A 72,089-nucleotide genomic window follows, 5' to 3' on the forward strand; every position below is an offset into this window, starting at 1 on the left:
CTGCAACACATTTATCTGTCTGAAGAGTATAACTAGAGTTCATAAAAGACATAAATTGATGAAAAAGGTCTACAATAAAAAGAAAGTGGTTGATGAAGAAGTCTACAAAAAAGAGAAAGATTATTGATGACAAAGCAGTAGAATATGTTAAAAGTTTGAAATATCCACAGAGATTATAAAACAGATCTTTACTGTATTCAGTTTATAGATAAATGTTCTGAAGGTTCTTTGTGGATGATGATGCTACGAGGTTACAGCATGTGAAATTCAGGGAGAATAAAACTAAAGTGATAAAAAGTTAAGTTTAAAAACTCATATATTTGGAATTGCAATCAAATAATTCAAGTATCGTAAAATTCTTTTTGCAACAAATAGCACTAAACTCAAACTAATCGACACCATTACAAGAAGGATGTTAGATTTAAGGTATGAACATCTGAGAAAATGCGAATTTGACAATCATAGTAAAAACAGTTGTTTGATTTACCAAATTTTATCACAAGTACTTGTCATAGTAATATATGTGTATTGGACTGGTCAGATAAGGAGGACAGCGGTAGAGTGGTAGAGTTAGCACCAAGTGGAGATCCGCAACCGGAAGTGTTATTTAGCTTGCCCCCCCCCCCCAAACAACAATATGCACTAGTTCAGTGATAATGGACGTTATACTAAACTCCGAAATATATAAAAGAAACAAAAATCTTACAAAACTAACAAGGTTCAAGGGTCCTGAATTGGTTCAGGCGCAAAAATGCTGCGGGGTCAAATATTTTTTTATTAGATCTCAACCCTCTCCCTATACCTCTAGCCAATGTAGAAAAAAACAAAGTGATACACACGGTAACAAAGGACTACTAGCATTTACTGACATGCCAGATCCGGACATCAATTTAACTGATTGAAAAATGGTGTCTTCAACATATGAGTATCAAGCACAATCCCTTCCGTTAGGGGTTTAGTACCAAACATCATAAAATATTTGAGAAGAAAATAACCCGTAGCATGCCAAAAACTGGTTTTAGATTTCCGAAACAAAGACCGTAGAAGTGAATCAATATTTAGTTTAAACATATTTATTGATAGTGGATTGAGAAACGAGTTATTACAACTTATTTCAGTCCCTATTCACCTTGCAGGTTCGAGTGCTGCCTTGTAGCGACATTGGCCTGCTCTTTTACGAAATTTACAACAAGTCCATCAGCTGGTAGGGCAAAAATTCAGTTCTGTGTTACACCCCAGGGTACCGCAAGTTTTTTGTATAAATTTAAAGAGTAATATCTGAAGAATATTTTAAGAGGTGTTAGACTTTTAAAAAAGTGTCCAAAAAGGAGTTAAAAGGGGACGTATTTCAGGGTATATCAAAACTTTTGTTTTGCACTTTAGTACAGAAAAATTAAAAAATAACGAAGTATTCAGTACTATACTTTTTATTAAATGGAACACATCATATTTTATTATAACGCAGGCTAATTTTAAATTAATTCTTAAATCGTAGAGGACCAAGAAAGAAAGGGGGAGGGTCAATTTCCAAAAGTCATGATTTTGAATAAAAAGAAGCATACGTACTTATTTTCTTGATAAAATGGTTTATTTTTTCACATTGAAACAACCAGCATAAAGTATATAAAGGCTGTTGAAAAAAATTAAAGGTAAGAAACAATAACATAGAATCAACGACAAACACAAACATAAGCAACCAGAAGTGCACGATTCTGTCACAAATTTATACATCGCATTCATGAAATAACTCACATATTAAAACACCCAAAACTGACAGGGTTTCTAGATTTCTATTTTTAAAAATTTTAAATTTAACAACCCAATCACCACATTTTAAGGTCTCACAGAAGGTCGATCCATAGAATCATCATCAGTTAATAGGTCACCTGCATCTACCGAATTATCATTATCATCTTTTCCATCATCTTTGTCGTCATCGTTAGCAATATCAACGATTTGATAATGCTTATATCTACAAGCTTTCGAGCATTAACATACAGCTATCTGTTTAGGATAAACCTTGTTAAACACATGAACATCTTTTTTGGCACAACCAGCTTAACATGAACAGCACATCAGAATTACCAAAGCATCTAACGCTGGTGTTTGGTCTAGGAAATTGATACTGATCAAAGCGCTCTAAACAATCCAATCATAGTTGTTTGGCAACAGACCATGCAGTGTTGTGTTTAAGAGCAAATTTCCAAATCTTCGTCTGAAAGTTGGCTTGTTTAATGTGCTTTAACATTGCATCTTTTGCATTTCAAAAAAACGTTCTGATCTTTATTTATCGATATTTTTAATTTCTTAGCCATATAGAGAACACGAAAACCTCTCGATTGTTTTGACAACTCTTCGCCGACCTCTTCCAAGGTTTCACCAATATGGAATAGACCTTCTGAAAACTCCACATAACGTGTCAAAAAGCCGAATGCTTTTTTTTTTCTTTACCAGACAAAACACTTACTGAATCACAACCTGTATTGGTGTGAAATCCTGGCAGTTTTCTACAAACATTCTCACCAAATTTGCACAAATTGATTACACATTTAATAATCTGCATTTGGGGGATGCATCTGTCAGACTTACAATGTTAGAGTTGATATGCAACTGTGAAAATAGTAAGCCAATACTTCCACAACAGTGTCAGAAGGATTTTAAACAATGGAGTCGTAACGGTAAACCTTTGTCAGCTGCATTTTTGCATTTTATTGAGACCCATTTTTTATCGGCTTCTTCCTGTTTGATTATAAGCTAAATCCATTCTACGCTATTTCATTTTCAACATATATTTTGTGGCACATACTTCCTTGTGATACAAATAAATCAATACATTTAAGTGTAAATCTATAGGATTGTTTACTCTTTTCAAAACAAAAGAATTCAACAAAAGCAACTTGTTTTCCCCAACTAACATACATTTCTTTCATTCCCAAGAACACGATTGTGATGGTTTAGAACTTATTGTAATAATTTGCCCTCCCGAGGACCTGCTATTCTAATTTCGTTATGAATATTGTGCGATACTATTCAGTGACAAAATCAATGCGGGACCACTTTTCAAAACTAAAAGGATGGTTTTTAAAATAACAATTGTCAAATCGAAAAAAAGTGCTAGCCATGTCATCAAATATTCACATGCTTTCCTAAGGAATGAGCCTTTTTTAAAAGACCCCTCAGGACAGGTTTTAATTTTAATAAAAGTTTGCAAGAGACATTGGAAGAGGACCTAATTCAAACTGGAGAACCTATCGCATAACCAACTATCTTTTCTGGACTATGACAAGCAGGCGACATTTTTTTTTCATCTGCTCTCAATATTTGTTGTTCTCATCAGGCATTAACTGCTTGCCTTTTATTTCCTTTTTTAAAAATGTACGCAATGATTTTCTTTTGAGTGTTTTGAAGATATCGGTTGACTTTTGAATAAGCCGTTCCGTAATGAAAATTTCTGAAGCAAATTTTCCCTTTTCATACGGCACGCGTTTAAATAAGAAGGTCGCACATTGATTCTGAAGAAGCAACAGAACCCGAGAACAAGGCATATAACTGCTCAGATGTTATAATGGAATTGGCCAGCTTTTCAGTGTCTGAAACAATTTCAAAACATCAGTTTCGTGTCGCTTCATTTTTTTTTAGTTCTTTTTGGGCGGATGTTTCAGGGTTAACCATTCCTACCAAGTCTCGACAATTTAATGATATCGAAGCTCTTTCATGAGCATTTCGCAACCAACGTGTATCATAATCTTTATTTAAACTGAAACCAACAAAGCCATTTTTTGTATCTCTAAGAAAACTAAGAAAGTAAAAAGTATTACCAAACCCCACAACTGACTATTTGACGTTCGTTCAAAGCGATGTTTGTCGATTGAATGACTTAACAATCTTAAGTCAATCACTTCATAGCTAAAACACAAAATGTTATCAAGCACACCTTTCTTGAGTTCGATAGAGTGCACCTTTTCTGAACGCTATAAAAATCACCTTAATTTGTAATTTTTCATAAATATTTCGTTACCTATTCACTTTATAAAATAATTTGTAACACAAAAAGATCATAAATCGACAATTAAATGTTTGTTTTCAGTTGCAAATTGATAATGCTTATGTGTGAATACATTGTACATGTTGTATACTGAATCAAAGACGGTAATTTGATGATTTCCGGTATTTCACGAGTATTTGCACGTACATATATGTTATTAAAAATTTCATATTTTAGACGTCATATAAATACTCCAAATTATTTAAACATTGCATAATGATTAATTCTCAAGTTTAATTAACTTAAACGGGTAATTGTATAATGAATTCTTTATGAAAGGAGAAAATATGCCTTAATTTGAACCCAAAAAATCGGATTGTTTGTAATGTAAAAAAAAATTTTTTTAAACAAAAAATCTTCCGAGTTACATTTAATATGATAAGTTTTGTATCTGTTTTAGTTGTTTAAACCTATACTTTATTTTTTTTAATCGCTTTGTATTAAAAAAAATAATTAAAATTACTTAGTCGTGATTGCTGAATGAGGGGACCATTGGAAGGGACGTTTTTAATCCTCTTTTGGACACTTTTTTTTTAGTCTAACACCTGGTATTTTATCAATAAGATAATGAAGGTGAATTCATCAAAAAAAATCGCGGTACCCTGGGGTGTAACACAAACTCCTTAACTAGCGCGCTTTTGAGAACTAGCTGATGGACTAAACCGGGTGTCTTTAACGTGCAAGAGATATTGCTCACCATTAACCCGCGTGCATAAATATTAAAGCCAAATATGCCATCTTTATTGACCTGACAACAGTATCATAACTATATGCATTCTTAAATCTGTTTTTAAGCTTTTGAGGTTAAGGCCGACATGTGTGTGCTTTGTGCAGAATAATACCACAAAAGATTGGATGTGAAATACCTGAACGCATAAGATGTCTGCATGTTGATTTATATTTACAAATGGTGTCCTTCTTTCGATGATAGTTTGTGATATAGAAAACCCTGTTGTAGGAATTTTTAAGTAATACACATAAATTTCTTTCGCTAAAATCTAATACCTTGTCACATACACGAGCGAATCGTACAAGTTGAGATAAATAAACACCATAAGACGGCGACATTGGAACGCCACCATCTAAAAATGGATAATTAACATTCTAATGCAAGAACGTTTGAAACGTTCATTTTGATTGGATAACGTCACTTTCTTACATGGCATCAATTGACAATTGATCCTATGGGACGTACGCGCAAGCGCAGACGGCATATGACATATTTTAAATACATGTTTAAACGTTGTTTTCTGTCAGTTTCATTAGAATGGAGATAACAATATTGTATTTTAAGCTCCGACGGCATCAATTTGGGATTTGATGGTCGCAAATACCCGTTTACTGTCTCCGCTAACGCGTCGCCAGTAAACTTAATTTGCGACCATCAAATCCCCAATTGATGCCGTCGGAGCTTAAAATACAATACAGTTATCTCCTAAATAGGAAATGAAAACTCATCCCTTTTATCACAATGTTTTGTTTTAAGCTTCCCGTTAATGGTAAAGATATCAAGATCGACGAAAGAGCAGTGTTCATTGTTAGCATTAGCTTTATTTAAAGTGAGTTCAACAAGATTTGTTTTCATGTTCATATCAATTATCAGTGATATTGTTTGCCTTAAACTGTTCAACTACTTTTGCAAGGCGAAAAAGAAAGTCGAATCGTGAAGCCAGTAAACAATCTTTTTTTAATCTGAGCATGCAAATTGAGGATTACGTTATATATTTTACATTAAATATATTTGCAGAATAAAAACATTGGTAATGAGAGTCCCAGACAATATATTAGTTGACTGTTTTCCCACTAATTCCACGTGTTTTAAGTAGTAGTTTACTCGTAGTAGCCCACAATGCATTGTAGTTTATTGAGTCAATTGGTCAGTTTTTCAAGGCCATATTGGCCTTATGTTTTGGAAATTACTATGCAAATATATTCTGACGTCAGAAAATCTAGAGTTCTCGACCTGTTAAATTAGTGGAGAATAAAGGCTTTTCCACTGGAGAAGAATCCCAATTTGAAAAATAAATGGCTTAAAATTATTCACAGTGCAGTCTCAGTAGTAAATGTGCATGAATACAAACTGAAAAACACTCATTTAAACAATTTTTTCTTGCCTAAAATAACTATATGTGCACATTTGAGGGTCTATTTATGTATCATCACTGATAAAATGGGGTCTTATCTTAAAGCAGGGTTTGACTCTTGAAAATGGGTCTGTAAATTGAAGTTTCAGTCAATTTCATTGTTTATTTTAAATTTCCCAATTTGATGAAAATGACGCATATTTTCCCAATAAAAAAGGGTAGAGGTAGTTTTGAAAAAAGCCAACAATATCACTGATTATACCTAGTTTCCGTCATTTCCTTATTGTATAAGAACAATAATCAACAATGACTTTTGACCATTGCATGTATTCAAATGTAAAGGACTGGTAGATATTCACTCCATGCTAGCTCTTTGTTTATGAAGAAATAAAGTATTAAAAATGAAACAGCTGGCCAATTTGTGTGTGACATCATGTAAAAATATCCTTCTGCCATTTTAAGTCTAAAGAATTAAAAGGTTTGAAATAAACTGGGTATAATTTTTCTCTTAGCAATAATTTATAAGAATGACATGAATTAAGAAAGTTTAAGGTGGGGAAACAACAGTTCATGTTACTCATAAACTATTGTATAGGAAAACGGTTTCTACTTATAGAATACAAGGTTATTGGTTGTAAGATGAAATTATAGGGAAATAAACAATTTCTTGGGATATACGGACACTAGTCGGTTGATTATTGTCAATTCGGATCTTTCAGTATAAAAATTGAAATATTTCTGAAACTTCACACATTGATTTCATGATTATATAGTTTCTTGGTGTCCAGTGTTTTGTTCTTACTATTTATTACAAGAGTGCACACGGTGAAATGTCTATTCAGCTTTACTATTGACAGTAATGCTGATCGAGTCAGTTTGGCCACAGACCATGTATATAGACATTGCTTTATCCAACTAAGCATAAATATATATAGTGTTGAATGTGGTATAAAGAAACACACTGTCAGAGCAAGACGCTCAATAAACGCAGTTTAAACGAAGTCCATATCTCGTGTAAAAATAGCTAGCAAAAGAAACTAAGCAAAATAGCAATGATACATAAATAAACAAATGACTACTAGCAGTTATCGACATGCTAGCACCAGACCTCAGTTATACTGATTGAAAGATTGTGTCTTCATCTTATAAAAATCAAGCATTATCCCCCCCGTTAGGGGTTAAATATCATACCCATTATAAAATATACGAGAACATAACCCGTATCATGCCAAATACTGGTTTTAGAATAGATATGTTTATTTCCAATGCGAAGACCATATGAGTGAATTAATATCAATACCAAATATGAAATCCTTAATGACTTTATAATAGTATCTTAACTATTTCTCTTCTAAATAAGGCTGTTAAAAGTTTGTGTTAGCTTTTGATGTGAATGCGACATTGTTAACGTGCTTTAAAGGATATTACAATAAAAGATTGGATGTGAATTACCCGAACGTATAAGATTTCTGCAGGTTTATATATATTTACGAATGGTGTCCTTGTACTGATGATAAAATTTAGTAAACGCTTTGACTAGTTTTATATATCAAAAACACTGGTGTAAAATTTTTTCAGTAATACAGAGATTTCTTGAATAAAAATCAAATACGTTGTTACATGTACACTAGCGAATCTAACAAGTTGAGATATATAAACACCCCCATATGATGTTGACAAGGGAACGTCACCGTCTGAAATGGATAATTAACAATAACAAATGAAAAATCATACCTTTTATGATAAATTTTGGTATTAAGCCCCAGTAGTCAACACTTCGGTGTATACATGAATATCAATATGGTGGTAATTTTTATAAATTTCCTGTTTATAAAACTTTTGATTTATAAAAAAAACTAAGGATTTTCTTATGCCAGGCATAGATTACTTTAGCGGTATTTGGCACAAATTTTAGGAATTTTAGATCCTCGATGTTCTTCAATTTTGTACTTGTTTTGGGTTTATGAATATTTTGATATGAGCGTCACTGATGAGTTTTATGTAAACGAAACGCACGTCTGGCGTACTAAATTATTATCCTGGTACCTTTGATAACTATTTACACCACTGGGTCGATGCCACTGCTTGTGGACGTTTCGTCCCCGGGGGTACCACCAGCCCAGTGGTCAACACTTCGGTGTTGACATGAATATCAATAGTGTGGTCATATTTATAAATTTCCTGTTTATAAAACTTAGATTTTTTTTAAAAACTAAGGATTTTCTTATTCCAGGCTATTTACTAAATTTTGAATCAGATATTGTTTGATGTGTCTTAGCTGATTTTTGTCATAAAGTGTAACTCATAACAATTATACAGAAACAGGTCCGCAATAAGTGGTGCACAGTTAGTCCCCATCGGAAATCCGATAACTTGACGGAATCTCCATAGCGAACAAAAATGTTCAAGGACAGTTATAGTTATAGTAGGTCCAATTCACATAGTTCTTTCGGTTTTTTTTTTAACTAAAAAAAGAGTAAGAACAAATATATTCACATTCTGACTTGTAAATGAGTACTGATTAGTGCCAATAAGAAAGCTCTCCGTCAAAGTCGCAAGGAATAAATAAAGCAGGCCGATTTATTTTCTATACATTAACTTGTACTTTCTTTTAAAATTTAAAATTGGTTTATCTTTGACTCTGCCCTATGACTTTCCTGATATAGCTCGCTCACTGAGCAATCAATTTTATTCAAAAAGCAACGCTATGGTTGAGACAAATTCAACAAAGATCACTCAACTTGCTATAACGAAACTGCCGCATGTGGAGCAGGATCTGCTTACCCTTCCGGAGCACCTGAGATCACCCCTAGTTTTTGGTGGGGTTCGTGTTGTTTATTCTTTAGTTTTCTGTGTTGTGTCATGTGTACTATTGTTTTTCTGTTTGTCTTTTTCATTTTTAGCCATGGCGTTGTCAGTTTGTTTTAGATTTACTATCCCTTTGGTATCTTTCGTCCCTCTTCTTTTACAATTGATATGTAACTTCTTTTTTGTCATCCAAATAGATTAGTACATAATTTTTTTTAAATATTGTTGAAGTTTACAAGCATTTTTTGTTTCGGTTTCCATAATTCAACACTTCAGCCAAATTCTTTCATCAAATTTTAATTTTAAACGTGATCTGTAACTTCCTAACCGTTCTAATGAATTTCGAGATGAGTATAAAAAGAGCGGGAACTAGTACTTTTCCAATTTCCATTGTCGGAGGACCACAACCTCATCTTATTTAAAAAGCAGACATTTATACAAAGATACACGTACAATATGAATTTACACCATAAAAGTTAAACTGAACTTGAAAAGTTGAATTAGTGTACGTTTGTTAAATTTTCGCTTCTGCATATGTTAAAACTTTCCTGATGTTGTCTTTTTATGTCGCAATCGTCATTTCAAATTATTACAAACCATATTTGATAAATCAATAAATTGTAATGAATCTATAAAATGCACTAAAAATTTATGAAACATTATATTTCTTCATATACTTTTATATTGAGCGCACAAACAAATCATTGTGTGCAAACAAAACAATATATTATGCATAGGTCCATAACAGAGATCCATATAGTCATGACATTTGGGTTTTATTTTAATAAAAATTGCTGGTCCACTCGTGTCTTCTCCGGTACGCGTTCTGTATCTGTATCTGTATCTGTCTAACTTCTGCCAATAAAGGCACACCTCCACTTATTGGGAGTAATAATATGGTTATCCTCCACCAAGTTCAGGTTTTTAGAGTGTTCCAATTTTAATTGGTTAGCTCCCTTTGCAGACGATATTTTTGTTCCCAGGAAAACACAGTTCGATGTATAAAACTTTATCTATATTACTTTTTTAAAATTATCGATAGATATTTTCTCAAATTTACCAGTCGACTTACATATATTCCGTTAAACAGCAACTATGATACGAGACACTGTGCAGTGTGGTAACTTGAAAAAATGTCAAAACTCAAACATTTTGCACCTATCTGATAAATTATCTGCTATCAACATTATTTATGGCAATGTCAATGTATCCCAAATCTGAAATGTTATTTTTCCAAATACTGATGAAATCTTGAAACTTATTTTTTCGTTTTGGCATTAAGTTTTACCATTGTCTGATAAGTTTAAACATATTTATATATAGCCTGATATAGTGGATTGGGAAACAAGTTTTACAACTTAATTATATTAATCCCTTTCCACTTTGAGGGTGCAAGTGCTGCCTTTGTAGCGGCATTGTCTGTATTGTGACATCACAAAATGGGTTTCTGTTCTACAGAATTTGTCACTTTAATTTTATTTTAAGTATACATGTATATATATAAACTGAAAAAAATATAGTGGTATTTTATACCCCATGATAGTAGAGCGGCATTATGTTTTCTGGTTTGTGGTTCATTCGTTTGTTCGTTCGTTCGTCCATCTGTCCTGCTTCAGGTTAAAGAGTTTGGTCAAGGTAGTTTTTTATGAAGTTTCCAATCAACTTGAAACTTAGTACACATGTTCCCTGTGTAATGGTCTTTCTAATTTTAAATTCCAAATTAGAAATTTAGCACAATTTCATGATCCACTGAACATAGAAAATTATAGTGCGAGTGGGGCATCCTTGTTCTTGGGACACATTCTTGTTATCACTGTAATTAAAGTGACTGTTCTTATACCAAATTGTTATGAAACTTGTACACAAAAAGACACAATGCTAGTTTCTACTAAACTAGTTGGTATTTTGGTGTTGTAATTTTACTGTGTTCTAAAGTAATGCACCTTTTCAAATGGAAAAAAATCGCTTAAATTTTTGTTTCTATTCTCTAACCATGCTAACTTAAGTATGTCCCCACCAAATGTGATGAAACATATAGACAATGCTTGTTACAACAAAACTCAAATCAAGTATACAAATTAAGGGAGCATCACTTTTACTGTTCTTGAGTTATGTCCCTTTATAATGTTGTATACAAGCGCAAAGCGCAGACATCATTCGTGTCCAATGGTGACATTCTGCATTTTTTTGCTCTTTTTATAAAAATAATCAATGTGCCACCAAAGCATTAAAAAAAGTATGAAAATATCACCATGGTCACTGATAAAGTAAAATAATTGAATAAGTATGTGAAGTTATAGAAAGTACAGTATGTATGATGAGCCGAGTCATCCAGTAACTAAGTTAAAATATTGACATAAGCTCATGAGATGGTCTTTATCCATGAAATTATACATAAATTGATGCTTACTAATTTTATAACTCAACTGGAATGCTTTTCTCACTTTTGCTGTACTAGCTTAAGCCATAAAATCAATAACAATAATCTATAAATCCACAAAAAATGTTGCCCATGAAAAAATTAAATTCACAGATATTAAGAATAAAACAAAACTTTATTTTAATTTTCTTTTTTGATTTATTTCAGATTTTAATGCTAAATGGAATTAATGCAGGGATAAGAAACTTAATTTTGGTTGTCTACAAACGTTCCACAAAACCAAGAAGTTCTGATGTTTTGACCTGTCACCTAAGACAAAGAAATACCCCTTACTGGACATCCTTTGTTATTTACAAAAGGTAGTATAAATAAGTTCAGACTTTATTGAAATGTTTTCAATAATGTGACTTGGTGACTATTCCAATAACAAGAACTCACATTCTGATCAGCAATATCAGCTAGTATGCAGCTTTTCCAAAAATCCCCAAAAAAATCACATTTTTGTACATTCTTCAAAATTTGCAATACAATGTAATAAAAAATAATTTTTGAAATTTGAAATTTATAAGTATATATATGTTGTATGATGTATGGATCATGTACAATGTATGTATAGATGCGGAAATATGTATCCAATTACTGTACATTACAGTTTTTAATAGGCTTTTAACCCAAAATGTATTTTCTTATATTAAAAAAGAACACCTAAAGTTGAGTCTATATCAAAAAGAAAAATCACAAAAATACTGAACTCAAAGGAAAATTTAAAAAAGGAAAGTCTGTAATAAAGTTGCAAAAGCAAAATTTAAAACACATCAAACGAATGGACAACAACTGTCATATATAATATTCCTGACTCGGTACAGGCATTTTTTGATGTAGAAAATGTTGGACTAAACCAGGTTTTATAGCTAAACCTCTTACTTGTATAACAGTAGTGTAAAATTATGGTACAAATGTACTTGTTTGAAGTTCAAATAAATTCATGATGGTGAAATATCCTGTTTCTACCATAGCTAGTATAGGTCAGTCTGTTTGAATCTGCAAGTATACATGTATGTTTATCTTATAAAAACAACTCCCATGATTATATATAAGAATTTGTTTGATTTTAGAGATGTTATAAATGACAAGTTTGGAAAGTCTCACTTTAACTGGTGTGTAGATGGAGCTAACTACCATGTTTTGAGAACTGGCTGTTACCCATTTATCAAGTTCCATTGTACCAAAAGACCTTATCAAGATCTGTACTCAGAAGATCAGTTTTTCACAGTCTTGAAAATCATAAATCTAGGTAAGTGTTCTCTCCCTTTATTGACTGGGAAATGTTTCTGAAATTCGAAGGGAACAATTCACCACTTAGATACTTATATTTTAAAATTATTGAACAAGTAATTGATAGCTGCATGTAATTTTTCTGAGACAAATCTATCAAAAAAAATGAAAACAACATGTCATAAATTATATGCGTCAGAAGTGCTTTACCAATTAACATTCATCAGGAACACTCAAGACAAATATTTGAAAGCCAAATTTTATAAGAACTAAAACAGTTAAAGATTTTAATGACCAAAAAGAACCCTAAGAAATAACCACCAAAAAGAACCCTATAACCACCAAAAAGAACCCTAAGAAATAACAACATCTATCTTTGGACTTTGATTGAGGGAGTTGAAACTTTTGTTTCTTAATAATCTAAAATTTATAAACAGACAATTTTAGAAAGAATTGTTATAAATCATGTCAGTACCAATTCAAAGTACTGCCTACTGATCTAATCATACCTTCAGTAACTGAAAGTCCACCATAAAGAATGAAAACAACTTGTTATAAATTTTACTCAGCCTAAGGACTGTTCTTGATTTACTTTCATCTGTAACGCTTAATGCCAAATATTTGAAATCCATGCCAAGGATGTGTAACAACCCAGAAGAACCTAAAAATAAATAGCCAATTCCATCTAAGCTCAACTTGTTTTCTGCTCGTTGTTCGGGTTGTTGTCTCTTTAACACATTCCCCATAAATTTCCATTCTCAGTTTTATTAGCCTAGGGAGTTGAAGCCTTATAATTCAGTGTCTTTATATTTTAATTTTTTTTTAATTTAATAACTTCCAACCATCTTAATAAGTTATTGTCCAGATATTTCAATTTGTATAAAAACAAAGTCTTGACTGTTTCAGAGCACAGAAATCATTAATTTCAATGTAGGACTTTAGATAAAATTACTACACAAAAAAGATTTAAGGTAGTATGATTGGAAATATGTCAAGTTTTGAGAGCAATAAATAAAATTAAAATATGTTTTCATATTGATAAGGTGAAAAATTACTAGGGAAAAAATATTTTTATATAAACTATCATATTAGCTGAGCATCATGATATTATTCAATGGCAGAAAGCAATTTGATATTTGAGAATTTTTCACAATTTACCCAAATAAAATTTAATCTTAACAGGCTGTCTATTAAGTGGAGTGTCTATTGAAACATTGATTGCAACAGTCAAGAAAATAAATTAAACAAGTTATCAGAGAAAAAAGCAGAGATTATGTCATTATACAAATCATGCATAAGTTATTTCCCCTTGCTGAATATTAAGTTTTATAACATAATGGAAAAATCTACATCACTAAATGTATTCATGCACTTGACCAAACCAAATGCAAAAGAATAGTACATTTATCAATGTTCTTCATCTCAAAGTCACTTTGAGATTTTGATAAAATTAAAATGAAAATGTTTGTTTTTGAAGTTTCCTGTTTAGAAATTGTTTTGTATGAAAGATTGTCTCCCTTTTTATCTTTCCTGTGATCATTACTATAAATAAGCTAAGTCTTATCAACCCACATCACATCCCTTGCATTATCTTTCATGATAACTGCTTTAAGTTTTTTGGCCTTTTATAGTGAAAATATCACCATAGATTTAATTGAAAATACTGATTGATAGTACCTATACATAAAGAGGATAAAAGTAATTAAGAAATATATTTGACACAACAAAAGACCACCTCAATCATCACCATCCATCACAACCCAAAGATGCACACAAATAAAAAAAACATTGAATGTTGCAGTAGTATTGTTCTTTCTCAACGTAATCATTTTGTACAAATTACCAAAAAACATTCTGACTTGAACAGTGCTGAATGAAAAATGACAAAAAAAATCTTTAGGGTAAGCTATTATTAAAACTAAAAATTAGGGTAGGAAGGGTAACTGGAACCACACATATATTTATATTTGGCCTAACTGTTATATCACTCAAGTTATTTACATTTGCAATGTTTTTATTGAAGGTGTACCAACACTGACATATGGCTTTGCATCATGGATGTTTAGAAGATTTGAAGAAGATGTTAAAACTCCAAAAGGAGTTGTCAAAGTTTACTTTATGAACAAAGAAGATCCATATTCCGTTAGCTAGATTGTCAGAAACAGAACTTATTTGGTGCAGAGAATTGGCCCCAGTCTAGCTATTCTATTAAAGTGCATAGTATAATTTTTAATCCAGTTTTAAAAGGGGAACAATGGTAGCTTATACATATCAGTTGAGTCTGTTTTCTATAGTTGTGTTATTGGTTATTGCCTTTCTGGTTGTGTTGACTTTAATAAACTGGATAAAGAGGCTTTTACTGTGGTTAGCAGGAAATGCAGAAAAGAAAGTGAGACCAAAGGTGAAAGAAGAAGAAACAAAACCTATTATTGCTCAAAATGATGATAAAGTGGAGGATGTTGTAAATAATGAAATTCCAGATTTAGATCAAAAGAAGGGACTATAAGGTTGTGAATATATATATACAAACCAGCGGGATGTTACCATAGATAATGGGAAGTTGTGTATTTTCAGGGTTATCAATTATTTAATGTGTGATAAAATATTGTATTTTTGTATTGAATATTTTTCAAATACTAATGTCTTTTTGAAAAATAAACACCCCACAAACTTTAACTAATCAACAGTATTTATTTTTCTTGACAGATATTCTGCAGATTGATATCATGAGAAGCCAAGCAACTATATTAATGTTAAGGGAGCTCGCTTCTCAGTTTCAATGTAATTAAAACTTTTCAAAACACTAGTTTTTATTGATAAGAAATTAATAAAGGAATCCAAAAAGCAAAAAAAATATATAGGTCACCGTGCTTGTTTTCAAGTTATGAGCAATTGAGATTTTGGCGGGAAAATATTCTCTCTTGTCTTTTCATAGCTTTATCAATTACAAGTTAAAGTTCTCAAAAACTGTTAAAAAGTAATTAGAATTTTATAAGACTTTTACAGGTGGCTTATCTTTATACATTTTAATGAATTTTAAAAAGAAAAATGGGGGTCACAGGGCAAATTTTTTCAAGGCATTTAAATGGATAAAACCAGAGGATTCTGAAAATCTGACAAAAAATCCAAAACATGATAAGCCAGCTTCCTTAAAACACATTATGACATACAATTAAAATATATGCATAAAACTTATATGGAGACACTTTTAGAAAATCCTTCAACCTAACAGAATAAAATTATATTTAAATAGTTATTTAAGATTGTGCCTACCAGTACAGTTCATGCATTATAATTATTATATGCAATCTTATAAAAAATGCACTAAATATTTGTTTGTTTAAGGAAACATATTTGAGGGATATAATACATGTTTAACATAACATAGGTGACTTTTTAACATTAATATTGGTGCTGTATTATCATTATGTGAATTACATGTAGATTAGCCTTACACATCTTGTTTCTGTGAAAATAAAATTTTTAAGAGGGTTAAAAATGTAGTTTTTGTTTTCCCTTGAGAAAGTAGCTAAGGTGAAACTTGGCATGGTGTTTCTGGCAGTGGAGGCACATGGTATCTTATCAATAATGTGTCAAAATTCTGGACTAGGTGAGTTAGAGGGGAATCTGTAATGAAAAGATAATAATATTTTATTCACAGACAGTTTTATATAGATTAGACTGTTGATTTTTCTGATTGAATGGTTTTACACTCCTAATTTTGGGACCCTTTATATAGCTTGTTGTTCGGTGTGAGCCATTTTGAAGGCTCTGTGTTGAAGGCCCTACATTGACCTACAATGTATAATGGTTTACTTTTAAAAATTGTTATTTGGATGGAGAGTTGTCTCATTGGCACTCATACCACATCTTCATATATCTAGTTGATTTGTCTACCTGCACACAAAATTTAGACATAGAATTAATTTTTTTTTTCACCTACATGTAGTGTCACTGTGTACTTTTGGTCTCACAGTTTTAAAGTTGACAAGAAACCTAGATTTGGGCATACTGTTCCAAGGATTGGTAATGTCAACAATATACTTAGTTGATGTCATTTTCTAGGAACCACATGTAGTTCAATGATATTTGATATGCAGTTGCACATTTGTAGATATGTATGAGCATTGGTGCATCTAATTTCAATGAAGATTATTTGGTCTGGTCCTCTCAGCTATAGTCTATTGACCTTGAAGCTTTTGCTTTGTTTCAATGTTAAAATTTGTGATAAGGCAAGTTTTACGGAAACCTATGTTGTTAATTCAAAGATATTTAGTTTTATTTGCATGGATTCATCTTATATCCAAGTAGATTATTTTGCCACACCCCGTCCTTTATGGTTCCATTGGAATTGAAACTTTTGCATAGTTTACATGATAAAATTGGAGAGTCAGTCAGTTAAATAGAAACAATTTTAAGTTATTGATATTTGGTATGCAACTGTATAATGGCATATCTCATTTTCATGTATGATATTTGGACCTGCATCTTCAGTCATGGGTCTTTGAATTTATAAAAATAAGTAGATGTTGTATTATTTTAAATGAGAACTATCCACTAAAGTTCTATTGATTGCATTTATTGGTGGTCAACCGAATGGCCTTCAATAAAACCCATACCCTATAGTTTGCTATAAAAAGCTCTGAAATGAAAAATATGAATGTTTTCCATAGTTTACATGTAAAAGTATTGTCAATTTATAATTTCTACATTTGCATTGTACATGTATGTATTATTCAACTTACATACAGACAAGACATACCCTGAACTCTGCATCACCAGTTTATTAATTCAAATTCAACATGCTTTAAATTCAAGTGCAAATATGAAGTTTTCCAATCACATTTTAACATCCAAAAATTTATCGTAAGGACAAAAACCTGAGGGAAAGTGCAGACATATATATGTAGTTAACTAGGTATTAAAAACTGGTTGAACAGCATAAAAATATGAAAAATGAGTTATCACAGATATGTAGCATTTAAATTTCTTGAGATACACACAATGAAAAAAAAAAACAGTCTGTCGACTTATAGAATGCATATGGCTATTCCAGGAAAAAATATATGCTAGGTTTTGACGCCACACCATGTGACATGATCATTTTCTTTGGGTTGATTGATTGTTGGATGCTTAATATACAGTGGCAAATATTTCATGCATGTTCATGAAGAGATTTTTTCTTCAGGCAAAACGGTTGTGGACAAACATAGTTCTGTTACAAATGAAAATAAAAACTTGTGAGTTGTGTGGTATTCAGTGTAAGTACATATATACTGCAGATAATTATTGTCATGATTATGATTTTCTTTCGTTTTTTTCATGAATGAAGTATTCTTGAAGTTTGTTTTTAATTTATTGTTATAAATATATAAGGCATGCAGGGTAGATGGTTTTACACATTATACAAGGTGATAGTACATATTGTGAGGATGTTCATTATCAGACATTGATAAAGATTTTCTTAAATTAAAATTTTCCACATAAAAATTTGCTAAATGTTGATCACCAGCCCAGTAGTCAGCACTTCGGTGTTGACATGAATATCAATTATATGGTCATTTTTATAAATTTTCTGTTTATAAAACTTTGAATTTTTCGAAAAACTAAGGATTTTCTTACCCCAGGAGTAGATTACCTTAGCCGTATTTGGCACAACTTTTTGGAATTTTGGGTCCTCAATGCTCTTCAACTTTGCATTTATTTGGCTTTTTAACTATTTTGATCTGAGCGTCACTGATGAGTCTTATGTAGACGAAACGCGCGTCTGGCGTATAAAATTATAATCCTGGTACTTTTGATAACTATTGAACTCTATAAATTTTATTAACCCTCTGACATTTAGATTTGTCCATATAAATAGTTATGAAGTTTGAAAGATGCAACAAATCATTAATTGTCCTATGCCTCATGCAATAAGTCATAACTATGACAGGGACATCTAATGTGTCTTAAAAGGAACAAACACTTCAAGATGTACTAAGACAAGTAGCTGAGACATCTCTGTTCGTTATTTCCGTTTTAACTATGCTGATGTAGTATGGACATCATCTTTTTTTTAGTTTCACTTTAAATTGTGATTTGTCAAAAGTTGGGCTCTTAGATTTTTCTTTAGGCAGAGTCCATAGGCTGAATTGTCTAGCCAGCATTACTGACCATTGATTGTATAATGAAAGTCTTGAATTTAAGGTATATAAAGAGGTTTTACTACAAGTATCAGTTCAAGTTTTAAATATCCATGACAATGAGGTTTAGGTCAGATAAAGGCTTTTTAACGACTACTTACACCTTACAATTATTTCATACACCAAATATAGTCGACCTCAATTGATAATGGTAATTGAAAAAAACACCAAAACACAAAAACTTGAAATTGACATATGACTCATGAAATTGAGGTCAAGGTCAGATTATACCTGCCAAACAGACATGAACACCTTACAATTATGCACACACTAAATATACATTTGACTTACTGCATATTGTATTTGAAAAATCGCTAGAACAAATCACAAGAATTTAACACTGACTGATGAACCATGAATATAGTATGGTATTAAAGATGATACCTATCAGACAGATATGTATATCTCACAATCATTCCATACTACAAATATAATTGAATTACAGTAACTTCTTATATAAAGAGTATTTAAAAAAAGGAACAAAACACAAAAACTCAACATTGACCAATGAACCACGAAAACAAGTTCAAGGTCAGATGAAAACTGCCAGACTTATAATAAATATGTACCCCTGTCTATCATTCCATACGACAAATAGCGTTTAACTACTTCTTATATATGTATAATATTTGAAAAAACGAAAAAAAAACAACAACTTAACATTGACCAATGAACAATGTAAGCGAGGTCAAGTTCAGATGAAACCTGCCAGACTGAAATGTACCCCTCACTATCATTCCATACGCCAAATATTATTGAAGTATGTAAGTAGTATTTGAAAAAAAACGGAACAAAACACTTTAAAATAACTTTAACATTGACCAATGAACCATGAAAACGAGGTCAAGGTCAGCTGATACCTGCCAGACTGATATATATGTTTTCCTCACTATCATTCCAAACATTGTTTTACTACTTCTTGCATGAATAGTATTTGTGCAAACCGGAACAAAACACAAAAACTTATTATTACATTGACCAATGAACAATGAAAACTGTGACGAGGTCAAGGTAAGATGAAACCTGCCAGACTGATATGTAACCTCACTGTCATACCTAATAAAGTAAATATATTTGTGAAAAACGGAACAAGACGCAAAAACTTATTCATAACATTGACCAATGCACAATCGTCGGAAACTGACGAGGTCAAGGTCAGATGAAACTTGACAGACTGATAAGTTTTCCTCAGTATCATTACAAATATTGTTTGACTACTTCTTATATAAATAGTATTAGTGAAAAACGGAACAAAACACAAAAAAATATCCATAAAATTGACCAATGAACAATGAAAACGAGGTCATGGTCAGATGAAACGGCCTGCAAGACTGATATATTTCCCTCACTTTCGTTCAAAATATTGTTTAACCACTCCTTATATAAATAGTATTTGTGAAAAAAAACCTGAACAAAACACAAAAGCTTATTAATAACATTGACCAATGAACAATGAAAAGGAGGTCAAGGTCAGATGCCAGACTGATATGTTTCCCTCACTATCATTCAAAACATTGTTCAACTACTCTTATATAAATAGTATTTGTGAAAAATGGAACAAAACACAAAAACTTATTAATAACATTGACCAATGAACAATGAAAACGAGCCCAAGATCAGATGGAACCTGACAGACCTATATTTACCCCTCACTATCATTTCATACTCCAAATATTGTTTAACTACTTCTTATATAAATAGTATTTGAAAAACGTGCAAAACACAAAAACTTAAACACATGTTAAAATTGACCAATGAACCATGAAAACGAGGTCAAGGTCAGATGAAACATGCCAGACTGATATGCACTCCTTACCAACCATTTCATACGCCAAATATTGTTTAACTACTTCTTATATATACTAGTAAATAGTATTTGACTGAAACGGAACAAAAGCACACTTGAAAACATATAACTGTTACATTGAACAATGAACCGAATAAGGAAATATAAACCGAACAAGGAAAAGGAAATGGAATAAGGAAATAAAATCCGAATTAGGAAATAGAAACGGAATATTAAAGGAAAAGGAAACGGAATAAGGAAATAAAAATAGAATAAGGAAATAGAAACCGAATAAGGAAATAGAAACCGAATAAGGAAATGAAAATCAAATAAATTAACAGAAACCGAACAAGGAAATGAAAATCGAATAAGGAAATAGAAAGCGAATTAGGAAACGAAATAAAAAAATGGGGGGGGGGGGGGGGGGGGGATTTTGACTGAGGTAAAAAAAAAAATTTTTGATGAAATAAACCTTTTGTGAAAAAAATATTATGCAGTTTGAACTCCAAATGTATGTATCTGTTCATATATTGTGTAAGCCATAGAAAATGATAAACAAAATAGACAATGACAGCCGGCGGCTTAAAGCCTTTGACTGACAAGACAGTTCCCTTTCAATTAGTGCTCACTATTCTGCCGACTTTGGTAGCATAAAACGTGCACAGTATAAAATTATTTAAACAGACGAAGTAGTCACTGGAACTTTTAAAGTTTAAGAAATATACCATGTGTATATTTTTTTATTGTGTGTGTAAAGGGGGGGAGGTTCTCATACTATTGAAGACTTTGAATTGGATTTACTTTTATAAAATGACTTTATTACAGATAGGTCGATTTATTTGTTTTCACTGAGACTATAGTAGTTTCAGGTTTTTAATTTATTATATTAAGGGGGGCAAGGGGGGCCCAATAACAGCAAAATAGCAAATTGATTTGGCTTATAACAGATAACAAGGAATTAAAATGGAAAACAGATAACAGTATAAATGAAATATTAAAATAAGTCGGATCCTTGACAAATCCAGTATTTATTACGAGTATAAATAATCCTTTGTAATGAATTCCATTTTCTATGAACATGGTTTTTAGAATTATGTATCTAGATATGTATTCTATACTATTAAACGAGAAGACCTCATTTTGGGTGTCGCTTCTCTTCTTTCCACAATAAATTAATCTTCATGCCTCTGTGTCCTATATGTACAGTGCATAATCGCATTTGTCATCCATTCATATGATTATCAAAATTGAGTTATTTTTGGAGAAAAACGAGAAAAAAGGCGTCCGGATATGTTTCCGTCATTGGACGAAATTTTAAGTCAGATTAGACTTCCGGTTTGCGTTTTCTGTATACTTTTAACATACATATACTACGAATAAAGTGTATTTTTTTGTCTGATATCCGTCTTTGGACGAAATTTTAATTCAGATTAGACCTCCGGCTTGCGTTTATTGTATACTTTGAAACAAATACATATACTAGGAATAAAGCGTATTTTCTGTCTGATACCATTTTCAAGTTTACTATCATCGGCGGTCACAGAGTTTATTAAATAGAGAGTGTCTGTATAATATATCAATGACCGCCGTGGATCGATTATTAAACCGAAAATTGAATTTAAAAGAAAATACACTTTATTTATAGTAATAAATGAAGCAGGACCTTTTCGGGACGTCAGGAACGGGTGTTTTTAAGATCGAAATTTCAGGATTGGCCATTTCGGGATCCGGGATTTCTTTTTCCGAATTTCAGGATGTCGAGATATTTAATTTATATTATATTCGGAACCTCGGGATTTCCTGTTCTTAAGACTGGGATATCGGGATCAGGACCCCTCCCGGTGCGATCCCCCCTTTAATGAATGTTCATAATATACAGATAAGCGCTAAAATAATGACCGCCGTGGATCGATTATTTAACTGAGAATTGAATTTAAAAGAAAATACACTCTATTTATAGTAATAAATGAAGCAGGACCTTTTCGGGACGTCGGGAACGGGTGTTTTTAAGATCGAAATTTCAGGATTTACCATTTCGGGATATGGGATTTCTTTTTTTCGAATTTCAGGATGTCGAGATATTTAATTTATATTAAATTCGGAACCTCGGGATTTCCTGTTCTTAAGACCGGGATATCGGGTTCAGGACCCCTCCCGGTGCGATCCCCCCTTTTATGAATGTTCATAATATTGAGATAAGCGCTTAAATTATCCATGTGTCATTAAAATTAATAGAGAACTAACCAAAAAAAAAAAAGGATTTCTTTTGTGGAAAAAGGAGGAGCCGGGCTAGAAAAACAATTATCCTGTCCCAAATTACCTATGACTTTTGATACCTTTTCTGAAATTCTCCAGCATTAAGTTTTTTTTACAAAAAAAGAAGATGAGGTATGAATGCCAATGAGACAGCACTCCATAAGAGACCAAAATGACACCGAAATTAACATTTACGGGGGCTCCTGGGTATAAATTTTTTTTTTCTTATATAGGATTTCTCTATATTTTTCTATACATGCACTTTATCATATACTTAAAAGAAAAATGAAATAAAAAGATGGGGTCACCGTTCATTTAAGCTCACAATCTGCCTCTGGAAGAAGCATACATTTTTGTTAATGTCCTTTTTTTTCTGTTGACCTAATAGGAGAAATAGATGTAATATCGAAATAAAAAAATAACCTAATTACAGAAATCGCTTAAATTTTACAATAACTTAGTTTATGTACAGCTCATTTGAAAACATTAATAAAAAATATAGGTCACCGATGAGTTAAAAAAGATATTTCAAATTTAATGCCAAAAAATGGCATTTTTGCACCAAAGGGAGATAATTTGGAGCTTTTTCAATGATATAAACATTTAAAAAGTCATCTGGGGCCAAACCGAATCAATTTTATGGGTTGATTTTTCTACCATATCATAAAGTAATAACTAATAGTGTAACAAATAAAACTTGTAATGAAAAAATAAAGGTTTAATTTTTTGCTGTAATTTTTGTACCCAGGAGCCACCTTAAAGGTCGCCTTACGGCCTTCACCAATGTGCAAAGCCGATACTGCATAGTCTGATATAAAAGGACCCGAAATGACAATGTAAAAAAACCCAAATGAGAATACTAACAGCCTTATTTATTTACAAAAAATGAACGAAAAACAAATATGAAACACATAAACAAACGACAACCACTGAATTTACAGGCTCCTGACTTGAATGATCATAATATACTACATGTATGTTCATAATGAAATTAATAGAAAACAAAAAAAAGGGGAATTTTGGAAATAAAGAAGGAGGGTTAAAAAAAACATTTTCCTGTCCCCAAGTACCTATTACTTCTGATACTTTTCCTGAAATTCACAAGTCAATAAATCTTTTACAAAATTCTTCCTACAACACTTTCCATACTTTCAACCACGCTCTAAATGCCCGCGAGTTCGCGGGTGTGTTCTAGTTTGGTTTATTCTTGTTCGTTCGTCGTCAACATGTCCGACATAAAATCAAATACTCTTTAACCAATTTACATAAAACTTAAGGACATTGATGTATCTCTTGACGTGAGCTCCCTATCGTTTTTTTTTTAATAAATTTTAGATTTTACGTTTCCGAGTTGAGGGGTTTTATTAATTAAAAAGCGGGGATTGGACATAAACATAAAAGTTTTAGCAGTTCTCATGAAACTTTACTGACTTATTTATATCTATTGTTATAAGCGCCCTTTCCGATTTTATGTTATTCAGTTAGGGGGTTTATTCATTAAAAAAGATGGTATTTTCCAGTGTTCGGACAATTATAACTAAAAAAAAATTTCAGCAGTTTTCATGATACTTTGATGTATTGTTTATATATATATAATATGACATTGAGAAGTTATAGAATATTTAAAAATTTCAAAAAGGCAACGGGCGTATCATGCGCTCATGGCGTAGCTGTTTATTTGTTATATAATACTTTTTTTCAGCATTTATTTTTGTACAGTTATAGAAACTCACACAGGCTGGTCATTTAAATAGTGTGTAATAAAATGGAAATGAGGAATATGTCAAAGAGACAAAAATGATATCTAGTAAAAAATCAAGGGCAGCTATGGTATCAAAGAGTTTCTACTGAAAAATGACCTTAAAGAGTTTTAATATATATATATATATACAACTCGTCTAAACATCAACCCAACAATGTTAGATCTGTAAATTTGCTTTCGCAAATTTTTGGTTCTTCCCTCGCCGGGATTCGAACCCATGCTACTGTGATATCGTGACACCAAATCGCCTGCACTGCAGCCGTCCCGCTAGACCACACGACCACCTGGGCTCTCAAAAAAAGAGCTTTCGGTGGCCATATGTTACCTTTCCACGTCAGTTTTAATCTAGCGGCGTACTACAGTACATGATATATAAGGCATGAAGATGTTATTGTTACAGATCAGCTAAATTATCTATAGTAAAGGATCCTACAAATTCATGTAAGATACAGTCACAGAAAATAATTATATGCATAAGTACGTCTGAGTCAGTGACAACCGTACAACAGATGTATCCATCGGATCGCCATCAATGATGGTGATACATGGCTGTGTACATAATGTATATACAACTCGTCTAAACATCAACCCAACAATGTTAGATCTGTAAATTTGCTTTCGCAAATTTTTGGTTCTTCCCTCGCCGGGATTCGAACCCATGCTACTGTGATATCGTGACACCAAATCGCCTGCACTGCAGCCGTCCCGCTAGACCACACGACCACCTGGGCTCTCAAAAAAAGAGCTTTCGGTGGCCATATGTTACCTTTCCACGTCAGTTTTAATCTAGCGGCGTACTACAGTACATGACATATAAGGCATGAAGATGTTATTGTTACAGATCAGCTAAATTATCTATAGTAAAGGATCCTACAAATTCATGTAAGATACAGTCACAGAAAATAATTATATGCATAAGTACGTCTGAGTCAGTGACAACCGTACAACAGATGTATCCATCGGATCGCCATCAATGATGGTGATACATGGCTGTGTACATAATGTATATACAACTCGTCTAAACATCAACCCAACAATGTTAGATCTGTAAATTTGCTTTCGCAAATTTTTGGTTCTTCCCTCGCCGGGATTCGAACCCATGCTACTGTGATATCGTGACACCAAATCGCCTGCACTGCAGCCGTCCCGCTAGACCACACGACCACCTGGGCTCTCAAAAAAAGAGCTTTCGGTGGCCATATGTTACCTTTCCACGTCAGTTTTAATCTAGCGGCGTACTACAGTACATGATATATAAGGCATGAAGATGTTATTGTTACAGATCAGCTAAATTATCTATAGTAAAGGATCCTACAAATTCATGTAAGATACAGTCACAGAAAATAATTATATGCATAAGTACGTCTGAGTCAGTGACAACCCTACAACAGATGTATCCATCGGATCGCCATCAATGATGGTGATACATGGCTGTGTACATAATGTATATACAACTCGTCTAAACATCAACCCAACAATGTTAGATCTGTAAATTTGCTTTCGCAAATTTTTGGTTCTTCCCTCGCCGGGATTCGAACCCATGCTACTGTGATATCGTGACACCAAATCGCCTGCACTGCAGCCGTCCCGCTAGACCACACGACCACCTGGGCTCTCAAAAAAAGAGCTTTCGGTGGCCATATGTTACCTTTCCACGTCAGTTTTAATCTAGCGGCGTACTACAGTACATGATATATAAGGCATGAAGATGTTATTGTTACAGATCAGCTAAATTATCTATAGTAAAGGATCCTACAAATTCATGTAAGATACAGTCACAGAAAATAATTATATGCATAAGTACGTCTGAGTCAGTGACAACCCTACAACAGATGTATCCATCGGATCGCCATCAATGATGGTGATACATGGCTGTGTACATAATGTATATACAACTCGTCTAAACATCAACCCAACAATGTTAGATCTGTAAATTTGCTTTCGCAAATTTTTGGTTCTTCCCTCGCCGGGATTCGAACCCATGCTACTGTGATATCGTGACACCAAATCGCCTGCACTGCAGCCGTCCCGCTAGACCACACGACCACCTGGGCTCTCAAAAAAAGAGCTTTCGGTGGCCATATGTTACCTTTCCACGTCAGTTTTAATCTAGCGGCGTACTACAGTACATGATATATAAGGTATGAAGATGTTATTGTTACAGATCAGCTAAATTATCTATAGTAAAGGATCCTACAAATTCATGTAAGATACAGTCACAGAAAATAATTATATGCATAAGTACGTCTGAATCAGTGACAACCCTACAACAGATGTATCCATCGGATCGCCATCAATGATGGTGATACATGGCTGTGTACATAATGTATATACAACTCGTCTAAACATCAACCCAACAATGTTAGATCTGTAAATTTGCTTTCGCAAATTTTTGGTTCTTCCCTCGCCGGGATTCGAACCCATGCTACTGTGATATCGTGACACCAAATCGCCTGCACTGCAGCCGTCCCGCTAGACCACACGACCACCTGGGCTCTCAAAAAAAGAGCTTTCGGTGGCCATATGTTACCTTTCCACGTCAGTTTTAATCTAGCGGCGTACTACAGTACATGATATATAAGGCATGAAGATGTTATTGTTACAGAAGAGCTAAATTATCTATAGTAAAGGATCCTACAAATGCATGTAAGATACAGTCACAGAAAATAATTATATGCATAAGTACGTCTGAGTCAGTGACAACCCTACAACAGATGTATCCATCGGATCGCCATCAATGATGGTGATACATGGCTGTGTACATAATGTATATATATATATATATTCGCATTCTAACTTTTTTTAAATGCTCATTTAATGAGGTGTGTGATTTTTTCTGAATAAGACTATGTCAGGCAAAGTTGTATATAGGATAGAAAATCAAAAACACCAATTATAAGCATGCACTTTATCAAGTACCTCGAACCAATTTTGACACTCCAAAAGTATTTTATTCCACTATTTTCAAAGGCCTTATTTGAACAATTTTTTATCAGGTTTTTGATTGTCATGACCAAGTTTACTAGTACGTAGAATACGTAGTTTAGTAGGAGAACAATGGCTTGAAGACGAAATAAATATTTGTTTGTAATGAGTTATGTGCAGCTTCGGAACCCAGTACATGTTGGGAACTTTCATTGTACAATGTATTTGGTTCTGCTTTGAAAAGAGCTGAGTGTATGTACCATATAATATAAAAGGTTAACTGGTTGTATTGACCTAGTGCTTAATTGAGATCCTTGTCAGATATTCCTGGCCATATGTTTTCCTTTTTGTCATATTAAAAATTGTTCTAATTTAATATGACCGTACGGGAAACAAGGCATTATCCTCATACAAAAAATAAGATAATCCTAAATAAATGTTCCAAAAAAAAAATGGACAAAGGATAATCATAAGATATACTGGAATTGTCCTGGACCTCACTTCTGTGTCGGGTAAAATTAGGTTAATGGAATCCTTCTCCGAATACGGGACCAACATATTACGGTAGTGGTAGACTCCAATATCCAATGATCATCAATTATTTCTACCGATTTTGGCTGTTAAAAAAATGCTAACAATCCAATTTTTAATAACAGTTAACAGCAAAAACATTATCACAATAACAGATAACAATTTAAAGAATTAAAATGCCCCATTACAGCATAACAGCTAAACCCCTTGCCCCCCCTAATTAAGCAAGGATTTGTATAGTAAGGAACTTTAGACTTATTTATTCATTAAACTTTAACTACGCGGCATAACACAGAACAATCAATTTAATTCACTTCTCGATTCACTTGTGTTATTATCTCGAGGTTTTTTTTATCAGTTTTTTTAATCTCCTTGCAAGGCCATAGCGCATGTTCATATAAAGACTTGTGTTTTTTTAGACAGTACGGGATTGTATTCGAATGTACTTTTTTGGCGGGAATATTTCACAACGTGCACGTGACATAGGATAAATCACATGATGTAAAAATGACAGATGGGAGTGAAATGTAAACTAACTTGTTTAACATGTGATAAATTGATATAATTTGAGGAAAACAACGTGCAGATCATGTGTTACACTTTTGCTACATTGGTATATTTGTGACTACTATAATTATAATATAGTATACAATAGTTAAGCTTTACCGACATGTTTGTGGTAAGTTACATTTGTACTAACAAGGTTACTAAAGTCTTATTTTTAAATAGTCTCAATTTCTTTACAATAACAATATACACAAATATTCAATTTGATTTATCAGCTTTTTATTTATGATTTACTACTTTTTAATAATCATAATATTATTATACAGGTGCCAGGTCATATATGTATTTCAGCAGTCTCACTAATTAGCGACAACAAGAATTTTAGCGACAACAAGCGTCAACAAGCGACAAGAACCGACAACAAGAATTATTTTAGCGACAGCAAGCGACAAGAAACTATTTAGCGACAACAAAACATTTTTTTTTAATTAAAATAAATGATTGCAAAAAATATTAAAAGAATATGCAAAAGAAAATAATTTTTATTTTATCATTTATTATGTATAACAGCTAGTATTACGTTTAATTATTGTATTATGAGATTACTTTAAAGTTTTCCTTGTGTTTTAGAATATATCATTTATCTTATAATTTGTTTTTTAAAACTCTTTTCGTTTATTTATACTTTGACTAAATTGATGAAAACAGATACATGTACATCCATTATCTTATACATATTCATCATATTTAGAAATAAAAAAAGAAGCTCAATCTCTTTCTTCTTCACAAATGTTTAATATCTTCATCTACCAATATACTAATATAAACTTCACAATCTCTTTCTTCCTCGCAAAAATTAAACATATCTTCTCGTAAATTTAAAAAAAAAACTTGACATACAAATTTCTTTATATCTAAAATCTAATATTTAATAAAAAAAAATGTTTTCTTGTCGCTAAATAGTCTTCTTGTCGCTTGTTGTCGCTAAAATAATTCTTGTTGTCGCTTCTTGTCGCTTGTTGACGCTTGTTGTCGCTTCTTGACGCTTGTTGTCGCTAATTAGTGAGACCCTATTTCAGTATGGTAACGACTCCGGGAAATGAGTTCTAAAACACAATGCCAAATTATAAAGCTGCCAGAAGACATCTTTATGGCTGAACCCCCCTTTGTTTACACACTGATTTGTATAATCTACTATCATCCTCAAAATATGTTCTGAGTGCAGACAAACAAGTGTATCATTGATGTTTTTATATGGCTTGGATGGACCAAACTTGATCCATAGACATTTTACAAACAATTTAGATTTAAACAGATCTACCCCAAATTTTTGTAATTCTTAATACCAGTGACTGTAATACATTTTGTACATCTCAAATATTCCCTTTTATACATCTTATTTAGAAAAAGTATGGAATTACCATAAATTAAGTGACTAAATGACTAATTCATTTGTAATTGTTGTCAATTTTGGAAATAAAACATGTTAAACTGACCATTTAAATCATCCACTATCCAGCTATTAATCATCTGAAGAATTTTCGGCTTCCTTTACAACATTTATGAGAATGGTCTTCAGGAAACGATGATAGTCCGTCAGGAGGGGACGATAAATGACTGACCCATGTTAAGAGAGAGAGCCATAACTCTGGCATGTAAAAGACACTCTTCTGATTTCGAAAAAGAGCAGGCTAATACCACTACAAGGCAGCACTTGCATCGGCAAAGTGGAAGGGATTAATATAAGTTGCAATAACTTATTTACCATTCCACTATAAATAAATATGTTTAAACTATACTATCATCATCTCTGTAACAGTAACCCTATGAACCTTTAATAAGACCGTGTATACAGACATGTGTGAATAAGCAGCCAAACACATTTATAACTTTATTAACTTACTTTCATTCTCTATTCAATCTATCTATGTCATCTATTTACATTTCACTTAGTCTTTCACTTTCACTTTTCACTTTCTTTTATTTAAAGATAATTAACGTCGTCATACATACAAATGTAACAACCATTATTGTAACATTACTAAAATTCCTGTCAACTGTCATTACAGCAAAATGTGTAGTTTCACTGGGTTTTTTTCATGGATAAACTTGTCCTGCATGAAGACACCATGCTTGCTAGCAACTGTCAAAACTAATAAAACTTTTGCAATGCGGTAAAAACATTTGTGTGCTGTTGTCATTTGTATTATAAACATGATATTAAAATTATTATTGTTTAACTTCGAAAACAATATTATTTATGTTACAAAATGTATAACAGATTTGTATCGTGTTGTATTGGTAATTTTTGTGACAAAATCATATGACATACATTGTATGACTGGTACTTTTTTCTCAACATGGTTTAATGTTTATCTTTATATTTTTTTTTACTATGAATGCGCACATACATGTATGTATGATATTTTACTATTTTTTTTGGTGAATCATACATGTACATGTAGCATTATTATTTCAAGTTATTTCTTACACCACTCAGGTCTTTTCCAAAGGAGGGGTATACTGTTTCACTCTTATCTGTATCTGTCAATTATTCATATAATTGCAAAAGGGAGCTATCTAAAATCGTAAAATCAATGAGCCATCAACATTCATCACCCTTTTATTAAAAAATACTATCAAAACCTTTATTTTAAATTATTCCTGGCATTGTTGCCAATTGGCTTCCTAAAAACATTAATCTGCAGATTTTTATGTCAAAAGTATTGGTAACCATTCTATGAGGACATGATTTACTCATTACTGCATGAGAAGTGCATTTTCAATTTCATCTAATATGAATCAACTTCCCTTTTACGAAATGCTTAGTCATAATTTTAACTTAATTATCACTAATTACTTGGTAAACAGGAAGTTTATTATGAATGTGTCTTACTTCGGATTCGTTTGTTTAAACATGTTAAATATGTTAACTCGTGAAAACCATGGTATATTTATAGTACTTGATAAAAGATGAATATATGAAAATGCATTTCTTTTTCACAACTAATTATCAAGACTAGAAAACATATTTTTGCTTAAAAATTCTAACAAGTAAAAAAAAAATTTCTGTTATAATTCTACATATACATGTATATCTGTATTTTTTAATCTACATTGTAAAATAATAACTTACATAAATTTTACTTGTTAAAAGATACTGTAAAATTGCAATATGAATCATTTAATCATTGTCTTGACCTCATTGGAACACAGGATTCATCTTCAATAAGCATAATTTTAAGGGATTCGTCTCCACTAGTTGAACGTAAAAAGACTAAAGTCTTGAGAAGTATTAGTTATAAATTTATCCTGTAGGTGACATTTGAGCCATCTAACCACACTATTTCATTTAACATGTTAAAAAATACTATCATGCAAAAATTCATAGAAACCTGAAAAAGTAAACCATTATCTGATTATATTAGAATTTCACCAAATTCTTTCGCACAAAATGGAATATCTCAGAAATCCTGTTCAGTGGCGGATCCAGAAATTTTCTTAAGTGGGGGCCCACTGACTGACCTAAAAGGGGGCCCGATTCATTCATGTTTCAGTGATTCCCTATATAAGCAACCAAATTTTTTCCCAAAAAGGGGGGACCTGGGCCCCCTCCCCTAAATCCGCCTCTGCTGTTCTTATATATACATGATATATATATACTCTCCCTAAAAAAAAATCCTGAAAATTTTTGAAATTTAGTTTTAGAAAGTCCTGGGATAACCCAAGAAAATATCTCAGAAAGTCCAAGGAAGGTCCTAGAAAGAATAGATTTTTGAAAGGGAATTACAGGTAATTTATTCTACTAATGATAATGACTACCTTGAATTCTGGATCATAAGTCAGTAATTCAGATTAAGCTAAATTTGAAAAATCATGACAGTTTAATAACAACATGCAATTTATTTGTGTATTGAAGATGAAGCCTCTAACCTGATAATGTGAGGTTGCATACAATGTTGATAATTTAAACATTGCCATTTTAAAACAGTAGGAAATCTTAGTAATGCGACTTAATTCAATTTTAAAAGTAAGAGTAGCGTGGCAGCACATATAAACTGCCAATAAGGTAAATATTAGGTGAAACTATAAAGAAATTGTGTTGAAAACATTTGTAAAAATAGAGGGATCTATGCTTGTGTTCGTTGTTTAATCATAAAAGTTGAAGATGTCATAATTGACTTTACAATAAAAGTTTGCATATATTATGTATATACATAATATATATATAACAATACAGACCATGCAGACTGTCATTTACCTAGAATTTAAAATAGTACAGGTAAAATATGTCGGTGTTACATGTACATGTACATTGCATTGAAATTGTTTTTATTAAATCAAACAAAGGAGATATCATGTATATCATGTCTATATTATAATGTAATTGATGAATCCGTTAATTCAGGTTGTTGTTTAGGGGATTTGTGTCAGGTAAACAAGGTACAAAAAAATGTACATGTAACATCTTTAGGTATCATGTGTTTATGAATCACACGACCTTCAGGATCTTTGATCATTTTTTTATCAAATTTCATTTTGAAAAAGAAGTTTGATCATTTGATTTCGTATATAATTATGATCATGATAAAAGTATGAATGTTTAATTTGCATTTATATCTTACTTTGGAAAATCCAATCTGGGCTCACACAAAACAATCTCTTTTGCAAATGCAATTTAAAAAAACACTTGGTGTGAATTAAGCTCTTTATCTGCAAGTTTAGAAAAAAAGAATGAAATCAAAGCAAACAATGTCGGAATGATCCTTACAACTTAAACAGTTGTTTCTTATGTCCTAATGAAAAGTCCAATATAATTTAAGGTAAGATTTGTGGTAACTGGAAGATAACTGTATTGATATCAGGGAATACCACTGATTCATTTGAGTGTTTGAAATCAGCTAAATTAACTGTGTTGATTATTGGTGGATCCAGGGGAGGGTTCTGGGGGTTGGACCCCTCCTTTTTTTGGACGATCAATCGCTTGAATGGTGACACATAATTGGAACCCCCCTTTGTCCTGGGTTGGGACCCCCCCTTTTCAAATGGCTGGATCTGCCCCTGTCGTGCCTGTTGATGCAAACTTATTTTGAGCATTTTACTGATCGTCATCAATTTAAAAAGTCCTATCTTAGTTGAATCAAAACCTTAGTTGAATCAAAACTTAATTAATATTTGCGTTATTTTTTTCTTATGCAATTATATTAACAAGAATTGTGGGCTTCAATTTAAATTTAAAAACTGTCTTCAGGTCAAAATTTCCATTTCATCTCAATGAGATATAATTGGATTTTGAAATACATATATTAAAATCAAATGATGCAATAATGTTCTTGAATAATTTCAAGGTGATGTAAGACGGTGTTCATATGTCATGTAATTGTAAATTGTAATTTTCTGTTTTGCCTATATATATATATATATATATATATATCTATTTCTTTTTTTTCTTCCTGAAAATTGCACCAATAATAATAATGAATTGCTAGCTTGATTTTACTCCTTTAAGTTGCTTTAACTTTATCATGTTAATGGAGTACCAGAATGGTCTAACATAGATAAGGCATATTAAGGAAACCTGTCAAAAAATTGTATTTTGGAGTCAAAAGACGTTATATGAAAAAGTTTATTGTCAAGATAACTGTATTTAAGATGAGGGTACAGATTTTTAATAACTTCCATCTCTGCATTTAATAATGTATACAATATGTACTTTGACATCATGGTTATAAACAGGATACAATTTATTTATATAGAAATTGATAAAGAAGTTTATGAATCAGGAAGTTATTTTACTTCTTACCCTTTATGATAAGTAGGTACATTTGTACATGTACCTAAATGTTTTTATATATTTACAGGTGAAAAATTTCTGTTATAAAGTAGTGCTAGCATAAACAACAATTATGAAAGACCAGTAACCATAATACCTGAAGATTTTATATATACTGAAGTACAGCTAGAATTCAAGTCACCTGTAATACTCATCATTTTCTCATCATAGTCTCAAACATAACCGTCTCACAATGTCTTCAATGGTCCACAAACTTCCAGTGTCTCAGAGACTTGGTTTCAGTATTGGACATGTTTTAAATGATCTGACAGCTTCCATGTGGTTTAGTTATTTGATAATATACTTTCACCAAGTGAAAAGATTCAATAATATTTTAGCAGGATTATTAATGTTAATAGGACAAGTTAGTGATGCTATGTTCACTCCGTTCATTGGTTTTGAATCAGACAGTACTGTGGGGATATGTAACTTAGGGAAAAGAAAATCCTGGCATTTTGTTGGTAAGTTTTATCATTGATTGAGCTTGTGACCATGTCAAAATCAGAGTAAAACTAGTGTCTATCATTGTATTAGGTCGGTTGCAATAACTTGAAGTGGTCAGAAAAATCTTAGCTCAACTAGCAATGACTAGTCAAAATGATTATGATGTCTTCTGCAAAAAATTGAAATAGCCTTTCAAGACATAATTATTTGAACTATAGCTCTAGTATTATACATGAACGTTGCTGTATGAAACTGTATAACAATCGGGTATGAATTTCAAGACATACATTATGATCCGAGGACTTTGATATATAGGACAAATTTGATAATCATGATAGAACTCAATTAATGATTCTTACGTGATGTAATTCATGTTAGAGGTAAAATCACAATGAAATGTAAACATTTTGGATACAATATCTCTATAGATTAGTAAAAACAAGTTCAATTTAGTACAATATCTCTATAGATTAATAAAAATAAGTTGATTAAGTAATACCATGTTTACATTAAGGTATAACATGTATTTATCTTTGTTTACAATATATTTAGGCCAATTGATAATTTTAACATTCAGATGATATCAAGGTAAAAAAACAATCAATTAAAGTATATTATTGTATATAAACATAAATTAGCCACACAGATATCATGCTACTATCACCATATACATTGATATAGGTAATAAGTGCATCACTGCAAGCATCAAACACCTTTATTATGTACAACAAACTGAATATCTGCATGGCAGCCATTAGTGCCATGACAAGTGCATGTTGTCACAAAATGATAACTTTGTTTTTATTAAAGATCACATAAAGACAGAAAACAACCAAACTCAATTATGTCCTGTTGGTACAAGGAACATTGTAATATGTTCCATGGCTGACTTTAGTCACATATTATAAGTTTTATGGTTCGCTACTGACCCCATACGGATCCATAGAGGGTTAGTAAAATCCATAGGGGGTGAGGCCGGAGGCCGAGTCCCCTATGAATTTTATTCACCCTCTATATACGGATCCGTAGGGGGTCAGTAGTTAACTGTATAACGAATTTATCGGAAGCTGGATTTTTTCTGCGGCGTTTTGTTGAAAAATAAACAATGAAACACAACAACATTAAAAGATGACGCCATTAACGCGTCATGAACCCCATATGAAACTTACTTACCCTATACGGTCTCATAGGGGGTCACCATGTGACGGCATTTAACCAATCACAACGTGATGATTCATCTGTGGTCCGATAAATACTTTTGGTTATTTTCTTGGTGAATTTGCTTTTTATGAGTGATTGTTGGAAGTCTTTTTTATTTGCCTTGACCATAACTTTATCCTTATCAAGGAAGATGATAAAACATGGAGCAGGGGACTCTCATATCACTGATAGTCTCATCATATACTAATTCAAGAAAATATCTGAAACATCAACAAAATTATTTTTTTAAAAACTTGGAACTTTTGATATCTTGTATCATATGTTACTTTTTATGTATTTATGTATGGTTTTATATTTTTCAGGTACTTTATGTGTAATAGGAAGTTTTCCGTTTGTCTTTAACAAGTGTATAGAGTGTGAAAACTCTCCAGACTGGGCACAATTTATCTACTATGCACCATTTGTTGTCATTTTCCAGTTTGGCTGGGCGTCTGTACAGATTAATCATTTATCTCTTATACCAGATCTGACGCCAGACGAGGGAGAGAGAGTAGAACTCAATGGAATGAGGTATTGTATCATTGCTTACACTACTGCTAATACTAGATAAATATTCCTTGTTTTGGCCCTTTTGGGTAGAAATTGCAGGCTTAAGCTTGATATTCATTTCTTCCAGGGTTTATGAAAAAGAAGATTTAGTATGATTGTCAATGAGAAAACTCTTCACAAGAGACAAAATGACACAAAAAATAACTACTAGTCTCTGTTAGGCCTTCAACAATGAGAAAAGCCCATCCTGCATAGTCAGCAGTATTTGTCATGCTTTCAGTCTTTGATATTTAAAACAACATAGTGCACTGAAGTGAACATTCTTTTGCTCATATTCAAGCAATTTGATAATTAAATTTTTGAAAGTGAGGTGTATTTGTATAATCATATTTGTAAAGAACAACTTGTTGAGAATTTTTTTTTTATTTAAACAATATGTATGGTGTATGAAAATTTTGTAAAAATATTTTTTCAAACCTCTGTATTGCCTTCAGTCGTTGGATACTAAACTTGTTGAAATTAAATGTGTTTATGATTTTTTTTTTCAGATATGCATTTACAGTTATATCCAATTTAATAGTATTTGGTGTGTTTTGGTTGTTATTTGATCTGAATGATGGGAGCAAAGATGCTACAATGTTAAGTCACACAGATAGTGATAGATTTAGGGTAGGTTAAGTACAGCTTCAATTCATGTGATATTAGTCCACTTCGATAGTAATAGTTAGGATAGGATTTATAGTACTGCTTCAAGCTTTGAGGATAAACTGGAAATTATCATGATTATATATGTAGTAGTAATACATGTACTATAAAACAATATATATGATGTTGTAAGTTGATGTTATTATGCCCCTGCTCTACATTTCAGGTTCTTTGACAAAATTTATTCAGAAATCTATAATATGTCAAAAATTTAATTACAATCCAAATCCAGACTGGTATCAAGCTTGAATAAAGTGTCCATTTTTGCCCCAACTGTTCAGGGTTGGACCTCTGTGGGCGTATTTTGATGCGCTCAGCAAAGCAATTTATTTATCTTTACAAGGGTATGATAAGTGAGCAAAACCTTATTGTAGATATTTTTTGCGTACATGGAAACAATATGCTTATATTTATCAGTTTTCATAACAAAACATATTTTTTTGTAGAATCTTGTATTTATAGCAGTAGCCATAGGGATAGTATTTAGTTTTATATTTCACTTGGTTGTTAGGGAGAAAGTGAAATGTAATCAGGAGATGGTAGGAGAGGAACCAGGGTCATCAGAAAATCTTGTTTCTACCATTGAAGCTTCTATGCTTCAGAAAACATTAATGACGTGGAGATGCTGGTTAAAAGAATTTCAATTTTATCAGGTAAAATATTTGATTTTCACCTACTTAATGTTTGGTATTAGATATTAGTTTTGTTTTGCCTGAGTCCAAAGTCAAACAGGCGAGACCCAGGCATTATTTTTTAGTGTCAGCAAATTTATTTTCAAAATTTGTTATAAGTTTGTGATTGGGTTTAAAACTCTGATGAGAGACTTCTCTTAGCATTTTTTTTAGTTGTGAAATTGCAGTGAAGGTGTATTCGTGAGAGTAAGAAAGTTACTCAGAGACAATTATTATATAAAGGATTTACTTTAAAAATAGGTCACTATGATCTGCATGTTATACTTTCAAAAAACACTGAGTTCAGGTATAACTTTACTTATGAATATGAGGCAGGCATAACCTGTGAATGGGGAAGAAGTCTGTATGTTTTTTTTTTTAAAGCAAACATGTTTATAAGAGAAACGGAAATCCCACAACGTTTCCAATTTTGGTTATGTTGTTAGGGATTTAGTTGAGATGTTATTTAAGTTATGACGTCATTTTCAATATAAACAAAGAAACGCTGTCATTAGGTAATGTCTTGTTTATGAGAAACAATTTTTAAAAATGAATTTTTATTGAGTTCCTTTCTTAGACTGATAAATAAACATTTTATCCAGTCTTATGCAAACAAGACAGGAAACGGGAGTAGATTTCTGCTCAGATCCAGAAATTCCAAAACGCAACAAAATTTATTTTGAAAGATTTTGAGTTTATTAGTACAATGTCGTACAATGAAAAATTCAGGAAATTTTCCCTATTTTTTTTTTCTATTATTGAATTTTCTACTGTTAAAGGGGACTTCTTCTCCATATTAAAGAACAGTTTTAATGATAGTGATGACATTTTATTGCCTACTAATAACAATGTTTACTTTGTAATTGTAGATTAGCCTTTATTTTTAATTTTTTTTTGTATTTCACGCTTTTGTTTTCTTTTGTCAGATTGCTGTTATATATATGTGCACAAGACTATTTGTAAATGTATCACAAATTTACCTACCTCTTTACATCACAGAAACATTGCAGATGGAAAAGGTAATATATAAAAATTCTTTAAATTTAAACATGATGAAAGAATGTGTCGCTACAAAAAAATGATTAATAGTTTAAAAAAACTTTTTTGAAATTAAATTTTGATTGAGGCTCACATATAATTGAATTCTTAAATTATAATATTCATCATTGCAAAATTTGGAGACGGTCCAAATGCAAAATTCATTTAATATAGTTGTTTGGAACATATAGAAGACAACTTGTATTTATATTGGTGCAATATTCATCTTTTAGCAGGCTGTATTAACATATCTTAAATAACTTAATGTTTCTGATTTGAAAGTATCAATTTAAGATTTATACTATAACTTGTGAACAGCAGCCAGTCTACTTCAGTATTAAAGTTAGAAACCTCTGACTCAATATTTATAAATAATCAATGATTCTTTTGTATCTATAGGACAATGTAGCTGTAATGCCTTTAGTGGTTTATGTCAGTGGATTTTTTACATCACTTGTTATGAGACCAATGAATAAAAAAATAGGAAGAAAGGTAAATAAAAATGGTGATAGAAATGTTTGCTTTGATTTCACATATGTAAATAGCTAGAGCAAACAAAGTATATAAAACTTATATTTTTTTCTGTAAGACATTATATTATAAGTACCATGGCCAAAGCAAATAGGCCATACATCCATGGAAATATAAATAACTTGTTCCAAATTTAGGATTTTTAACACATGTTACAGTTAAACTGGAAACCAATGTCCAACTAATCACATATTTACCACAGCTTCCTATTTTGTCAGTAAAAAATATTCAGAACACTAAGACCAAAACTGTTCAATGCTAACCTGACATATACATTGTACATATTATGTTATAAAATTTAGTGGTCAGTACCTACAGATCTGAATAAATGAAACAAAACAAGGGCTAATGAATTCTATCATTAGACAACTGAGTCAGAATGTTTTACATTCATGAAATATGACTACCAAATATAGAGCTATTGAGCTATTCCATATAAATGAGTACATGTACTAGAGAGATGTGTCTTCCAAACCCTCACCTAGCTGACATGCTTTGGATAATTTTGCATATGATCATATGGGTATGATGGGTATCAGAGCAAATTTTCACACTATAATGCACAATGACAATTTATAATATTGTCTTGGTGTTTGGTTCTGAAACAAACTGCCTTGGAACCACTCCATTCAAATTTTCTGGAATAGCCTGAAATAAATTTACACTTATATCCTCCAAATTTATAAATCAAAGTAACTTTTAAAATAAAAACAAACACATATATTTACAGGCCACATATCTAGTTGGGATTGTGTTTGGTGTGTCAGCCTGTGTATGGATGTTTTTCTTAACAGAATCAACATCTAAACAAACTTATGGTGCTGCTGTTTTACTTGGAATAGGAGGATCTACAATGTTAGTTACCTCCCTTTCTATGACTGCTGATATGATTGGAGAAAACACAGTAAGAAATTACTTATATATGTGCTGAAGATATTTTCGTGGTATTTGAAACTTACAGATGTGACAGACAAGTTGTTTACAATAGAATGTACCGGTATAAGAAGGCTTCCGACAAAATGCAGTCTAACTTGTGTAGAAAATATACAGATCATATAAAATTTAGCATTACATCTTTTTGAGAAATGTTATTTTGGAAATAACATAAAAAAAGTTGTATTATTACATCTAAATTTCCTTTACTGTGCCTATCCAATAAGCTTTGTGGTAGTGAATTACCTATTGCCTGACCAGTTTAAAAAATTGTCAATACAATTTGTCCATTTAAATTGTACAATAGGTATTGTGAGAGCTATTATCAACAGGTGGTCACTTAACTACCTGTAGATTTATTTACCTGGTTTGTTTTTGACAGAGCTAATTTAAATGAATGATACATGTAGCTAGCTTGCTTTCCTCATGTTTAATGTCCTGAATGAACTATTCTATTTAGGTATGGGACATTTTACATTAAATACAATATTTGTTCTTTTTAATAAAGATATTTATTGTAAATTTATTCATTTTGCTTACAATCACAAATAAATCATTGCTGGTATATCCCACTTTCATAATGAAGAATAAAGCATTGAAATTTCTATTCACTAAGCCATTTGTACTTTTTTTGATATATTGAAAATAAATTTTTAACAGTAATTCCAATTGAAGTAGATCCTGAATATTAAATGAAACTCAGCATCACTACTATTCCATTTCAGGAATCTTAATACAACATGAAAATATATCCCATTAGAAAACATTACGCCACACATAATTCATCTTGTAGAATTATTCACAAATAGATGGGCTTATATCCAAAAAAATCCATTTCACAAACACTTTTATTCTATTCAGGAATCAAAAACTTAAATACATCCCACATTAAAAACACCATGAAGCAAACATATATCTCCTTTTTTAGAAACTAAATCCACTGATTGAAATTTCCATCTTGACTTTTTAGAGACACAAAAAGAAATGGCTTAAAATGTCCCATCTCTAAATAGAATAGTCTATTCAGGACATTGGTCATGATGCATGAAGAAAGCAAGCTAGCTATCGGTCATATAAATTTTACCTTTTAGTGAAGATTTTTTACTGGGTAGTAAAATGACCACCTGTTGATGAGCTCTCACAATACCTATTTTACAATTTAAATGGACAAATTGTGTTGACAATTTTTTATTCTGGTCAGGCAATAGGTATTTAAATACCTCAAAGGTGATGGGATAATGACAGTAAATAAGTTTACTTTTGAATAGAAAAAACCCTTGGTTAAACATTGTTTTTAATAAGCTTAATATACTATTGTAAATAGGAAGATGTGATATGATTGACAAGGCCACATCTCTCCACAACAGACCAACTAAAGGTCACTACATACCGCAAAGCAATGTTAACTAAACAAAACTCTGAAATGACAAATGTAAAACAATAAAAACTAGAAAACTAAACATGATGAAGGCCTTTACGTACAAAACAATAAACGAAAAAGCAAAGATGACATAAAGCAAATGGCAACCACTGAATTGTGTATTTATGTGTATCTTTATATTAATGAATAATGAGATAAAAAAAAAAAATAAGTATTTTTGTAAAGGTATTTTTGCTGAATAATAAATTCAAAAGTATTTTTATTTTTTCTATCAGGAAAGTGGTGGCTTTGTATATGGATCCATGAGTTTTACAGATAAATTATCAAATGGCCTAGCTGTTACATTAATCCAGTTTCTACATCCTTGCACGTAAGTTCTGAATTAAACCATACTCTGCAATTATTGAGTCTGATGGATCCCTGCAAGAACAAATTGAGTTTAATTTTTTATACAAGGCAAAAAGTGATCTGCTTCAGAGAAATCAGTTTTATTTATCATGTTTATACCCAAAAAACTTCAGGATTACACTTTTGATTAATAGAAAATAACGTTTTGAAACGCTTATAACTGTATAAAGTTTTAGTTGTTATAATCCTGGTACTTTTGATAACTATTAGTATCATGCTATTGACCTCTCTAGTTTTCTGAATTTACTCTAAAACTTTTACAGGATCTTTCCAATCAAGCTGTAAACCAATTTGTTTCCTCAACTTTATCATATTTATAATATTTTATTCATAATGTTTTAAAATATTTATAATAAACTGGAAGATGCCAAAAATATTACGGTACAATTGGGCAATTGTAGAAACAAAGAGTTTTTAAATTTAATGGTCAGTACGTCGGCTGAGCTTGCACATATGTACAAGGCACAGATTGATAATGGTCTCCAAAATTTGGGTATTTTCTCCAAAATTGCAGTTTTCTATGGAAATGAGATGATTGTTTTAAAGACAAATTTAGGAAATACAAAACACTATATGTATATGTCTAATCACAAATATTCCTGACAATGAATGATTTAAGAGGAGTTGCAGCTCAATGAAACCAGTCTCTTCCTTTAGAGGCATAACTATTTTTTTATAATCAATGTATTTTTTTTTATTACAGGGCCTGCTGTCCACACTGTAATGCCTATTACCGAACTATTTTGGCCTTTGTACCTGCTGGCGTAGCAGTGGTGGCATTTATAGGTTTATTAACATTAATACCTACAAAGATAGGAACACGTAAAAAACATTGTAAGTATCTTGCCTGTTATGATTTTAATTTTTGGGTTAAGTCCCCAATTCAGAAGAAAAGTCTATAAAAATGGAAAAATTGAAAAAACATACAACTCAAATTACTCAGATTATTTTAATTCTGTTGCATATGAAAGATTACAAAGCATCTATAAAACTTTTAGTTATAAAACAAATTTCTGATTTAAAGAATTTTTGCCCCTGACCTATATCATTAAACCGCTAAATCCTAACATTCAGTTTCATTTAAAAATAGGATGGCAAAAATATCCCTGAGTTTAACAGAAGGAAACTAGCTCTGCATTTCATTGAAGAAAAATTTTCTGAGTCACATAAACATGAAGAAAAAAACAACTCAACAAAAATACCAATTAAAAAAAGACTAAAATATGGGAAAAAAATGTATATACTAGATAAAAAAGTAATTTGGTTTCTCAGTGAATAGACAGGTGTTAGATCTACCTATTGCAAAACTAATTTGCCTCATGTCATATTGGTTATTAACATATTCAAAAATTTTATTATATTTTCTTTTCAATAATGTTCAAAGAATTCTGTTTTTAAAAAGTCATACTCCTTACTAAAAGTTTTAAATGTTTTTAACAGTAGTTGACAGGTAAATATTTAACAGCTGGATTGAGTAGATGTCAATGCATGTTGGTTTTTTTATGGAGAATTACAAATGTTGCTTATGACATGTATATTGCATGCTAACAGCTTTGTTTAATCAGGAACTGTTTGAGAAGCCCACAGTTGACTGGCATGCATGTTTTATTCAGTTAAAATAGGTCAGGGAATCCCAGAGTCAATTGTTTTATTACAGTCAGGTTAATTCATGGGAATCCCAAAGTCAATTTCCATGCATGTATTATCGAATCAGAAGTGTTATGTATTTGTACTTCTTGGTTATCTTTCTAACTTTAGATTAGTTGGGGGACTTTTTGGTTGTTTTTCCAGCAGTTCAATTACGCCACCATAAAACAATTCTTTGATTGATGTTGCCATCCCATTCCTTGTAGGGTTAGCTAGGTTGGGATGTTATTTTTTCTGCAAACAACATAAGTTGCATGTTTGAGACAAGAGCAAGAAAAAAAACCTTTTGAAGTTTTTGTCAGAAAAAATGTACTGTCCTTTCACAAATTATTGAAAAGTTTTTAACTTTGTGATTATTGCAATGAAAAGAACTTACATTCTGATATCAGTAAAAGTGTATGTAGATTTTTTCTAAATTTGCAAAAAATTAATCTAAAATTTTGTTACATTGTATTTTTTTATTAAGTATTAAAGCACTTGTTTCATTGTTTCCAGTGGATAGTTAACATGTTAGTTAGTTAGCATAGATAGTAAATTCAAGCATCCATATGACTCATTTATATGACTTGTGTTTTTTCTTCTTCAAAAGTTGAAAAAACTACTAAAGGATGTATTCCCAGATATTTCAGTCTCGTTCAGTCTCATTGAAATCTCGTTTAGGAATTATTTCCAAAACATGTGATATAAGTGGAAAATAGCAATGAATTTGATAATTAACATAATCAATTTTAACTCTGTGAAAAAATTGTGCAGAAGTTGAAATTTACATGATTTAAAATAGCTTTATAGTATTAAACATGTTAAAATAAAAATCTACATGGACCATATATATCCTTATAAAGTTATGCTTAGTTTGATCAAGTTTAGTATTCCTAACAACTTCTCTTTGAAAACATGAACAATTTTGTTTTAATAAATAGCTTGTTTTTTTTCAGCAACAAATGCTTGCATTGACTAACAGTAAACACTGGTTTAAAACATTGCTTATGAATATTTAACATTTTTTTTGTGTGCTTTCTAACAAAACCTTATTTTACAAAAACTTTGAAACTGATCAATCGAAATGAATATTCAATTCCCTTTCTAACAAAGCTTATTTAACAAAAGTTCTGAAACTAATCATATCACAATAAAAATTCAAATAATTTTATTTAGAAGTCTTGTAGAATGGTTCAATGATACATCACCCTAGAAACATACAAGTTTTACATGCTGCAACATAAATCAGCTGAGTTAGATTTCATTTACATTTATTTTTCTTTTAAAGGCCTTTTATTAATTATAATTTTATTTTTTAATTAATTTGGATAAAATTTGGGTCTTAGGTCTAAGATAGAAACTCACATTGATTTATTTATGTTATTTAAATTGATTCTTTTCTCCAATAGTACTTATAATTCCATTACAATTTGGTCACCATGACTTACGTTTCATAGCTTTTTTAAAATAAGAAGTGATGTGTATGATTGCCAAATAACTTAGAAGTAATCAATAAAATTGAGAATGGAAATGGGGAATTTACCAAAGAGACAACAACCCGACCATAGAAAAAACAACAGCAGAAGGTCGCCAACAAGTCTTCAATGTAACGAAAAATTCCCTCACCCAGAGGCGTCCTTCAGCTGGCCCCTAAACAAATAAATTCTTGTCCAGTGATAATGAACGCCATACTAATTTCCAAATTGTACACAAGAAACTAAAATTAAAATAATACAAGACTAACAAAGACCAGAGGCTCCTGAACTTGGACAAGCGCAAAAATGTGGCGGGGTTAAACATGTTAAACTATAGGTGACAATACAGCCTTCAACAATGAGCAAAATTGGTACTTCATTGCGAGCTATAAAGGGCCCAGATAAGACAAATGTAAAACAATTCAGTTTAGAAAGCTAACAGTTAATGTTCAAAGCAAAAACCAAAAAATGATAGTTAGCAACAAATGAGAACCACTAAATTACAAGCTTCTGATTTGGAACATGCACATACAAATTGTTGCAGGGTTAAACATTTTAAAGGGCACTTATTACCCCTTCTGATAATGGACAGTGGTGAAACATCACATCACAAGAACACATTGTACAAAGCAATAAATATATAAGCAAATGTTAATACTAATTTTAGATATTTGGTTGGTCCAAGTGATAACTATTTTTTTCAGCCATCTGTAATAAACATTTTCCTGATAATATTATGTAGTTTTGTCTATGATTATAATGTAATACATTTAATTATTATTTTTTTTTCTTCATTTTATAGTGAGGCGCTTGGAGCCGATTGTTAATAATGGTGCAGTGAAATCTCAGGAAAATAATACAAACATCTACTATGACACTGAAGATGATGTTAAACAGCCGTTACTTAGAAAGAAAACTCCTAGTATAAATAATAGCTGATAATTTTTTTTATTAAATTACATGCTATATCAAGAGCTGATTTACATTTCATAGGCTATATTTAACCATGCGTTTAATCTGTATATCTGCCAACTGTCACTATTTGTGGGCGATTTCCCCCATGAAGGCTCCCAAATTGAAATTTTGAAAGAGCAATTGTCAACAATTTTTAACAAAACAATTAATTTTATAATGGCTATAGGCTTACAAAAGAATGAAGAAGCCAAAAAACAACATTAAAATATATTTGAAGCTCCCTTGCAGGTTTTGTAGGACTATATGAGCCATCTTGTACGAAAAGAAACCATGGGCATTTTGAAAAGTTGGCAGGTATGAATCTGTATATTTGATAGTGTTAAATTCTACATATCAAACATTACAAAGCCTATGCACCATCATGTTAATGACACTAAATGGCAATAATAAAAGGGAATTATGCAATGAGTATTTCAAAACTGAAAAACTTTAGATTTCCTGAACAGCAAGTGAATACAGGAGGAATGTGTTGTAACAGATATAAATTTTCAAGCATTAAAACTGTTTGAAAGAAAAGATCAGTCTCATTTTCCTGAAGATTTTTGGAGATTTGTGAAAAATAGAAATGAGCCATCTTTCTCATTTCCTTAGAGATGATTGCTACTGGTTATTTTCAGTGTTTTTCAGAATGTATTAATGCTAAAATTTGTTTAAAATTCAGATTTGTGTGGATAAAGGGCAACCATATGATTTAACTGTGTTTAAAAATGTTTTCATGATGAATGAATGAGCAGCTGGCTGCCTTTGTTTTTGAAAGTGAATTACAAGCTAGGAAATAGTTTCGTGCATGATATGCAAAACCAACTATTTATTTTTTTCCCAGGAAAATTTTGTAAATTTAGATTTATTCTTTACTACAAATCGGGAAGTTGTGTATAAACTGCCATGTAAGATACCTGATAGTATCTCAACATTGTTGTATTTTTGTAAAATTGTTCATGTGATGAAAAATGTTGTACATTTTTATTAACCTTTTTTTTAAAGCATTATTTTTATAGTTAGTACTTCCCAATTAGACTGGAATACAGACTTTACAAGAGTTGGCACTATAAAATATCCATCATAAACATTATACTTCATTATTTATAATTGAAATTCCCTATGGGAAAGAAGTTAAAAGTAGACAAAATTCATGAGTGTACTATTTTTATTGTCGATGTGTATAAAATGTAGTCATATCATTTATGGTGAATATGTGTATGGCTTTGAAAAATAAGGTATCAAATAGTACTGAGTTGCAAGCTGTATATGAGTACCTCCCCTAGACCATGCTTTTATAGTTAGTTGAGGCTTTTTACATTGTCTAAGCAACTGCATACTCATTTTTGTCTCACTTAATAGGAGATGTAGACTACCCTAATTTCTTGTCCTGCCATAGTCAACAACTTTCATTGTGTAAAAAATTTCTGATTAAATCCAAATTAGAGTAATTGATAAATGAATAGTTCGGTTAGTGCTCCTTCAGACAAATGCAGTTATTAATTATTATTTTTTTGTTTTTTCTATGGTCGGGTTGTTGTCTCTTTGATACATTCCCCATTTTCATTCTCAATTTTATTAAAACTCATCATTTATCATATTGAGTTACTGGAGTATTTTCACATAATTGTTCAAACAGTTGTTAGGTTTTCATTGTATAGTGTGTTTATGAAAAATTTAAGGTAGATAGACACTTATATTTAGATTTTCCTTTTTTCTCCCCTCAATGGTCTTGTGGTAGCATTTCAACTTGAAGTACGAGAGGTTGTTGGTTCAAGTACTTTCAGGGTCAAACCAATGTTTTTTTTGTATTTTAATATACAGAAGAAACTCTATATAAGAACTATGAGGTTTTGAATTATTTTATACTGATTTAATTGGGGAAATTGTTCTTAGTTAAATAAAACAAAGTTTTGAAAGAAAAGGATTTTATTTAGAAGGTTTTTCTAATCAACTATTCTCTGGAAAGTATTTTTTTAAAGGATTTTTTTTGTTTACAATATAATTTGTATGAAATTGTTATAAGCATAATGATTTAAAATAAGCATTGGATACAGACTGTTTGAATAAGCCAACATGTGCAATAGTGTGGTCCTATTAATGTGTAGTAGGGTGCCCAGCTTATAAGAGTTAAAAAATGATTAAAGTAGACATTTGAATTTGATATCACTGGGTCTATATGTCTTACACTGAATTTGTTCTTGTCAAAATTACATTTTTCAATTTCCTAAATGTTTTTTTTTTCCTCTGTTGATATATAGTGTGCTGGCACATTAGGTTAGGGGGCATAACATAAGCAAGGGTATAATAAGAGACATATATATACAGTATACAAAATATTATGTCTCTGAAACGATGCGGCTGAAATTGTTTTCTTTTCATATTGGGTTAATCAAGGGGACACACACTTACCCCTCCTCCCTTTCTTTGAATCTATCCCTTGTTAACTATTTATTGTTTTCTTATAACAAGATTTATCCATACTCTAGTCTCCTGATACATTGTAGATACTATGAAATCTAGTCACAGTTATATTACCCATAGAAGCTTTTATTAATTCATGTTTCACTCAACATATCAAAATATCCAAGATGTTTGGCAAGAGGTGGTACTGTTTATAATATCAATATTGGGTGATAAAATATGACAGTAAATTAACTTTCGGAAAAGCTAAATAAAAAAATTCTAATTTCACTTTGTAAATAGGTTGTATAGCATTATTTTTCAGTCATTATTAAATTGATTAAATATTTGGTTTTATAATATTAAGATTTCGTTCGTCTAATTTCATTTACTAATGATGACTTAATAAATTTGGTTGTAAGAGAATATTGATCTGACTGCTATAAAGATAATGAAATGTAAAATCAGAATAAATTTATGCAAGTTTCGATTGTCAATTTTTGTAATTCATTTTACATTTTTTTCTTGACTGCAAGTACAAATAACGTAAAATCTTTTTTTTTAAGTAAATATAATTGAATAAGTTGTACTTTTTTTTTAATTGCCTGGTTTTGATATTTATATATTTAAAGCTTAAAACTGCTTTCTTTTTAGGACATTATTTAAAAAAAAAAATTACCCAACATGCAAGGTTGTTTATGGGGGAAAAACCATAAAGCTTAAATGCCATTGAACAATACTCTAGTGTATTTTAATATTTAGATTTTATAATAGTAACTTATTATAAATGATTTATTGTTATCATTGTCACATGTCTCATTACTCTATTTGTTATACAAATCATTTTGTTATTTATCTACAGCTAATATATTTGAATAAAACATAACAGAAAATATCTGTGTATTTAATTGTCTTCCATTGTTATCCATTTGTTTGATGTGTTTGGACTTCCGATTTTGCCCTTTGATTTTGGATTTTCCTTTTTGAATTTTCCTCGGAGTTCAGTATTTTTGTGTTTTTTACTTTTTTTGACACTTCTCTGTTGAATGTTTCAATCAGAAGTCTTTTTGATTGGTAAATTTACCTATTCAGATTTACTGGTATGTTCCAAAATTCCACAAGGAAAAGGCCAGCTTATAGATTAGTAAAAGAATAGAGTTCCAATGTCCCCTGTGTTGCACATTTATGTTCTATCCATGTCAAAGAGCAAATAACCCCCAAAGAAAGCACTTTATCTCATCTTACCACTTTTTTGATAAATTATATCTTAAAGAAATGAGGCCTTCAGAGCAGATACATTGCAAATTCTGTATTATTGATATTTCCAAAGGAAAAAACTTGTCCAAAACATTTGGTCAGAATTGTTTATCGAATTCATCGAAGACATTGCTGATTAAAGTCTGATGTACAAATGAGAGCACTATTGATGCAATTTTCCACGAGATGAATGTTTCCAAGGGGCATTACTCTTTTAAAAATAAGTTTTATAAAAAATATTGCAAGACTTATACATTGTGAGATCTTTAGCAAGACAGACCAACTGAACCTCAGTATTTCTATGTTCCCCACAATTTACTATGCATTTTATAAGATTAAATAATATCTTTATATTATACACTTTTCTCTGTTGCCAGCTTTTCTACAAAATCAAAAGCTAAGATCTAGCTTAGTTTTGAATTTGATTGTGTATTTTGTAGTAGATTACATGTAGCATATGTAGCTTTCATTGTGCAGAGGCAGATTTAGGGGTTTTTGGAAAAAAAATTGGTTGCTTATAATATAGGGAATCATTGAAGTGTGACTGGAGCAGGCCCCCTCTTAGGTCAGTCAGTGGGCCCCCACTTATGAAAATTTCTGGATCCGCCACTGATGTGGTTCACCAACTCTTAGTCACAGGTTTATATAGGGTTAGCCTTGTTATCTGGTGTTGAGATTTAGTTTCTGTTAGCAGCATTAGTTGGCTCTTCAGGGGAGGATATGGCCATTTTAAAAAGTGGGGTTCCCAACCCAGGACAAAAGGGAAGGGGGGTCCAACTATAAGTCCCCATTCAGATGCATTGATCAGCCAAAAAAAGGGGGATTCTACCCCAGAACCCAACCCCTGGAATGGTCAATGCTCTTGTGTCTCATATCAGTTGATAATTATCATTATTATTTTTTAAACCACCCACAAGGAAAATGGGGAGGAGTATATATATATAGGAATCACTTTGTTTGTCATGGTTCGTTTTTGGTGCATAACCGTTTTGTACCATAAGACTTAAATTAACCATCTCTGTAAACAGTTGCAAAATTAGACATCAAAAGACCTGTCAATCTGAATCTGAACTTGACTTTGACCTTTCGCACCTATAATAGTAAAACTTTCTGCAATTTGTGTCAGGTGCACGACTTCTGTACCATGCACAAGACTTAAGATAATCAAACTTGGTATGCAGTTGCATCTTATACTAGTTGTGTGTCATGTATACTTGCACTCTGATTATTTTGTTACCATTTAACTCAAACCCTTTAAATATATACTATAATGATTTACTTTTTAAATTGTATTTGGATGGAGAGTTGTCTCATTGGCACTCACACCACATCTTCCTATATATACATATCATATCAGAAAGGTAGATAGATGGTGAACTGTAGTACAAGATTTACAAAAATGCCAATTTAAGCATAACTAGTAGATGACCTTTTAAGAGTTTTTGCCAGTGAAATGACGATTTTGACTAATTAAGTGTTATCTATAATACACAGTATCTCAAAGTAGATACATGTAGGTAGAAGCTGTACAAATAACAAACTAATTAGAAATACAATCTCTATATGAATATCATTACAACTGAAACAGTTGGATAACCCCTTTGGCAGTTAAGGCAAACATTACAATTGTTATGCCCCAACCTACGATAGTAGAGGGGCATTGTGTGTTCTGGTCTGATCGTCCGTCTGTTTGTCCGTTCGGCCGTCCGTTCGGCCGTCCGTACGTCCGTTCGTCCCGCTTCAGGTTAAAGTTTTTTGTCAATGTGGTTTTTGATGAAGTTGAAGTCCAATCAACTTTAAACTTAGTACAAATGTTCCTTATGATATGATCTTTCTAATTTTAATAGAGTTTTGACCCCAATTTCACGATCCAATGAACATAGAAAATGATAGTGCGAGTGGGGCATCCGTATCCTTGGGACACATTCTTGTCGACTAATTTTGTTTGTCCGTTCTATATTTCCAAAGAGATTCTCCTCTGAAACTACAGCATGCAAATTTCACCCAGACTTGGAGTGAATGATTCGTAGGTAATGTTCAATCAATTTGAGTGCTTTTATCTAACTAGTCAACTATGGCCACCATGGCTAAACACAGTCAGGACATAATTAAGGGTCAAATTTAAGGCAATAATTTTTTTGTATCTTGTTAACTCTATGGTAGATAGAAAAATCTGAATGGGCGAAAATGCTCAGAAAGTCATTTTTTTAAAACTCTGTTTGCACCAAATATATCTCAGAAATCACAACATGACAATTGCATGTTCTTAAATGGCGGCTTTTTCCGCAATATATTATGTTTTCCTGTGCGGTGGCTATATTGCCGGCTATCCTCTTATGGACTATTTACTGGTTCCCTCAAATAGCCTCCTTGGCGCTATTTTACTGGCTCCGTCAAAATAGCATTTTAATTAAAGTTTTGTTATTTTCCCGGTCTTAGTTTGGTAAATGAACACTACTGAAAAGACTTAAATATATGCCAAATGAAAACCGTAAGTTTATAATTTGTCATCATATAGCAGAGTAGGTGTATTATATTTGAATTTGAAAATATTAGATAAAGGCCGAATTAAATGCAAATCTATTCTTTTTTTTTAATAAAAGCCTCTACCCTTTGAGACACAAAATCTGACACCCCCCCTCCGGCAACACATTTTATTTTGATGAAAAAGTAGTTTTTAATTGTCCATTTCTATACGAATCATACAGGAAAAATCGTCCGAAGTAGTATTTTATCTTGAAACTTGCATAAAAGCATCGAAATCTGTAACTTGGAAAACTAGGGAGAGAGGTGCTTGAGAAAACGGGCCACTGAAAACATCTACTTCTGCTTGCAGGAAACAGGTTATGGTTCGGTCCCTTCCGTACAGTATATCATTTGGTCAGCTAAAAATTATGAAAAAAGAAATTTTGATAATTCAACTGTCTGTATAAATCGTGATCGTTTTCTCCGCTTCGAAACCGCCACCTCGTGTCAAGCATATCCGCTACCCCTCATGTGGCGTTTTACACGGTGTATACTAATTTTCTATTATTTTTTAACAGATACATGTAAGGGATATTGGCCTACAGTTTGCCTGTTTATGTTAAAGACCGTTCCTGCATCGGTGAGCCTTTTGTGGTTCTGCTTGCAATCACTTGGTATTTTTTACTTTTTCAGCCATGAAAATATTGTAAACGATTTCGGAACAACTTAATTATCTTGTTCTTGTGTGGTTTAAAATATTGTTTATTTGTTTTCCACTCTGCATTAATGATGATACAATTTTTGGTGTTTTGATATAGTGCTGCAGAATCAGTCATGAGTGTTCTTACGGTTGGCATTCGTTTTAACTCGGGCCAGGCATGCATACAATTGAGAAAGATCGGACGGGATTGGAATGATCATTTAGTATAAAGGACAAGGTATGATAAGAGGCGTTTTTGGCCCCCTTCCCAAATAAGTTTATATATATATCATTGATAGTCTTAGGTTAAAAACTCTTAAAACCTGTGTTTTTTTTATGTTCCGGTGAAAGAAAGGTTGCCTAGCAACGGTTTTAATAAATAGCCAAATTATCACATATGCATTGCTTTCTTATTACAAATAAGCATAATTCAAAATAGTATTGTTTGTTTAACAATAACTTGAGTTTGCAAAGGAAAAGTCACTTCAATTTCAGTTTTAAAAAATGCTTAGCAACAACCTAGCAACAAAAATTTTGCCTAGCAACGGTTCAAAAATTTGTAATTTCGGCCATATGAGGTATAGATATAGCAATATTTAAAGATTTAGCTACCGTAAATGATTTTTCTTTCGTATATATGATGTCTTTGTCATCATTTTTTTTCTCAAGAAAATGAAATTGACCATAGCAACCTAAAAGTTGCTTAGCAACAGCCGAAAAAGATAGAAATCAAATTGAACTACAGAAAAACAGTTTTGATTTTTAATTGTACAAATTAGAGTACAACCAGGTTTAAAGAAATGTTAAACATGCAAGAATAACTAGAAGTAAGAAATGAAAGTAAGTCAATTGTATAGCATGCTGATAAAAAGATTAGCAACCAAAACAGTGCTTAGCAACGATTAAATAATGGTGGGGGTTTTTTGTATACCGAAGTAGGTTTTTTGGTATCATATTTATATCTTGATGAAGTAAATATTAAATCATATGCTGTTACAAAAAACAGGGTTGAGATCTCAAAAAATATTGTTTAACCTCGCAGCATTTAAGTCAGGAGCCTCTGACCTTTGTTAGTGTTTTATGATTTTTCATTTTAGTTTCTTGTGTATAAATCGGAGTTTAGTATGACGCCAAATATTACTGAACTAGCATACATATTTGATTAGGGACCAGCTAAAAGATGCTTCAGGGTGTTGAAGTTTCTCGCGGCATTGAAGACCCATTGGTGGCCTTCAGTTGTTGTTTGCTCTTTGGTCGGGTTGTTGTCTCTTTCCCCATTTTATTCTCAATTTTAGTATTAGATAAAAGATAGCTATCAAGGAATTGGTCTGTTAAATAAAAAAAAAGCATAAATAGAAATTATATAAGAATGTGTCCCCAGTATAGTATACCATGAAAATGGGGCAGCATCTCTAATTTGGCATTAAAATTAGAAATAGCATATCACACGGAACATGTGAAGTAAGTTTCAAGTTGATTGGACTTCCAACTTCATCAAAAAATTACCTCAACCAAAAACTAAGCGCGACAGATGGACGAACGGACGGACAGACGGACGGCGGACGAACGAACATACGGACGCACAGACCGGAAAACATAATGTCTATAAATGGGCCATAAAAACTTCAAGTTATACAATGTACAAGAAGTGACAATTATTATTCATAAATAATTGTGAAAGTTATGAATATAGCATTTCACATTTACATGATGATTACCGGTACATTGAAAAACTGGATTACTATTGAAGATTCAGTATCAGATTTATACAGTATGTAGAGCAAATATGCATAGCCTATACAATGCCATTGTTTGTCACTTCAATAATCGTACACTGTGAACTTTTTAACACTTAACACAATATTTTAAAGAAGATAATGCTTAAAAAACAAAGTTCAAAATGTTCGATGAGGTCAGGCATCAAGACGATAAAAACTCATGAAGATATGTAGACGAAAGAGGCATGAACATCTTCAAGCTTCTCTACAAATATATTATTTCTACGATATATATCCTGAAATTAGCACATTGATCGCCAGTGCATGTAAAGAATCATGTGCAATCATACTACATCTCCTTATCTTATCCAAAATGTTTTGGTTTTTTTTAATGAAACAGTTATTGGTAAGTAGTATTTTATACCTAAAAGCATTTGAATTTGATAAGAAACGTAGACACACTTCATTAAAGACCATTAAAGGGTCTTGGTGGCCGAGTGGTCTAAGAAGTTACTTCTGTAATCCCTAGCTAGTCAACACTGAAGTTGTGAGTTCGACCCCCGATGGTGCGGGTGCACTCGTTTTCAACCTGAATTTATCCTTTTTAAATTGATCTATAATTTATTATTTTTATTCTGAATGTCTGAATGTCTAACCAAAAGGTTTCAATTTTCAAGATTTGCAGCCGATTTCATTGAGTGTGTAGCCAAAGGTATAGTCTTTGGTAAGCTTGCTTGTTAGCTGAACCGTGAAGTCATTATTTTGTCAGGTTTACTACCCTCTTTTCGAAGTAGCATAGTCCATCAGATAGAAAGATTGGCAATCTGCTGAAGTAGTATATTCTTAAAGGAGGGTAGTTAACCTGACCTAACAATGACTTTATGGTTCATCTTACTAACAAACAAACTAAAGATATTACCTTTGACCTCACACTCAATGATGTCGGCTGTAGAAGTCACCAAGTTCAACCTTTCCGGTATTGAATAAATATTTAAAATTACTAAAAAAATCTTATTTATTGCATTAGGGACATTTAACTGTAGTACTAGTAGTGCAATTTGTGTCTTCAGTAATATATATATATATAGCATGTGAGAGGGAAAACAAGTTCATCTTGGTGAATATTCAACAACTACCCTAATTTGTTTTTTTAAGTACCAAGAAATATTGACTAAGTCCAAAAGCCTGACATTTTTAGAATATTTGAAGAATAACAAAAATCCGGTGGCAATGCATGCTTCAATTAGGTTTACAATAAAGGTATTAAAGCTGTATCTCTAAAACTGTAGGATAACCAAGTGGTGGATCCAGAAATGTTCATAAGTGAAGGCCCACTGGCTGCCTAAGAGATATATGCCTATATATAAGCAACCATTTTATTTCTCAAAAGGGGAGCCGAGCCGGTCCCCCTCCCCTCCCCCTAAATCCGTCTCTGTAACCGACTCTTCATATATATAGCTTGTACCAAAAAGTTAATGTGTCAATATACCAGACATTTAAAGAAAATTTTATAAAAAAAAAATCAAAACCCTGTAGACATATACATCTCTATTATAAATAAAAAGCTTTTTAGGTCAAAATCTTAAGGCGATAAATAGACGTATATGTCCGGACAGAAAAAAAACGGACGGATGGATGGATGGACGTACGGACAGATCTAAATTAACGAACGTGCTCGACATTAAAGTAAAATATGTTAAAAGTAATTTCGCTATAGCATGTTTTATTTGAAAATCCAAATTGGATCTGAGTCAATTGAATGCTACATGTGTACTTTTTTTTTATGGTTACAGCTTGTCAAAAGAGTGCTCTGACACATGTATAAGAAAAATCATTAGTGTACCGATATATGAAAAGGCTGGAACACATAATTTACAGTATTGTATAAGTGTAGTTAACTTATTTTCAGTATCAACTGCTCTTAAATTTACATGGAATTATGTTTATAACTACATTTCATACTTTAGATTCAGCATTAATACTGTTTGCACTGATGCTTAACGTTTTAGTTTAGTACTGTATTTAGATATTTTTCTATTAACAAGTCATAGTCTCTATAGTATTTCCGAAAGTATGGACAATTCACAACAAACGGAAGTTTTTAACGACCTTGACTGGCTATACAGCCCTTGCACGGTCGGCCCTGGCTTGCACCTTTTTGTGCATTAAATAATTTATATTTTTACCATGTGGTAATTTAATTAATTTATAATGATAAGAAAATTTAATAAAAGCAAAAAATTTAAAACAATTCACATATACTTAATTTAAACCAATAGATATGTAACATATTTTTCTGTAGATGGTAAAATAGAAAACTTCAAAGTGCAAAATATATAAGTTTTGATGAAATGATTTTCTTCAGAACTACAAAAAGGGTTTGAATATATTGTGAATTTATTATAAAATTCATTTGTAAGATTTCGTTGAATATTTGAAAATAATAATGAATAAAAATTAATTCACCATATTTCAAGGGACAAAACTCTGTATTTGGCTGCATAGTGTTGGACTATTTTGATTTATATGGGTCTAATTTCACGTACAATATATTTCTTTAAGAGAGTGACATGTCTTGATGACTGGATACGGCGTAATACTATCCGTACGTGATATTCTGATCGATTATGTATCCCGGAATAATTTCTTACCCGTGCCGTTCCCTATGACGTATTACAATGACTTGCCAAAATAATGTAAACAATCGGATTATTTTTCAAATTTTTAGACATGAGCGCCAACGTAGACCACCATGATATTTTGTTATGGAAAAGATACAGAAGAGTACCGTTGATGGTTAAAAATTTCAAGATGGTCTACGTTGGCGCTGATGTCAAATTTCGTCTCCGAACTTGACAAAATTGTAGATTTCTTACACTTTTCGTCGGTTTAAGCCTATTCAATGTCTAACATATTTGAGTACATAACACCTAAAAATAAGGTTCTACAGGGACGAATAGATATTGAAGTTCATTACACAAGCGTGATGGGATTTAGGCTGGTCCTCTCCCTTGCAACATACGGGTATCACAGAGCCAAACAGATAAAGGACAGAGAACCAGTCTAGATGGGATTCAACTTTAAAGTTTAAAAATTCTGGAAAAAGGGGGGCCAAAAACGGCCCTTATCATACCTTGTCCTTTTGTAGTTCCTTTATTTTTGGACCCGTTTCTGATTTCCCATTGCTTCCAAGTTGTGTTGCTCCATTTTTATCACTTTTATCAACCTAATTAAATCAGTTGTATACATATATACAGTTCAGATTCATCTAAAGTTGTAGTGTCCTCTATACTTTTGGAATACACTGGGTTTGACATCCGGAATGGTATCTTTGCATATTATTATTTGATTCTTTTGTGTTGACACATGAACTTTATAAGTATAGAAAGTCCCTGGTTGACAGTGCACATTTTAATAGTACGTACTTTTCAAACATGTCAAAAGCAAGGATTTGTATAGTAGCATACACATATCTTTGTCAAAAGTGAAAAATAAGTTTTTATTTTTACACTGAAACATCGGCAAAATAACAATTGCATTTTATCTCTGCATGGTGATGGTAAAACAGCAATTCTATTGAAATATGCTATTTTGGCGGTTTTTATATATTTTATGATGATCTATGATTGCCCAGCCTGTCATGTTTTGATGATTTCCTATATAATCAACTAATGTTTCCCCAACCCTGGGTCTGTCTATGCATCTGTTTATCTTTCGGCGTTAAACTAATAATTCTGATACTGACTTTTCCCCCTTTTTTACTTGGCTCTAGACAGTTGTTTATCTGTTTATTGTTTTTACACTGGCTTTTTAGACTAGAGATTTCATGTGTACAAACCTGACCTTAAACCCATGTACTATTGACCCTTTTGGAATTTTAAAGACTTATGAAAAACTGTATGTCTCTTATATTGTGCCAATACTCGACTACTGTTCTTCAGTGTGGGGTTTTAAAGACTTAAATTGTGTATTTGGGAGTTCACAAGTTTGCACTAAAGCCGGCTAACAATGGAGATGTTGGATGGTTACCTTCAAAAGAACGTCGCTGGTGTAATATGGTTAGATATTGGAACCGATTGATGGATATGGACAATAGTAGACTTTGTAAAAGGGGGTTTCTGTGGGACTACGAACTATCTACGAACAATTGGTCATCTAGTGTAAGAACAATATTGTCTTTAGTTGGTAAATGGATGATAACTTTCAACAAATGCTAAAATGTGATGTCAATAGCGTCAGAAACAATCTTATGGATATATGTGCAACAAAATGGCATACAAACTTATCTAACTTTCCGAAACTACGTACATATAAAACTTTTAAGTCTACATATTCAACAGAAACATATGTTGAACAAATTTAAAACGTAGAGAAAGATCAGTACTGGCCCAGTTTAGATGTGGCATTCTTCCGCTTCGATTAGACACCGTGAGGACGTTTTGTTGTTAAGCCAGAATATCAACGGATATGTAGAATGTGCTACTCCGGACATGTTGAAAATGAACTACTGTCCCAGGTTAGGGGGAGGGTTGGGATCCCACTAACATGTTTAACCCCGCCACATTATTTATGTATGTGCCTGTCCCAAGTCAGGAGCCTGTAATCCGGTGATTGTCATTTGTTTATGTGTTACATATTTGTTTTTCGTTCATTTTTTTTTACATTGATAAGGCCGTTAGTTTTCTCGTTTGAATTGTTTAACATTGCCTTATCGGGGCCCTTTATAGCTGACTATATGCGGTATGGGCTTTGCTCATTGTTGAAGGCCGTGCGGTGACCTATAATTGTTAATGTCTGTGTAATTTTGGTCTTTTGTGGATGGTTGTCTCATTGGCAATCATACCACATCTTCTTTTTTATACACTTTCTGAGTGAATGCCAGTTTTACAATGGACAACGTAATCCATTATTCTCAGGACTTTTTAAAAAATAACAGTGAAAAGTTAAAATTATTTTTGTCAGAATATCCTCGGAAATCAGCTCGATATTTAGAACATGCGTTTACAAAACGCAGGCAATACTTATATTTAAATTTAAATAATTAACATGTATATAAAATTCCTGATGACAATCTAATTATAACTATAGTATCTACCTATGCTTAGTTTAAACATATTTATTTATAGTGGATTGGGAAACAAGTTTTACAACTTATATTAATCCCTTTCCACTTTGCGGGTGCGAGTGCTGCCTTGTAGCGGCGTTAGCCTACTCTTTTTCGAAATCTACAAGGGTGTCTTTAACGTGCAAGAGATATGGCTCTCTCTTAACACGGGCCAGCCATTTATCGTCCCCGTCCGACGGACTATCATCGTTTCCTCAAGACCATACTCGCAAATGGTGTCAAGGGAGAGCCGAAAATTGAGTTCCTGAAATTTTCATCCCAAACGGGAATCGAACCAGGAACCTTTGTGTTAGTAGTCCGATGCACTAACCACTACACCACGGCTCTCTTATGCTTAGGACGACATGTAAATAAAGGCAACAGTAGTATACCACTGTTCAAACTGCTTGTTATGTAAATAGTTATCAAAGGTACCAGGATTATAATTTAGTACGCCAGACGCGCGTTTCGTCTACATAAGACACATCAGTGACGCTCATATCAAAATATTTATAAAGCCAAACATGAACAAAGTTGAAGAGCATTGAGGGTCCAAAATTCCCAAAAGTTGTGCCAAATACGATTAAGGAAATCTATGCCTGGGATAAGAAATGCCTTAGATTTTCGAGAACTTCAAAGTTATGTTAACAGGAAATTTATAAAAATGACCACATTATTGATAGTCATGTCAACACCGAAGTGTTGACTACTGGGCTGGTTGTAACCGTTTCAAGAAGAATCATCTGAAGGTGTACAATGACCACATGTATTTATATAATTTGTTGTTTCTATCTGAATTAATACCGTATAGTTTCTATTTGAAGTGACTTGTAGGTCCATTGGGCCTGGTGTAATTAAATTGAAATATGCCAATATTTTACATAATTAATTATACACAATGTCACTATAATAAACATATTTGTATTGTATTGTATTATATTATATCGTGTGATATTAGGTACTGTGAGTGATTATTTGTGACCAAAGTATCCAAAAGAAGATGTGGAATGCAACTCTCTAAAAGAAACCAAATGACACAGAAATTAACATTTATAGGTCACCATACGGCCTTCAACAATGAACAAAGCCCATATCACATAGTCAGCCATAACTTGAAAGACCCCGAAATGACAAATAAAATAAAATGTTAAAGTATGTAAGCAAAAATATAAAGTTTATTTGTTGAAATAAAATAAATACAATATTTATAAATAAGTTTTCACATTAAAAACATTTATACGGACACATCTGGTAAGCCGGCAGGTTTGATTGTGTTTAGTTCTCTGGCAGGTCTTTTTCTCTTTTCTCTTTTAGTCTGATGGATAGCACCTTGGTGGCCTCCCTCTGCTCTATTTCCTCTCCTTAATTTTTGTTCCGTTTTTCTATTTTTTTCTTTTAGACGCTTGTCTCTTCTTGCTTTTGCTTCCTGCCTTCTTCTGGCCGATTCTTTTGCCATTTTCCCTAAATACGACAAAAGAAGAATACATATTTAACTTCCTTATATTGCTTATGCATATATTTATTATGTTTCTGGTTTTTTTTTATAGAATAGCCGGGAAAAACATATATGACATAATCCGATCTGATTTTCAATATGTTTGGCTCCCATAACTCCATCGCTAGAAAAGAAATTAATATAATTACGTGTATAAACATGATATCAATCTTTCAAGTCACTGTATTAAGATGTACAGTAAATTTGATTATGCGAATCTTTTAAAATTACCTTTATCAGCCAAGGCATCCATTCGTCGAATCTCGACCATAAGTTCCTTATCTTCATTATCATATATATCTATAAGAGAAAAAAAAAATGTTGTTTAAAATTTGTCCCCCCTTTTAAAGACCTGAATAAGAAATCAGATACATTAAAACATAGAAAATACAGAAGGTTTTGTATTTTAATCTACGAACTATATTTCTTAATCATATATGCATCAGTTCGATAATACACCAGATAGTGGTATGAACTGTATATGGAAGAAGAAGAAGTGATGCATAATATGGCATAAAATTCAAATTCAATCTTCTAGTTATTTCACAAATTTGCATTTCCAGTAAATTTCAAAATTCAACATTCGAGTAAATTCCCAAATTCAATTTTGCAGTAACATCCCAAATTCAACTTCCAGTTTATTCCCAAATTCACTAACTTGCAATGATCTTGCCTTCCCAAATTCTAACTTTTTTTAATCTGAATACATACCTTTTGACGTACTAGCCTTGGATTTATCAGTTAGTCTTCCTCTTGATGGGTCATTGGAAATAGAGATAGACGGAAGTCTCCTGGGCTTTGTCATCTCACTTTCTGTTAATGTCTCAACAACAAATCTCATACCACCGGATCGCTCTGAGATTATCCCAACACTCTGTAACTCCTGCAATATTTCTGTAGATGGTCGCGTTTCGTTTCTGTTTATTATCTCGAGAGAACTAGAAACAACACTTATTTTGTTGTTCCGTATTCCTTTACAACAATTAAGTTTAGCAAATGATGCTCCCATTTTTTCTTTTGGTTTTGTTTTAAGCGGGTTTCGAACTGAGGTTTCCAAGTCGTAACTGTGACGTTTAAAATCATTGTTTGTGATTTAACGTCATGTGTCAGTTTGTTGCAATGCAGTACAGTGCATACTAGCTTGATAACATATTTTAACCTGCATATGTTATCAAATTAATTATCAAAGATAGGTCGTAGCTTTTGTATCTAAAAACAATATATCAATTTTCGTCTCTGAGAAACCAGCAATATAAAATTATACTCACTTTCAAGCTTCATTCATACATTTTTTATTCAAATTTATTAGTCCAAAGATGTTTTACAAGGATCATCAGTCATTTGCCATTTATTTGAAAACTGAATTACTAATGTATGAGGGTAATTACCGAAAAATATTTAACTAAAATCATTGATACAAGGCAATATAATATTACGATCGTTATACAACCGATAAAAATGGAAACGACGTTAAAAGTTATGACCGAAGCGCTTTTCCACGGGTGTCATTCGGTTTATCGAGAGAAATGAGCGTGAAATAATATCTAACGGCGGTCAAATATTGAGCGACGATCGTGAAAGTTCTGGTAACGGATCGTGAAAGACATTTAATCGAGAAGACATATGAAAGGTCAATACATATTCTAATTTAATTTATTGCACAGACAAATTTACGACAAAATAAAACTGTCTGTCATAATGGTTCAACAATGATATTATGCTTGTGGCGACGTCAAATTATGATAACGGACAAACTTGCAAGACATTTCCATTAATCCGGGTTTTTTTTTTATAGATAACCCTGTAATCTCAATGCTATTTGGTGTACCAACTTCAACTTTAAATTACTTTTTAATGGTGTAGTTATTAAAGCCGAAAAGTAATCTTCACGAAATCAAATCTCTGTTTTTTGGCCGTAAAATTTTGTGAAGGTAAAGGCATGAAAGTTTAACTCGGACATTTCGGCAAGACATTGCAAATCTATTGTTTTGAATTGAATATGTAGCTCTATTTTTTTACTTTTTCAATTCGAATTTTGGGAGCTAACGCTTAGTACAAGACGATCGTGCTTACAATTTAATGAATTATCTGTTAAAATTTTATTTTTGAACTGAAATGTTTCAAGTTTCCAAATTAAATTTCCGATGGGCATTTCCGTACATCATATTCTTTTGAAAATATGTATGCAAATTTTAAATGGAGACAACCATGTTAACCAATACTGAAATATATCACTTCATAGAATGTTCATGTAAAATTTCGAAGAGTTGCGTTAACATTTCACGATTTGTTCGAGTTATGTGTTTCGAGCTTGTTACATGGCACAACGCTAAGTAACTGTTTATCGGGATAATCTCTTTCTAAGTCTATGGATATTATATTTCATAATGTGAAAAATTCAGAATCAATCGTTATTTTCATGTATAGTTTTAGATTTTTATTTCAGCTGACTTCTATAAAAAAAAAATCCAGTCAATATTTACTCAACGCTATTTTTCGCGGTAGACAACTAGTAGCCATATCTAACGTTGCGTCACCTATCTGTTTACATGATTTATAAAATGTAAAAGATTGTAAATATTCTTTCATACATAAAAATATACTGGATATAACACATGTAAAAACTACACAGTTTGGTAAGAAAAGTTTTAAATTTGCAGCTGCTACTCTGTGGAACAGGGCCTACTTGAGCATTTCAGAATTCAAAACAGCTTTTTTTTAAATTTAAAAGCCTTATAATAGTTATAGATCGTTATACAGTCTTGCTTTCAACTTTGGTTCAAAATGCTGTTGTTCTGGCTGCAAACTAGAAAAATAATTGATTTTGCACCTAAAAATCATCAATAAAACCCAAAAGAAGTTGGCGTATCTTTTGCATACGGCTTTAGAAAGGTTAAACTTGTGTTTTGAACTTGAACAGATTTTACAATACTGTATGTAGGCTTCATGGTTCATTAGACAAAATACCTCACGGCTATTTATTGGGCACTATGATTTAGTTCTTTTGTTCTAATTTGTGAACACTTTATCACTGAAAAGAGAGGGAATTCATTTCGAATTACTAGTTACCTTTAACAGGCTGTTCACTTAGGATATCACTTTGGTTGGAAAGTCTATTGCATTAGGTAGGTTTTATTCTTTTTTTAATGATAACATGGTGGCTGTGGACAAAACGAGTTTATAAAAAGACAATCCAGAAAGAAGATTTAACATTCAAATTTAACAATTCAGTAATCTGCTTTGAACTTGTAAACACTATTATATTTTCTCTGGCGGGTCTACTCGACCCGTACGGCATGCATTTCAGTTTTTGTTGTTGAAATAACCTAATCTTGTCTGCTTGGGAACAACCCCTCAAATGAGGGGTAACCTCTCAATGTTATATAATGACTATCCCTATTATGATGGGTACACTTCAAGTGAAATAAAAAATGTTTTTGTAAAAACCACTTAGAACAAATGAGCACATATTTATATTATTTGAAGAAACTTTACCCAAAGAACCATGGCATAGGCTGATCCAAGGGGGGACTCGAGCCCTCCCTTTCTTTGGAAAAAATTGGTTGATTATTTAGGGAATCACTGAAGCAAGACTGGGACAGGGCCCCCTTAGGACAGTCAGTGGGTCTCCCCTTATGAAAAGTTCCAGATCCGCCACTGAGAACTCTACAACTATCTGGTATTATATGGTCAAAACATGTCCAAGAATTTTTCTCTTTTTAAGTTAAAAAATCTTTATTTATTCTACAACAGTAAAATGTCACCCCATTGACTGATGGACAGTCCCTAATTTAAGGGATATCTCCACCTGAGGTGGCAACCTGTATATACATTTGTGTAGGTCCTGTCAAAAACATGAATGATACAACAAAATCATATTTTTGGTGCATTACGTTTGCGCGCATTACTATTACATTTGCGCGCAAAAATCATTACGTTTGCGCACATTTTTTTGACAGGTAAACTCAGGTAAAATAAGGTAATAATACTTATTTATTTATAATTAGTTCAATTATTTATAAGTATAAGTACTCATTCCGTTAGTCTTGGTCCCCTACTCACCAACTATGAGGTGGATGTTAGATTTCGAGCAAGATAAGTCCGTTTTATTATACACAAGCACTATATCCTAGAACTATGTACAGATAGACATGTTAAAATGTTAAAACGCTAAAACATAGCTAATGATAAAGGTTAAAGTATTGATAATTTCATTACTTTACATGTAGGTACGTGTCAAAACTCCATGTTTGTGCCTTGGTGTAACTTTACAAACTAACTTAAAGCTTTTCACTCTGAAATATTCGCAATGAAGTTACATGTATTAAGCTATACTACGGAGTTTATAATGATCACTTTATAATTGGTTTTATAATTCAATATGAACAATATATAGTTTGAATTAAGAAATATTTTCAAAATTAATAATTCAAGTGATAGTCATATTCATTATGAAAATTAAAAATATATAGTCAATTATAGTTTAATTTAATTTTTATTTATATGTTTACCTGAGTTTACCTGTAAAATGTATGCGCGCAAATGTAATCAAAAGTTGCGCGCAAACGTAAAACATTTTAATCCCCAAATGCGCGCAAACGTAGTGCCCCCCCCCCATATTTTATGTTCACCATGGAAATGTGCTACATGCACAATATGTGAAGCTAAGAATTATTTTGAATTAATAAACTTGGCATGTTTTTTTTCCCTTGTATGCTCTCTCTGCAATAATGCCAAGGAAGCTATAGTTATAAAATTATAAATTTAACATATTGAATAGGAACAAATTACTAAAATGTCAAGGCACAGGCCATCATCAAAAATAACTTTTAAGGTGCTCTTGATAAGTTTATTTTACATGACTTCATGAGAGAAAGTTTTAAACATTTTCCTTGTTTAATTTGGTGTAATGAAAGACCAAGTGTATTTCATCTTTTACCTCACCTAATCCACATTGGAAAAAAAAATTGGTGGCTTATATAGGGAATCACTGAAACGTGACAAGATCGGGCCCCCTCTTAGGCAGCCAATTGGCCCCAACTTAAATTTCTGGATCTGCCACTGGACTGATAATGCAATATGTTTTTAAGTGCCTCATGGAAGACCACAATTTGGCACCATATTATGCACTGACGCCTCCACATAATTTGGAAGATTTTTCAATGTCTTAATGACAATATAACATGGATGAAGTGATAATCCCAATGATTGCAGTGCAATGAATTAGAATGGTACCGCAATGAGTCTAATTGCATGTTGTCTCATAAATATAAGAATAATTTTATTTTGTATTACAGATGGATGAGCCCTGAGATGAAAGTTCAGTCCTACACCTGAAGGAAGACGGTTTCATTTTAGTTGCCAGATAAGATGATGTAAGTATGGTCATTACAATTGTTATTTGAAACTATGTTAACATTTGTTAGATATTAAAAATTAGTTTTAAAATTAGTTGGAGAAACAGCTTGAAAAATCATTACAAATTAGTCAAAACAAATCTTGTTCAAATTTATTGTTGAATGAAATATATTTTATAATTTATATAAAATACATACAGTAATACAATTCTTTATAATTACTTAATGTCTATAATACATGTTCTGATAACTTGAAATCTTAGAGTGCAATAAATATTAAGATAATTTTTACTCATTATAATACCCCTGCTTTGAAAAAGTGGGCGGGGGTAGGTAATACTGTTTTACCTCTGTCTGTCTATCCATCAGTTTGTCCCATGAACATTTTTTCTTCACATTTTTCTTATGAACTACAATACAAGATTTCTGGAAAAAAAATTCGGGGTTTATATATATCAACTATACAGTGTGATGCGTTTTCAGATTTATCAACCAGTAACTTCCTGTTTACCGAATATGTGTGTCATTTTACACCTGATAGCCAAGTTGAAAATATTCGTCACTTTTTTCTTAGGAACTACAATACAAAAATTACTGAAATTTGGTTTCAGGGTTTATACAAGTCAGCTATACTGTGTGAAAAGTTTTCAGATTTATCACTCAACAATTTCCTATTTAACGAACACTTACATATTTTTACTGTGGGGGTATCATCAGTGACCAGTAGCTCACAGTTTCACTTGTCATCTGTAATTATAATGTACTATCATATGTACAATTGATGCTCCTGCAGTGCAGTAACTGCGTCTGTCAGTTTGTTTAATAAAGAATAATAAGAATGTAATGTAATTGTATTATTAATAAACAACTTGTCCTAGAATTAAGTAATGACATAAACCATGCTTTCACATTAATTTCTAAATTAATTTAAACAGCAAATAGTCTCTTAACAATGATAATTTGGAAACCTAGCTATTCTCTTAGTCTTACTGAAATTGTCTGAATGCAAGTAAAGTTTCTGATTGCCAATATGTTTTTTAAAGTAATTTGAAAAATTGATTTGATTTAGTAAAGATTGTTTGAAATTCAGTTGATTCAAGTCTTGAATCATTTTTATCAAAATGTATATATCAGATTGTTTTGGTTAGCCACCAACTTCTGATAATTTGACATGCACATTAATTTAAAAATACTGATTATATCATCTGATTGAAAAATATGATTTAAAATGAAAATAGTCAATGATCAAAGTAAGCAAAACGGTAATTGACCAATGATGTAGCTGATTTAAAGCCACTTCTTTTTGTTGAGCCTACGAATTTTGTCGAAAAAGTGAAACATAGCAATCCTACATTCCCTGGTTCATGGCGTCATTCATAAACATTCACTCTGTGGTTAAAGTTTTTGTCGAGCATGTGACATAGGGATAGTGATCTGGTGGCTGCAGCGTTAGCTTAGCTATAAACTTCTTAAAAGCTTTAAATTTTAGAAAGGGAAGACCTGTATGTTTCATACTTTGTATTATGGATGCCTCATGTTATGAAGTTTCTGTCAGTCACATGTCCAATGTCCTTGACCTAATTTTCATGGTTCAGTGACAACTTTTTGTAAATTTTCCCTTATAATTAATGAGATAACGGTAACTATATTTGGTATGTTCGTACCTTGCAAGGTCCTCATGCTAGTCAGACAGTTTTCTCTTGACCTTGACCTCATTTCATGGAACAGTGAACAAGGTTAAGTTTTGCTGGTCAAGTCCATATCTCAGATACAATAAGCAATTATACGTCTAGTATATTCAGTGATTGGAAGGACTGTAAGGTGTACATGTCCAACTGGTAGGTGTCATCTGACCTTGACCTCATTTTCATGGTTCAGTGGTTAAAGATAAGTTTTTTGTGTTTTAGTTTGTTTTTCTTTTACTGTTGGTCAACTAAAATTATTTGGTGTATGGAAATATTTTATGATCAATATGCAGGGGCGTAGCAGCCGGTACGGCAGGTACAGCACTCGCCGTACCAATTATATTAGTTGGAACGGCATGCCGTACCTACAAGTTACATAAAAAATATAAAAAAAACAATGATTTTCAACGGGAATAGGGAAAATAAAAGATTTTACAGAAAAAAATAATGATGGAAAAGTCCAAGTAGAAGTCATAGCAATATACACCATAAACATTCATAATCAAAGTTCGAAAACTCGTGAAAGTATTATATACGATTACGAGTAATTGTCCTGTATAAATGAAACTATGGAATTTTTTACTTACAAAAAAAATTAATTGATCATGCATATGGTCATGAACAGTCATATTACTATCAATAGCATGTTACTGCCTTCTACAATTGTTCTGGTTTAAACACAAATGTCATGGAAGAATCAAAGTTAGAACTCTCGAATGGAGAAACAAACGTTGTGCGACAAGGCATGGAATTTTGTGCGACTGGCATACAAGATTAAAGTTTAGCAATCTATAAAACCATTTTAGTCCAGCATTTTCTACTTAAGAAAATACCTGTACCAAGTCAGGAATATGAACATTGTTATTCATTCGTTTGATGTGTTTGAGCTCTTGACTTTATCATTTATTACGGTATTTTCGTTTTGAATGTTCCTGGGCCGGGTTCGGTATTTTTGCTATTTTATATTTTGCAACAAAAATATTGTCAGTTACTCTGTTTGCATGCATCATAAAGTTATAGTAATCATGACTAAATATAAACGAGTTGTCCCAATTTTATTGCGTTTCAATCTATCCGCTACAGAGACAAATAAACTATCTACACATTGTTGAAATGCACATTCTGCTTCTAGGCACCAAGATTATCGGAATATAATCCAACTTCAAAAACACCATACAGTTACACACTTTTACTGTTTTATAAATGCATGTAATAGTCATGTTTTGGTTATATCTATTTGACGTGGCTCGGTACTTTATACATCCCGCCATTGGGATATCATTTGTGCTATGGTAAATTTTTGTGGTCGCGTCTTTCATATTTGCTAATGTGCGTTGTATTTATGGCTTTTTGTTTTCCTTTAAAGATTCTAAGACGTGTTTGCAAAAAATATTGCCTTTGAACAAAACATACGAAAAAAACTGAATGCGATTTTCTATTTTAATTAAACACTTTTTTTAACGGAAAATAACGATTTTTTTTCTTCATTTAACAGTTATAGTGTGATTTTTTTATATAAAAAAACTAAATGATCAAAAGTTCAGTGCGACACTTGGTTGTATATTATTTCTAGTAATTTTGGAGTGTTACACTCTACAAATCTGCAATATACTGTGTGATATCGAGAAAAAAAACCTAAAAGTACTCAGCGTTCCGTGACGCTAAAATCTGAAAGCAAGTGTTGCGAATATTCGCCGTGGATATACATCTAGCAGTCACATAGTAGACGTGTCAACATTTGCATGATCCTTAGAAATACAGTACACAATGATAGACCAGTCCTAGTAGTCGTAGTGTTTTTGTTTATTTTAGTCACTGAAGCCCCAAGTCTGATCTTCAACGGATTACAAACACGTTTAATGCTACTAGAAAATGCTATTCAATTATATTCCTTCAACTCTCTGCATCTCACTGTTATGTTTTTTTCCCGTTTACCAACCTTTCCCCCTGAAATAACTGGAATTTAAACTTTTACTTAATTTGCTACCATGATATCTCAGTTCGAATTCTGGTGAGGGAAAAACATCAGATTGCAAGCAGTGATGGCGATACAATATATTCAAACTAATCTATAATCACGATGCCTTTGTATATGACTTGTGAATTAGGATGTCCCTCTCTGGATCAGCTGGAAATGTTCTTGCTTTGTTTGTCTAAGTTGTTTGAACATTGTTATGTTGCTATTATATTATCGCTTTAGCAGTTCTAGCATTGTCGTCATTAACTTATTGATCGTTATTGCGATGTAACCATATTCACAATGAAAATAACATTTTTTGCAGTGTCATATTAGATTCGTCGTTTGTCTTACCCTTACTTGATATTATATGAGAAATTCTGAAGGTTATCCATCATGTTTATTTATTGGTCTTTGTAAAAGGAATTTTGAAAATCTGTTCATCGGTCTGATCATAGTTCCCTTTACTTCCTGAATACGTTTAGCGAAGATTTGATAGTATAAAATTAGTTTAATAATTTCCTACAACCGGTATGCATATACGGAATGGCGCTCATTTTTTTTCTGTCAAAAATTTTCAAGTATTGAAGGAGCATGCAAACAGGCCTCGCAAGGTGTACAACACAAATTTAAAGTGTGTGTATTTTTTTTTCGACACGATTCATGTTTCAAATTCTGTTTTCTATACTTTGAAATTGATTTAAACACAAAAGAGTAAAATAATTGCCCATAAAACTAGTTTTTTTAGGAACGAAATTTAAGTGTCAGGAGATTGTCAGAATGCAGGATTCAAGATGCACTAATGACTTTATCATAAATTTTTATATTTTGATTTAAAAAAAAAAAGAGTAATATTTTAAATTGTTGCCCATAAAACTAGGGTTTTAGAGAATCAAATTTAAGTGTCTGGAGGTCGTCAGAATGCAGGATTTTGCACTATTTATTAAAATTTTCCCGAACCCCTTGCCGTATAACTGCCTCTGCTTCGCGACCCATCATGATTTTCGGCCGTTCCAATATAAATTAGGATGCTACGCCTCTGATATGTCAGTCGCCCAGATTTTATTTGACCAAGACCTCATGTTCACAGTTTACTGCTCATTTTCAAGTTTTTGTGTTTGTCTGTTTTTCTTTAACTATAAGCAAATTTTTTTGTCAATTATATTTTTTATATGGAAGAATTAATAGCAGTACATGCCTGCCTGTCATTGTTCATCTGAGCTTGACCTCATTTTCATGGTTCATTGGTCAATGTTTAGTTTTCTTGGTTAAAGTTAAGTTTATGTGACAGTTGTTATAAAGCTGTATATTTAGCACTGTCAACATAATATAAATGATTAGTAAAGAAGGCAAGACATTGCAGGCTGTGCACTGACTTGTTGAAATTTTAATTACTTTCTTAAACTATCCTGGATTTCTACCAAACTTGGACAGAAGCTTGTTTATGATCATAAGATAGTATCCAGAAGTAAATTTTTGTTTTTCCACATTTTACTTATAAATGGACTTTATCAAACATTACATACAGTCTGCAGATATTAAAGTGTTTTTTTTAAACTTTTATTGGATCCACTAAATATCCTGGAATTTTACCAAACTTAGACAGAAGCTTTTTGTTATCAAAAGATAGTATTGAGAGGAATATTTTTACAAAAAATTTCCCTCATTTTTGTTTAGCCTTCGATTTATAGAAA

At 32.0% G+C, this 72,089-nt stretch overlaps 3 protein-coding genes and 1 long non-coding RNA gene across 5 annotated transcripts in view; 3 read left to right on the top strand and 1 right to left on the bottom strand.

Annotated features, from left to right (window-relative positions):
* The first annotated feature begins 9,858 nt into the window (after positions 1-9,858).
* LOC134715230 (uncharacterized protein C15orf61 homolog) lies at positions 9,859-16,078 on the top strand. The gene is made up of 4 exons (XM_063577277.1): positions 9,859-9,936; positions 11,525-11,676; positions 12,433-12,611; positions 14,616-16,078. Exons 2-4 carry the CDS (start codon positions 11,531-11,533, stop codon positions 14,741-14,743), a joined length of 453 nt encoding a protein of 150 aa, XP_063433347.1. The 5' UTR covers positions 9,859-9,936; positions 11,525-11,530; the 3' UTR covers positions 14,744-16,078.
* A 12,441-nt stretch (positions 16,079-28,519) lies between these two features.
* On the top strand, positions 28,520-46,238 carry LOC134716585 (major facilitator superfamily domain-containing protein 12-like). The gene is made up of 11 exons (XM_063579597.1): positions 28,520-28,716; positions 34,406-34,838; positions 36,345-36,552; positions 37,080-37,200; positions 37,683-37,889; positions 38,834-38,926; positions 39,345-39,437; positions 40,207-40,380; positions 42,066-42,160; positions 42,902-43,092; positions 46,102-46,238. The coding sequence occupies exons 2-11, from the start codon at positions 34,571-34,573 to the stop codon at positions 46,236-46,238; spliced, it is 1,587 nt and encodes a 528-aa protein (XP_063435667.1). The 5' UTR covers positions 28,520-28,716; positions 34,406-34,570.
* A 14,889-nt stretch (positions 46,239-61,127) lies between these two features.
* LOC134713891 (uncharacterized) lies at positions 61,128-62,472 on the bottom strand. The gene is made up of 3 exons (XM_063575174.1): positions 62,108-62,472; positions 61,628-61,696; positions 61,128-61,362 (listed from the first exon to the last, which is right to left on the bottom strand). Exons 1-3 carry the CDS (start codon positions 62,403-62,405, stop codon positions 61,136-61,138), a joined length of 594 nt encoding a protein of 197 aa, XP_063431244.1. The 5' UTR covers positions 62,406-62,472; the 3' UTR covers positions 61,128-61,135.
* Positions 62,473-64,419: 1,947 nt separating this feature from the next.
* LOC134713892 (uncharacterized) overlaps positions 64,420-72,089 on the top strand; it is a 9,491-nt gene continuing 1,821 nt past the window's right edge. For both annotated transcript variants that reach the window (XR_010106411.1, XR_010106410.1), the window contains exons 1-2: positions 64,420-64,521; positions 66,694-66,771. This is a non-coding gene — a long non-coding RNA (uncharacterized LOC134713892). The remainder of the gene's footprint in view (positions 64,522-66,693; positions 66,772-72,089) is intronic.

This window comes from Mytilus trossulus, chromosome 4 (genome assembly GCF_036588685.1).
Source record: "Mytilus trossulus isolate FHL-02 chromosome 4, PNRI_Mtr1.1.1.hap1, whole genome shotgun sequence".
In the NCBI taxonomy this organism is placed as follows: Eukaryota; Metazoa; Mollusca; class Bivalvia; order Mytilida; family Mytilidae; genus Mytilus; species Mytilus trossulus.

Coding starts and splice junctions, on each gene's coding strand:
- LOC134715230 (XM_063577277.1), top strand. CDS start 11,531: ATGCTAAATGGAATTAATGCAGGGATAAGAAACTTAATTTTGGTTGTC. Junction 11,677..12,432: donor TCCTTTGTTATTTACAAAAG/GTAGTATAAATA, acceptor GTTTGATTTTAG/AGATGTTATAAATGACAAGT. Junction 12,612..14,615: donor CTTGAAAATCATAAATCTAG/GTAAGTGTTCTC, acceptor TTTTTATTGAAG/GTGTACCAACACTGACATAT.
- LOC134716585 (XM_063579597.1), top strand. CDS start 34,571: ATGTCTTCAATGGTCCACAAACTTCCAGTGTCTCAGAGACTTGGTTTC. Junction 34,839..36,344: donor AAAATCCTGGCATTTTGTTG/GTAAGTTTTATC, acceptor TATATTTTTCAG/GTACTTTATGTGTAATAGGA. Junction 43,093..46,101: donor GTCCCCAATTCAGAAGAAAA/GTCTATAAAAAT, acceptor TTCATTTTATAG/TGAGGCGCTTGGAGCCGATT.
- LOC134713891 (XM_063575174.1), bottom strand. CDS start 62,405: ATGGGAGCATCATTTGCTAAACTTAATTGTTGTAAAGGAATACGGAAC. Junction 61,697..62,107: donor CAAGGCTAGTACGTCAAAAG/GTATGTATTCAG, acceptor TTTCTCTTATAG/ATATATATGATAATGAAGAT. Junction 61,363..61,627: donor GGATGCCTTGGCTGATAAAG/GTAATTTTAAAA, acceptor TGTCGTATTTAG/GGAAAATGGCAAAAGAATCG.